This window comes from Antennarius striatus, chromosome 17, assembly GCF_040054535.1.
Source record: "Antennarius striatus isolate MH-2024 chromosome 17, ASM4005453v1, whole genome shotgun sequence".
Classification (NCBI taxonomy): Eukaryota; Metazoa; Chordata; class Actinopteri; order Lophiiformes; family Antennariidae; genus Antennarius; species Antennarius striatus.
The window spans coordinates 4,477,939-4,550,027 of record NC_090792.1 but is presented as its reverse complement, the minus strand read 5'-3'; the positions used below and the strand labels follow the sequence as shown (position 1 = coordinate 4,550,027).

Sequence of the window (72,089 nt, the reverse complement as noted above, 5' to 3'; positions counted from 1 at the left end):
GACTAAACCTGACCAGCAAACTGGACTGATCATACAACTTGGACTGTGTGTACAAGAAAGGTCAGAGTAGGATGTTCTTCCTGAGGAGGCTGACCTCCTTCAACATCGGCTCTGAGCTGCTGACACTGTTCTACCAGACCATTGTGATACGGCAGTAACACACTGTCCTACTGACATTATGTGTTGGGGTGATGGTGCCAGTGAACGGGACTCTGAGCGTCTATACAGGTCCATCCGGATGGCTGGCTCTGTGATCAGCTAGGACCTGGACTCTGTTGAAACTGTTCTAGAGAGGAGGACCATGTCCAAGCTCAGATTGATCCTGAGTAATACCACCCACCCCCTGCACACCACCTTCGCCCAGCAGAAGAGCTCCTTCAGCGACAGACTGATGTCACCAAGCTCCTCCACAGAGAGGCTGACCACTTCCTTTGTGCTCCTTGAAATCAGGGGGCACAACCACTCTTTGAGAAGGAGGGGGAGGGAAGCTGCAGTGTCATCAAGGTCAGCAAAGAGTGGCTAGACAGGGGGGTTGAAGGCAGGGACACACTGTGGGGATTCTTTGTAGGGGTCCTTGGTGTCAGTTCATAGTTCTGTTCATCCACGTTTTCTTATGCCTCAATGTTCCTGTGCTTCTTTTTTATGTTACGTGTATTTATGTAATCATGCAAAGTCTTTTTGTCTGTGCCAGCTACTGTTATGTGTATTTATGTATTTATTGTTAGCAGATGATATACCGAATTTCCTTCGGGATTAATAAAGTCTATCTAACTATCTAGACAACAAAAATCAGAAAAGGGGTTCTCAAATAAATTAACCAGTGATACTGTAACCACTCACACACACTCCACAACCACAAGAAAAGAAGGGGACTGTGAAAAAAAAAAGAACACCACTAGGGGTTAAACAGCCACCGTCAGCCCTCGACACCTGACAACAGAGGGAGACAAGAATTAATAAGACATACCGAAGCGCTTACCAAACCTAGGGTGGAGTAAGGCCAAAATTACATCTCCACAACAATCAGACAGAAAGGAAAGAGTGAAAGCTAGAACACAGAGAAAGGGAGAACCAAAGAAGGGAGCTATTCGAAGACAGCCTATAAGAGAGTCCCAACATGAGAGTCCCACTAAGAGAGTCTCGACAAGAGAGAGCCCCGGCAAGAGAGTCAGAACAGCAGCATGGCCCAGGGAGTGATGGTCAGTGGCAAACAAATTCAAAGCAATGTAAAACAAGGAAAACTGGGGTTTAATACGTTAATTGAAACTACATTTTTAGCAAAAATCTCAAATTCATAACCACTACACACCACATACACACACCCACTCAAAAAGAAAGAAGGTAGGAGGTAGGTTGGTCAGTCTGACAGTTGGGCGGTAGGTAGGTAGGTACTTTATTAATCCTGAAGGCATTTAGATACAAAATTCCTATAAACAATAAACAATACAAAATTCCTATAAAAAGATATGTTTACATTGTACATATCTCTTTATTGTGTATTTCTAGTGTTAGTGTTGGTTCTCTGAGTATTGGGTTTTGCTTTTTGCACTCTGCATTTCTGTTTTTGTGCACCATCCTGTCTTTTGCACTAATAGTTCTGCTTGATGTGCTTTCAATTGCCCCTTGGGGACAAATAAAACATTTTTTTTAATTGAATTGAATTTTCCACTCTTGTCTGCTGTTTGCACGAAAATACGTAGGTTCCAGAACAATAGCCTCTGTTGTGCATTGTGTAGATTAGGGTTATTGTTTGGGGGGTTTTCCTCTCATTTTTGATTGTATATAAACTTTTAGCTCTTAGCTTTTATGTTTTTAGTGTTGGAGACAAATGCAATTTCAGTTCTTGGTCTGTGTACGTGTAACCCTGGCTTGAGAAAACAGTGGGATTTCCATCACAGAGGGCAGGTGATGAGGGCTGTGACAAGAGTTCTGACTAATCGGGTGAGACTCCCAGCAGAATCCCTTCCAGTCTACACTGTTCGACCGGAAACTGATGATGGTCTGCTTTGAACGTTACATAGGGATTTTTTGCTTCCCTGTGGTTACCTCTCGTCAGAAACAGATCCTAAGCCCATTCAACAGAAGCAAAAGTGTAGGCCTGCCACTCGTCAAACTCCTGATGTAGACATTGAGCCTTTCTCAGATGAGGAGGATGTAGTCATTACAGCATATTGGTACAATGAACCTCATAGTCTTGAGCGACTCATGATTCCCTGGTGCATCCATGTCCATTGCACGCGATGTGCAATGCAATGGGCCCTCAAGCCCTTGCCCTGCACTTGACTGTTCTGCAGAGGGTCAAGATGGTGATTGTATCTTAGAAATCAATCGCTCAAATCACTTACTTGACGGTCCTCCTGATCCAGCAAATCTTGCAGAGTCCAACAGTCATCATTGTGATGCCTATCTTTTACCTAGTAGCAGATTTGAACCTGACAATGATAACCTTGATGATGATCCTGACTTGAGCATAAAGGGCAAGTCTTTGACTCCATGTGCACTTGACAGCGTTGGAAAGGCAAACTAAACTGATTCTGACGTAAGAATGATAAACCCCCTGATAGAGAGTCAGTGGATCTGACCGACACTAGTCGTCCAGAGCAACCAAGTTCTGCCAGACGTTCATTCAGGAACCGAGGCTCACCTCATCGACTGCAGTATTCAAAACTAAGGCACCCCCTTATAGCTGTAGGGCAGACTTTGTTCCAGGTGCTAACAACAGCTTTTATTGATGATCTAGCTGAGAGTGAGAGCCCTTCACATTCTCCCATTTGGTTTCCAGCAGCAACTGTTCCATCGCACCGGTTCCATGGGAACGGGACATGCATGATTTCAGGACGGGAGGGTGTAGCCCTGGCTTGAGATATCAGTGGGTTTTGGTTGGCAGCACAGTGGGCAGGTGATGAGGGCAGTGACACAAGTTCTGACCAATCGGGTGAGACTCCCAGCATCCCTGGCCACCAGAAGTCGGGTTTACTCCTTGCCGTCAGCCTCGGCACTGCCATTTTGTCCTGGAGCGCATGCTGCTGGGTCAAGTTGTGAGAGAGAGCCACAAGGATTCCACATTCTATTTAATCGAGAAAGCAGCGTTGCGGCCATTCAGTGGTCAGGTTTTTTGGTAGAGGTTGGAATTGGGACCGGGTTCAGAATTTGGAGAAGCACCTGTTGTTCCCTTGAAGGAGGATGCATTCATCGGAGAAAGATAAGTCAGGAGAGCTTGATGAACTAGATGGCGAGCCAACTCAAGAGATTCTAGGAGGGAGGAGGATTGTTCCTCGTATGCACGGTAGGTGCACTTGGTACACTTGGTGTACCGTACAACAACCACACCTGGATTTTGTGTGAGATTGACTGAATTTAGAAATATTTTATTTTTATGCGTACTTTGTTATAGTTGATTTATTATTTTAATTGTTTATTATATTAATTGCTCTGTCAAAATGATATTATTTTGTGTTCTAATACATTTATATATATTTTTAAACTATTTGTGTGTCTCTCTTTATGTTATTCACAACCCTGGGCTCCCAGAGTCGAATTACAGTAAGCTTGTGATTATTGGTCCATTTTGAAAAGAGTAATCGACAAGAGGGTTGCATACGCATGTAGCAGAATGGACAATAAAGCTGACTTTGAACTTTGATATGGCAGGGTGCCTACCTGAGTGAGGATTTTGTGTGCCCTGATGGTGAGCCAAGCACAGGACACACGCCAAGAGGCCTTTGCAACTAATAAAGCGCTGACCGGCGACCAAAGAGGGCTGACGGTGCAACACCAAACCACAGCCACAACAGGGGCGAGGCAAAGAAGGAACAGGTGTGACCACACACCTAGACATAAAGGTGCATATGGCACCATCCAGTATTAACATGGCTAAAAGCCGTTTGAAAGCCGGCACAGTGCCGAACAGTGACAGGGAGAACAATCACCTCCTGATAGTACTAGCTTAGAGCTCAACTTCCGTGTTTTCCTTCTCTTGGAGCGGCAGTGGCTCAGCAGTAGAGCAGACGTCTTGAAGACCAGACATGATGGTTCAATTCCCGCAAATACAATCTCCGGAGTGTGAGCTGACGTAGGGAAGTGTTAGCTCACCTATTGGGGCACGATCCCTCATGCGACCCTTCACTCTGCCTCCCCCTATATAAATACATACTAATTGCATGCATACAGGCCCTTAGTGTGTTGTGTGTTTGTTCAGGGGCCTGTATACAACATACGTATATATGTGTGCATGTCTAACAGGAGAGTTTAAAGATAATTTCCCATTTCAGGATTAATAAAGTATGATTCTTCTCTTTTTCTCTACTGAAATATGTTGCATACACATGTTCAAACTCCATCCATCTATTCATCCATCTGTTCATCCATCCATCTCCTTGTAGATAAGACAATCGCAATCATCTCTTCTACAAGCGTTTATCTGCCTTGGGGGTCACGGGTCTGCTGAAACCGCCTCTCAAGAGGCAGGGTACACCCTGGATGAGAAACAAGATCATGACGAGTCATGTTGAAACACATGCATCTATTTTATATGGAGTGATTTTAACTGAATATATTTAGTGACAATTTTAGCTTAAGAAAAGAGGTTTTAGAGGTTAAAGGCCTTCATGAGGTTTTCATTATACGAGATAACCTGTAATTTCTTATTTATTTGTTAGTTTATATTCTTCAGTTGTTTTGTATGTTATGACCCCATCTTCTTCTGTCATTCAGGAAAGCATTTTAATATTGTTTTTGACTGTGAAGATCCAGGAAATTATTGTGAACTAAGAAAATCTCCAAATTTGTGTTGGCATGGGGGTGAGTAGATAATGACTGAATGCAATCATGGGAAGAACTGCTCACTGAGGACACCTTGATTTTTCCTCTCATCTTCTCCCCACTTCTTTTACTCCAATTAGTGTTGCCTGAAGCTCTTTGTCTTCCTCCTGTTGTCTTCTGCAATTCGTCATGACATTGCTGGATTGTCTCATCTAACCAATAAACCTAACTTTTCTCTCACATTAGAGTGATCCAATAACCCAAGCCATGTCATTATAATACACCTAATCATCTGCCTCCAGTCTTTGTTGTCGTACTGTAATTGTATTGAGTCATGCTCATCGGATCTAAGGGGATGGCACTGTTGGTCAATTAGTCAGGGAAATATCTGTAAATGTGAAATAGATGTAATGTAATTTCTTTCATTTAGTATTTGCCGCATTCAATAATACAGCTTAGGAACTAGGATGGGGCATTCAAAAATATTAAGATGTACATATTAACCTCACTGTTGCAAAAAGGTTGAAAAGCAAAGGCAAGTGGTCCGTTTCCTGGATATCAAAAAGATGGACGGTGCAGCCATCAAGTTGTGATTAGTAATAGATTAGTAATAGCATGTACCTTTACTGCAAATGTTAATGTTGCTTTTTTTCTGCTTTGTAGTTGGGATTTCTGATTTGTTTCCTTGTTTTCTCTTTTGTTAATTTGATTTGCATTTTTTTGTTGTCATGTTTTACTATTTGTCTGTTGTCATTGTGATTTGCTCTTCAAGGTCCCTGTGCAGGGCGGCATGGTGACACAGTGTGACACAGTAGCACTGTTGCCTCACACAAGGTCAGAAGGTTCTGGGTTCGATTCCATTCAGTGCTGAGTTTGCATGTTCTCCCTTGACTGCATGGATTCTCTCAGGCTTCTCCCCCCACGTCCAAAAACAGACAGTTTAGGTGAATTGATTACTCCAAACTGAATAAAGGTGTGAATGGTTGTCTTTAATGTGGTCCCATAATGCACTTGTGTGTGAGCCCAATGGGGTCCTCAAAGTAAAAGTTATATCATATGTTAAATACTAGATATTAAATATAGGTAAAATAAGTGTTGAAGTTGTGTTGACAAAACCTTTTCCCTACACCCAACGAAGCAGCCTTAATGCCAAACTCAAAGTAGAACCATAAGTCATGTGGCTAGAAGGAGAAATGGTTTTGTCTGCTGAAAGTCAGATGTGGAAATAATACTTAAAACTGTCATTACAGTTTTCTTTTACAGAGATAGAATGGACAAGCATCCAGGGACAATTTGATTTTTATTCATGTGAAGTTTTGTTAGAGGAGAGCTCTTTGGTGTCAGTGGGCAGAGAAGTGGTTTACTAGTCTGACAGGATGTCAACATTCTGCGTCACCAGCCCATATCATTCATCCAGAATCCTGCATATTCGTAGTCCGTTGCTTGAGCTTTGTGGGTTTTCCCCCCAACATTTCCTTATTGATTTAGTTACTTAACCTGTAACTAAATATTAAGGCCAGGCGAGTTAACCATCATGACAGTAACTTTACGTTAGAGCTCTACCAATCAACTCCTTCACATGTTAGTCACATGCTCCTGATCTCCATGCTCCTGGAGACTTTGGTTGCTGCACCTCATTAGGGATGCTCTTTGCATAGAGTAAGGGTATGGGATCATTTGCCCATTTGAAACCACACTGAAAATACTACATGGCCAAATGTGATTATTATGGAATTACTCTAATAGGTGCATATATTAATGAAATTACATAAAGAAACGTTGAAAATCATGACTGCAGATGTCGAGCCACTTCAGCACTTCATTACTCATTTATCGGCTTAATTATTTTTCCATTAGCCACGCAAAGTGGTGGAACTGAAATCTGTTGTTTTCTCCAAAAAGAACCATAGGTTTATCACCTCCATCTGTCGGGCTCCGTGTAATCCACCTAAATACCCACCCCAATTGGATGAGATTCAAAACAAAAATTAAGACTACCATATTAAATATGGCAGATACACCCGAGTCTGACACAACATCACCTTCTTCACCTCATTGATGTTGGAGATTGATCCGATAGTGGCGGCATCTGGCCAGACATCAGCTATCCTCTAGTCCTCTGTCCAGCATAACACTGTCTGTGATAGCACCAGCTGACCTGATTAGTCCTTGGCAGGGATCTGTATTTTTCTCTTGAGCGCAATCTTGCTTAGTTTCTCAATTTCCATCATGCTTCAGTGGTTCATGCTAAAACTGGAGGTGATTGTAGCTCGCTGACAGAGTTTCCAATCAGCACATTCATAGACATTAGAAGAAGGGCGATGCTGCCAGAGGTTGTCCTCAGGCAGGTCGAGGAAAGGAATCTTTTCATTCTGGTTACTGTGTACTTGGACCTTCTGCATTATGGCAGCTCATCTCAGTTGGAGGAAATGGCCTTGGGTATTGTTGTGTGACCGTCACATAACGTCACACACAGCACAAATTAATTGGCTGACATTATTTATTTAAACGGAAATGGTTCTAATACCGGCAAATTTTTTTCACATTTAAAACCTGAATGACACTGACATCTAGTGGTTTGAAATTAATCAAAGTACTATTGAAAAAAATCTCTAAATGAAATGTATCTTGCAGAAAAACAGAGCAGTTGCGTTCGACATAACAGCACATCTACAATTTCTTTAATTGAGAGATTTCAGACTTACAATACAATAATCCCAAGAAACTGTTATTCAGTTTATATATTTTATATTTCATTTTATTTTCATAAAACTTTGGCACATTTTCAGTCTTTTACAAAGTTCAACTGTTATCCAGATTCTTAATTTTTGACAAAAGACAACTTATTAACAGTAATGCCCATTTATTGCTCAAAACATGCTTACACTTGATTTCCCATATTGTTTGTTTAATTCTTAAAAATGATTTTTCCAGTTTCCTGTTCCTGTGGCTCTCATTTTTTCCGTCATCAAGTATCCTTAAACAAATTACCGCCATTTACAATTCCATTTCCTTAGGTCAATACATCTGAACCATTTGTTCAGATGTATTGAAGAAGGTCATACATGTTTTATGACAGAAAGTGTACAGGAAATCCATGACCAATTTAACGTACAAGTAAAACAATGACCTTACGAGAAAATAAATGAGCCCCTGATTTGCAAAACCAAATTACAAGAAAATATCATCAGACATATCATCTACCTAAGCTGGTAGCCATAGTTTAACAGTCTACAACCACAGACTACCAGTATACAGCAGCAAAGTGCATTTCATTTATATAAAGCTAAATCAAGGTACTTTCCAAATATATAATGTGGTTCTTGGAGTGGGTTGATGCAGAATAAAGTCATTTTTGTTTTACCATGAATGTAGAACTCAAACTGTGGTAACACACTTAGTGTTTGTTCCACAAACACTGAAAGTGTTTTTGCCAGCCTCTTAAAAGTTTGCAGTTGTGGGAAATGAGTTTCAGCAACATTTTAGTAGCTGCAGAGAAATGGAAATAAATTTGGTAGGTTGTTGGAAGGTTTTCAGTGAATCTATGTGTGCAGGGATTTCAGACTAAAATGTTGAATTAAGTAAGAAAAAAAGTCTCTCTGCTGATCTGTGACATAAACACTTAGCCAATATTGAGATCCAAATAAAATATATCAGAAGTAAATAACACTTAACCTTTTATGTTTATGACTCTTGATGTTGGTCCTGGCTGTGTTCCCTGGAAAATGTGGTGAAATATATGAGATACCCTTGTCAAACTGTCACCAAACTCTAGATGAGATAAATTGCCCCAGCATCAGGAGGCTGTTCTTCATGTCATACATAATTCTCCTTGGACACGCCGTGCGTTAAGTTTCCTACAGCCACCATTTTTTTTGTCGAGACACTCAAGAGGCTATTTGTTATTCCCTGCCTGTGAGAGGAAATGACATTTCTCATTGGCAGTTGAAGCACATCTAGCAATGCCCTCTGCCCCCTTCATCTCCTGTGGTTTGTTCAGCTGAAATGGGACAAAGCTCACTGGGGCTTATGGAAATGCATGGGGGTAGTTCTGGCGGAGCCACATCCAGGAGTTTCTAACAGATGTGCAAGGCATTGTGGGATTGCGATCGCCTCCAGAGACTGGTGGATTACCTTATTACATACATTTACACAGGAACACGAAAAATGTATTTGAATCCAGCAGGTGAGTTAAGACTTTACATCATTCCAATCCATGAGACGGTATAAGATGAGGAAATCAAACATTTTGAGGACACCTTTTTGGAGAGGAAGGTGTGTCTATGAATGTATTACTGATGACATGCTTTCCCCTAACATGTTATCAGTAGTATTGGTTGTGTTCATGAACTAACTCAATTAAAGCACCGTCACAACCTCTCACCCCTGGAAAGCCTTTCCATATGTTAAACATGTCACCACTGCTTCATGATTCATATAAATTGATTTGGGTTCTCTCCGGGTTCTCCGGCTTCCCCCCACCCCACCTCCAAAAACACGCACTTCAGGTTAATTGGCCATTTCAAATTGCCTGTAAGAGTGAATGTGTGTGTGTGTGTGTGTGTGTGTGTGTGCGTCGCACCCGGAGTTTGCCCTATGCCAGCTGGAATAGGCTCCAGCTCCCTGTGACCCGTGAAAGCAGATGAAGCGGGTAGGAAAATGAATGAATGAATGAATGAATGCATGCATGAATGAATGAATGAATGATTTGAAAACTATTGTTTCTTTGCATCTGTTTTTTTGACAAAGGCAAATTAGATCCCATTAGTATGATTGCAAACCCCGGCAGCTAAGAAATACCACCTTCTAAGACCGCTAAATAAATACATACATAAATAAATAACAAAGCAGTCAACCCCCCCACTGAGTCCTTTGCCATTGTAACGATGTGACGCGAGTGGGTGGTTGACAGACAGATTCAAAGTGTCACGAGCCAGTGGACATTTAAAAACGACAGTAACTGTTTTTGACCGAGTTTAAAGGAGAGTCAGATTTCTTTTTATTAAATTCCCAAAAGGTTTTGACCGTTAAAAGCTGGATTACAAAAAAAAAAAAAAGACACAATCACACTCCAGCCCTCATTAGAGCAGAAACACGGTTAGCTTATAGGAATGCAGCGTTCTACCAATATTGAATGTCAGACGTATACAACAGTGATCCCAGAGTTAAATTAAAATGTCCCTTTGTCAGATATTTAATACCAGCTGAACTACCTCTAATGTTAATTCAGCAAGACACTCATCTTGTTTATGGGGTGGATTAGTGTAGTTCATCATTGACAAGATTTTTGCTTGGTTATATTAACCCCAATGCTTCCCACCTGTCCAACACAAACTGACCTATAATTAACAAGTAAAAATGGATAAAATTCTAAAGTTAAAAAAATATAAAATTCTTAAAATCTAAAATCCTAGAATTCTCCTCTAATAACTTTGGTTTTTATTCATCATGATTTCTCCTCACATTCTCCATCCTCACCTTCTGACCTGTATGTAGAGAGCTGATTCATATCTGGATTGAGAATCTGTGGAAGGAACACATTTTTGTCTTATCTCAATGGGAGGACAAATTACTGTCCTCAACGACATGTTGAGAGATACGACTCCATGGCGTCTCTCAGCGGGCCGCTGAACAATTCCAGACACAAGACTATCTGCCTGGGTTTTCTGTGCAGCTATAAGGTTTAGTGCATGAAATGCATCCCATTCCTTATTGAACACTGTCTCATGGCCCATCAGCCACTGATAATGTTGGGTCTGGATCAAACAGGCGTCACCAATCATTTGGAAAATGACATGGTGTTTTCTCACCTTGAACAGCTCTTCTCTGCACTACTTACCTTCATCCTGCGGGACGGGAGGAAGTGTCAGAAACATGGCAGCCAGACATCTCCCTCGGGAGCTTTAACCAGTAGATTGGAAAGCTCTCCCTCATCTGAGTGATGCTCCAAGGACAAATTGAGGATCCCGGAGAATCTGATACCAAACACAAAGGCTGAGTCCAGTGGTGATTCGCGTCAGGTGAACTAAGAACTTTCTGAAACTGTGTGTGAGCATGCTTAAGGAAACTTGGAGAAACATCTACAGATGAAGATGATTGTTAACATTTCTGGAGCAGCCATCTTTTGACAGCAGAGATGCTGATGAGGAGTTGGTTTGCTGGGGATCTTTCCTAGTTTTTACCTTCTCTGACTGTGTGGAAATTGAAGGATTCACATGGATGTCAAAGAAAAGCACGAGCTTGTTGGATGTAAAGACAAAAACAAGAGACTAATGTTGGCTCGCATAGGAGTTTGCGTGTGCTTTAAAGATGGTGCTGAACTAAGACGTTACAATTTTTTTTCTGCAATACAAAAATGGATGCAGTGCGTTATTTATTTATCATGGACTGGCCTATGATGTTGCACAAGGCCACACTGGCATAATAATGGTTAAAAATACAAACAAAAATGAACAGAGTTATAAATGAGTATTACATTAATGACCAAAGCAGACAAGTAGTAGTTGGAGAGCTCAGTGTTTACACTTTGACCTGAGTAGAGCTGAACTGACACATTTTTGTGCTGCTTGCTTTGTTACATTTCTCTTTGTGAGTATTGAAGATCATTTATAAGATGCAACATGACATTAAAGAGCTATAAAAACATAAAATAGCCATAAAAAACAAACAAATAAATTGGCCCACAGCTTAGTGACTTATTTCACAACCAGGAAATAAAATTATAAAAGATCCCCTCCAGATATGTATCAAGACAAATATACAAATAGTATTGGGAAAAATGTCTGATGGGTTGTTGTTTTTTCTACAAAATGAAAGTAATTTCCACATTATGATCCCTAAAACGACATCTATTCCATCATTTTAAATTCCAAAATCTACAAATGTATAAATTATTCATTTGTAAAGACTTCCACTTATCCTTTACTGCAAAGGCTGTAGAATGGTGGCTTCATTTTCTCCAGCACGCCAACTGACTTCCTAACTAGTTGTGATATTAGTGTGACTGTCGGCCCTCTTCTTTAAATCAGATTTATCTTGAGCACAGAGAAACTCACTACTTTGAGCAGATAAATATGAAAACATCCTTGTAGTATCAAATCCATACATCATTCTGCACAGTGAGGCTTGCAAATTTACTATAAGTGCATGAAGAAGTAGGAACATACGCTAAACAAAAATGTAAACGCCACACTTGTTTTGGTTCCAATTTCTCATGAGTAAAACGGATTGCTCCCTTCAAATTGTACTCAGTGAACTTCAAAGGTTGGATTTTAGGCAAAATACAGTCATTCATGGTTTAACAACAAAAACATCTGTTCCTGGTCTGTGTGCTGATGCCTTGACAGGTGTAGCATGTCGGCATGGTGATGCATACATTATGATGTCACAGTCATGTCTTTGGATGCTTATAATAAAAAATAAGCAGTTTTATCACATAGCACTTTGCCACAGGTTTATAGAGTTTATAGGTTTATATAAAGCTGGAAATTACAGATAAGGATTTGTTTGGTATAAATATTGGATTTTTACTTACATTTTTTTAATGTCTGACAGACATTAAAAAAAAAAATGGACACATAGGGGCTAAACCTACTTGTCAACATGACTCATTTTAATTGCATTGCCTTTGTTGACTGGAGCATTGTGTAGTTAGATTGAGATGAAGTACATAATAAGAGCAGCAATCTCAATGTGTTCACAGTTCAGTTCAGAACAGCCAGGGGCAATTTGGAAGAAAACAGTGTTCCAGTTTGTCACATCATCTGTAACGTTGTCCAGGAGCAGGGGAGCCAGAGCTCATGCTCCATCACCTCCATCATCTCTGTCAACTATATAGCTTTTTAGACGCCATATTCTCTGTTTTACAAGTGCTCTCCTGACATGAAACTGTTGGTATGCAGCCCGGGCTCCTTCAGAGGAGAACAAATATTACCCGGTGAATGCGTGATGGATAGTGGTCCTATAAAATGACCAATGAAATGACAAGAGAGGCACTTTGCAGGACATTCAGAGCTTCCCACCTGACTTGGCAGCCTAAATCACAAAGTGCTTTTGCATCACTGAGAGCATCCTCCTTCCTCCAATTCATACATCATAAATTCACTCCATTTTCCAAATTAAACCCTGATATTTTATATGATCACTGGCAGGCAGGTACACTCAGAAGAAATAATGAGGTGCAATTTGGGCACAAACAGGAACATAAAAAGCAAAAAAAAACAAAGCCAACAACAACAAAATGGTAATTTCTAGATACATCTATCAAAATTCACTCATATCAGCCTTCTGCTGGAAAGTCACCCTGAAACACGTAACTTTTGGTTTCTTCTGTCATACACAATGATTGAAATACACATGCTGCCTTCCAGGCATATTGGAAATGTGGACTCTGTGGGCTCCAAATGGAACAAAAATTGTGTGAATGCATGTAGGGCTGGCGGTACGGTGGCGCAGTGGGTAGGGCTGTTGCCGCACAGCAAGGTGGTTCCGGGTTCGAGTCCCGCTCTGTGCACTCTGTGCAGACTTTGCATGTTCTCTCCATGTCCGCGTGGGTTCTCTCCAGGTTCCTCCCACCTCCAGTGGCTCCGTGGTGCACTGGCGTCACGCCCGGAGTTTGCCCCGCCCCATGATCTCAGTCAGCTGGGACAGGCTCCAGCTCCCCGTGACCCGCTACAGCGGATAAAGCTGCAGAGAAAGCTGTTCAGAAGATGAATAAATGAAGGTAGGGCTGGAAACTCACATTTGTGCACCAAGATTCCTCTGATTTGAAGTCATAAAATCGAATCAGATCTAGCACCAGGAGTTAAAATGTGCAGCAAATTGGAGATTAGGGACCCTGACATATTGTAGTCTTTCAAGGTAGGGCTAATGTTTCAATGTTAGCTGGGCAAAAACCCTGCTGGAAGGATAGCTCTTCATCACACCATGGAGAACTGAGTCGCAAACCAACAAAAATTACAGAATTCAGGGGCTAAACTGTACATAAAATTTTATTTCTAAACACCATAATCCTAATTCTGAAACTCCTGAGCCTCTACAATCAGAGGAACATCATCATCAGGATGAATTGGACCAAAATAATAATCGATCTAGGGCCCTTCAGCCAGGATCACTTGAGTCTGTTGATGAGAAAAATAAAGAGGGTCCATCCAGCCGATGACAGTTCAGAGATAAAGAGGCTACACCAATCACCAAGGGAGTGGGATTGGAACAGTCACTGCGGGTCATCCAGGCCCACAGGATTATCATTGTATAATTAAAGGGAAGAGGGAGCAGGGGTCAACATCCACAAGAGAATCAAAAGCAGAGCCACAGTGTAGAAGAGGTCTGAGGCACGGAAAAAAGATGGGTTTGTACGATCAAGTCATTGTCCTCTTTTTATAGACAGTCTATTTTTGTTGTTTTATTTATCCATAAAAGTTAACACAGATTAAGATTTTATCCGGAGAGAGTTGACAATTGACCCTGCCGAGCATACAGAGAAATAAATCTCTTGCTCTTCATGGTTTGCAAAGAAAAGTTTTACTGCACCTCTTGGAAGCAGCTCAAAAAGCCTTTATTGGAACAGTTTTAAGAGTTTTTGCTGTGACCAAATTAAAAGGACATCCACCCCTGTGGAATAGAGTCACAGAGGACGACTCGCTGTCCACTGTGAATAACTCCATCCAAAATACAAACCATGAAGGTCGGGCTTTGCAGGTTGTCATTCAATGGGGAAGTGTTTCCATAGAGGAGGCATCGCCCCCCCCCAAAAAAAAAAAAACTCTGCAGAGGAAATAACAGTAAAGCATCTGTTTAGGACACAGCCGGCCTGTACACACCCACCGGCAGTCAGAACATAGAATATGGATGTTTAAAAAATAAATCAATATAAACAGGTGGCATGATAAATATAATGCAATGTGACATTTTTATTAATCATTACAATTTTTAATTAAAGCTATAGTGGCAATAAAGATTTTATCTTTATTGAAATGTTTCTTATTGTCCGTTTTGCCCTCTGCCATGTAAACAAGAAATGATAGCGACTACTAAAATGGTAATAACGTAACGCTGCAATGTTTCTCCGGAACAATGTGTCATCAAATAGAAGTAGTTATCATGACAAGCCTCCGTAAAAATACAGTCAATTAATGTTAATCAATGTGCAATTTACTCAAGTCCCATTAACATTCACAGGATGAAAACATATGCATACCATCAGAAGAGCAGGGTAATTATTCACCGGCTACACACAACCCTCTGCTGTGCAACGGGAAATGTCTAGGGCAGAGCACATGAAAGTCTTCATAAAATAAAAATGTCTCTCCTCCCATAAGATACCATAACAGTCTGCACCTAAATGTTGACCCAGAAAGTCTTGTTTATATTCTGTCACTGCACTAGAAATGTACCAACGGCAGCACAACAGCTCTACAATCAGATTCCAAGACTCAGTTCTAACATTAGCTCAGGAGGACATGAGAAAATACCACAGACAAAATGTTGTCAGCACAAGAGTCACATTCAGGTGTTTTCATGAATAACATCTCTCTAGTGTGTTCATATTTGTGCCCGTCCTGTTTCCTCTCTTAGAAGAGAATTAGGACCGCCTGAAAAACATTTTTTTGGAATGATTTTGAATGATTAAAAGTTCAGTGACAGCAGCAAGTACACGTTTGCAGCCCTGGACTGTTTTTTATTTTATTTTAAATGAAATAGAACAGGATCCAAAAGTGGGACAACCAGTGCCCCATTCTTGATTGTTCAATGTGCAATATCATTTTTTGCATACATGTGAAATTTATTTAAATATATAGTGGATGAAATATTTGTTTTACATAAACCAAGGAAGAAACTAGTATGACATTTAAAAAAAAACAAAAAACCATTTACTGTGTAAGTTTATGTTGCTGTCAGGCGTTATGATATTGTGCAGATTGTGGCCCCAGTACGTATTTCAATCACGACTGTTTCTAGTGGAATGATTAAACTGTTATTACATTTTCTAAAATGGTAATTTAAACTTTCATGAACTATTTTTGAAACTCATCAGGTGAAGTGAATTATTGCCGTCAGCTTCTGGTGTGTGAAAACATGTTCTGTTTACAAAAATAGATGTCTTAAGTTATTTTCTTCAAACTAACACTCAGTGGTTGCAGCTCCTGTTTTAATGAAGAACTTTAACTTTGTAAAGATTTATCTATAGACTAACACCAGGCGCTGACTCAAAATGTTTTATTACCCATGTGGTGATAAAAATGTGGAAATAAGAGATACATTTTTAGAAATACTGTAACCCTAACCTTTATTTCAAAGCATGAAAAAAAAAGGTATTGATTGACGTAACTTGAAAAACTTGAAGTAAGATTTACACGATGCATTTTAACAGATGTTTTTATTGGTCACTATGTTCTAGCATGATCTAGAGGAATTACTCAACACATCTTTTGTTCCTGGTACCTGAGAAGCCTCTGCTGTGTATTGTCTAAACCCACTGTGTCTGGGTAACACAATGCTGCACAGCATGCAGACACTACAGCAGAGTACACACACTTCAAACTGTACTTCAGAGCATTTGATACCTTTTTGAACCACTTTCCAGCCAACTGCTGGGGTAATTCCATTGGCTAATGATTTTGACTGTCGTCATCTTTGCCCCTGAAGCAGCGTCTAGTTTTTCTTTTGCCATTTATTAACATGTTGATGAAGTGAGTGTACAAAGGAAGTATTGACATCCAGGAAAAGTCACAACAGCCTCTGAGCACAGGTCAACAATCAATGATGGCCATTAAGACGGCAGTGGAGCAATGATTATATAGACAGACCAGAATTCCAAAGGACTGTCAGGGCACTGGCACTGCTTCTGGTGGGGGAAGTTCTGTTGTAATAATGTACATTATCCTAATGCCATAATTCAATAAATGTACCTAAAATTAAAAGTTTAGACTATTTAAGATGTGTTTTAAGTCTGTCTTGAATTTCGGCCTTTGTGATTTGAGTTTCACCCCCCCCCCCCGAAAGACTTCCCCAGTTATCAGGCAGATTAATGGTGATGCAGTTTGTCTTGAAACTCTTATTCAGCGTACAACCCGACCCCCCCCCCCCGCCCCTTTTCCAGACACACTGAGAGCCATTTGGAAAACCCATTTATTCATCTATTAAAACTTTTTATCATCTTCTCTGCTGCACCTGCGACTGTGGGTTCAAGGCAGTTGACATCAGAGCGTGCCCAGGAATTTAACTCAAGAACGGAATAAAAACAAATAAGGCTCCAACAAATCTGGACACACACACAAAAAAAAAAAGCAACGCAAGATTCAGGAGACTCTCAATAAATTTAATCCCAAGGATTTCTGCAGGGAGCTGTAGAGGGAAGAGCTCATACAAACACTTCACTGTACATAGAGATTTACATTGTGTAGGAACATGATGAATTGTCTCGCCTTTGAATCAAGGACCACTCTTTGCAGACATCAAGCCAGGGGCTGAATCCCACCTGCACTTATGCAGTGTTTGCATCTTGGAGCTCAGATGGCCCTCAGCGTTACTTTAAAATAAACCAATCACAGGGTGAAGTCTGATTTACTGACCCGCTTGTACAAGATTCACCAATATCATTTATTACCGACAAAATGTGAAATGCAGACCAGAGTACAGAAAACTGGACATAGTCGGCCTTCAGTCACTTTCAATGCGAACTCATGCGGCTGTAGAGCCGAGACACAGGACTGAGCTGCCGGCACAAAGGGGGGAAGCTGCACTGATGTAATTTTATAGATGGTTCTGCATCGCTTCCCATAATGCCGCATCTGTTCTTGCATCTGCGTGGAGGAAAAGCCGCTGTTGACATCACAGCCCTGATGGCTGTATGAGACTGTGGGGAGACAAAGGGCCAAGCTGCCCCTGGTTTTTGTGAAACCGTATTTTGTTCTGATAATAAAATCAAAAGCATGAAAATAAAATGAAAGTATATATAACTCTTTCAAGTCCATTTTAACATTGGATTGGAGTTTCCCCTCATGCGCTCTCATTCCTCTTCGCTCTCGTTTCCATGCTCCATGTCTTCCTCTCCGTTTGCTTTGGAATCTGTTCTGTCTGGATCATCATCTTCCTCATCTGTTTGTTTGTTCTTTTCTTCCATCGCATCCTCCTCTTCCCAGTTCTGAGGACCAAACACCGCATTCCGTTATTCGCATTCATTTATAAAAATCAAATACACCGATTTATATCGGGAACATCAGTCTGACAGGCCTGTTTCTTAAAAAAACTTACGTCAGAATCATCATTAGGCAGACCCTCATCACCAGACTCCTCTTCTTCATCAGATGATTCTAAGTGCACACAGAGGAAAAGACATCCATCAGCTGACAAGGCTAAATTGGTTCTGATGCCCCACATCAGTGAGAGGAAACAAAAGATAAATCTGTCACGCTTTCACCTGTTTATACATCTAATGGCAGAGATTTGCATTTCAATACCAGTGAGTCCATTTATTCATGACAACAACACTGCTTGGTGCAGGTGAGAGGGACGTCAGCTTGATTTGCTGTGGCGATCTGCCCCATTAGGTCAGCCAAGCATCATCAATTGCCACTGGTGGAACTCAGACACACTAAATGCAACATGAGTGTGTGGCACAACTAGAAATGTAACTTACAATCTGTTCGGGAAAATCTAGTTGTTTTTATTAGGTTACACTGGAGGTGGAACATGATTTAATGCTCTGGGAATACAAATGGCCCCTCAAAGAGTGGATTGCAGTTATGATGCAGGCTAATTGACTTTAAAAGGCCATTTCTCCACCAACAAAGGCAGGTTAACATGAGGGAGTCACAAGCCTTCCCTCCTGATGGAGATGCAGAAGAGGCTGGGAGTCAAATTGGGAACCTTTTATTGTAGTATTGTACCCATCAATTCAATGAGACTTTGCCTTTTTTGGAGCTGGGCCATTTGTTATTTCTGGAAAATATTTTTTTTAATATCGCCATGACAACAGAGATAAGTATGTGTGGCAACCTTGTAACATTTGGAGCACTGCTGGACAACTGGTGAACATTTAAACCGACATGAAGCTAATCCCATGTGTTGACATATTTTCTGCTGCTCTAATTATGACCTACACAGGAGTTCACACATTTAATGACTCCCAACAATTTCTTGTAACTGAAGCAACAGGCAAACGCAATTATTTAAATGCCACACAACCTGCCCCGACATAGAGCCATTCAATAGTCACACCACTCTGAGCAGCCTCCTCTTCATCAGCTCCATTTAGACACTTTCTTCAAATGATCTTTCACATACAGGGCCGCTGATGGCTCCTGCAACTCCAAGTGGAGCTTAATTATTTCCTGGAAGCTTATTTTCTACATGGTTCAATAAAGCATTTATACAGTACGGTAATGAGAAACCAGCGGACACAGCAGAGCCGTGTTGTTCTGCTCAAAAGGGAGGATCTGAATGCTGCCGGTTCGGTTGCCAGGCAACAGAAGTCATGTTTGCGTGAAGTGCATTGTCAAGAGTGGCTACATGATGGGCAAGGCTGCCTTAATAAATGTAACGCGATTCTCTGCGATCTTAACATGTGTCCAGGCTGACTTAAGGTGGACAGACAAGATAATGAATGAGTTGTAACAATGATAAATGATCTGATGCAGAGATCGCTGCACCAACAGGGTGCCCAGTCCCAACCCACCAGGTATGAGGAGCCACAATAGTCAGTCGCCCATCTGATATGGTCAAGTGATGAATAAGGAACTGAAATGAGATCATCTGTTCATGTCTGTCAGCTGATGCTGCTCACCAGACTGAATCGTGACTGAAACTCGGGCTGAATTTGGATGTGATTCTACATCAGATGTGAGCTGCAGAAGCTCTGCTCCCAACGCAAAGAAGGTTAAGAGAGCTCAGGAAGCTGTGAATCGGAAGATTAACAAGACTGAGCACACAGGAGACGACCAGAAGACTCACCCTCTTCATACACCAGCTTAGCTGTGTGGTCAACATCTGCAACTGCGTTGCTGCTGTCGGCTGTCGCCACCTAGTGGTGAAAGGATGCATTAGTGATCCTATACGTACACACATTCCTGCTTTTCTTCTACGGTTCTTATCAGTCCCTTCTAACTTCTTTCATCTTCACATAAAAGCACATCAAATACACAACCCTGATAATTTTTAAAAGATCATCACAAAAAAAAAGAATACCGAGTGCTGAATTTGCACTACTCAAATGGTTGTAAATCTGCCTAGATGGTTGTTAATCAGCCCACTGGTTCTTTTCTGCCCTGTTGTTGCACATCTCATCCGATTACTGGCTTTAGTTTTTGTGACACTTTAATTTGATCGTGTGTCTAAGAGTCTGAGTTCAGAAAAAAAATACTGCTCCTTTGGAAGAAAGGTGAATAAAGAGAAATCCCATCCCTGGCAGCCTCAACAGAAAACTGAAACATTTTCTTTATATTTTCTAAAGCTTATCATGTCTCTCTATGTGCTAGTCGGATGTCGCCATTACACCCTAAGGGTTACAGGGCAACAGGCAGAAACTGGTATCAATTCTCTAAAAAAAAAATTTAAGTTAAACATTTTACTTAAATTTTCAGGTCGATGTTTACATCCTCACTTTTCCCTTTGTGGATTTCTCTGGTTTGTCTTGGTTTACTGCCACTGTTACTTTTTTTTTTTTTAAGGATATCCAGGATTCGGCGGAGACACCAACCTGTGTCATTAGGAGATACAGCTTCCCGTGCAGCTTCGTTAGTTTGTGGAACAACTTCACTCTGCTCTCAATCATGTGATAAAGCACTCCCAGTTGGGTGATCAGGTCTGGCAGCTGTACACAAACACACACACACACACACACACACACGCACGCACGCACGCACACACAGTTGGATTAAATACAAATAATCTAGCAGCAAACACACAAAGGCTTCACCCCCATGAGAAGAAAATGTTTGTACAATGTAAATATTAAGGAATCCTGCACTCCATGTGTTGAGGTCGTCTCCTGTTAACAACACGTTCTGTCTCTATGAACTAGCAAGTCAGGAGACATGACATTTGAAAATAACACTGTCAACCATTGTGATAGGAGAGGTCAGTGGATGACTGAAAATCAGTCTCTGTGCTTTTTGACCATCGGTGTGTTCAGTAAACGTTTGTCCAGCTGAACCGAATCATGCCGGGCATCTCCACCGTTCTCCTAGCACCGCTGCTATTTGAACACCACCTACACCAAATGAATATAAAACCAATTTGGACGGCATCAAAACAAGCTAAATGACTTCTCCCGGATTTAATGGTTATAGGAGGTGTCCCCAGTGGACTTTAGCAACGTTCATCATCAGCTTTATGGGCGTTATTTATTATCTGCTCCAGTATTTTGTACACAGCTCTAGTGGCAGCAGTAATGACTCAAAATGATGTAAAACTGCTCATTTATCGAAATAAATAAAGAAACATTTTCTTGTGGGAGCAATCGTAGAATCCACGTAAAACTCACTGCATAAAATAAAAATTGAGCATTGACAAAGAGAAGTGACGCGTGTAGAGGGATGCTTCCCGTGTTCGTTTGGTGAATCGGACTCAGTCTGAAGAAAATGAGTGCAGAAGACACTGCATCCATAAAGTGGAGTTTGGTGGTGTGGCACCAGCAGCAGGCAGACGGGAATGTCAGTGTCAGGTGAACTCACCGAAGCCAGGTACGATGTGTGGTGCATGAGAACAGCCTTCAGCCACCGCACCATTAAAACCGCGCTGTGGGACGGAACAAAGGGACAAGCTGACAAAAAGGATCCACAGTGGTGTGACTTGAAAAGTCCACATGGATTTAATAACAGAAAGTCAAGCAAAGAGCACAAACGTCAGAGACGCTTGCATCGCTAATGCGAAACATTAAAGCAATCAAAAGCCCAGAGACAGTCTGAGCTTCAACTTACTTGAAGGGGTGCCCCTGGAGCCTCTTTGTGAGCTACAAACAAACAAAAGGTGGATTAAAAACTGCAGCAATCAATAAAGCTTGATGTGATAGAAGACGTGCACAGGTTGACACACAGAAATTCATTGCTGCAATGTTGACGCGATCAATTCTCGTTGTGGCAGCTTCTTAAATTTGTTGAATAAAAGAAGCAATTTCTAGGTGTCACTTTGGAATCAAGGAAGACATTCAGTTTTATTTCTTATTATACTGATTAGATGCTAAACTGAGTATTCGATTAAGGGAATAAATGGCAGTTGCAGCATTAACAGCACAAAATCAGCCTCACCTCTTCCAGCAACGGTAAGACAGCAGGAAGTGGTAACCGAGCGACTGTCTTCTTTATCACTGTCTCTTTGCGAGTCTGTAGGACTTTCTGTGGGAGGGGAAACGTTATGGAGTGGTGAAAAAACTTCAGAGGTTGAGTTTGCTTTTACTCTTAAATTGCAAAAATTTGAACAAGTTTGAGCTCCAGTAAGTCTAAGAGTTCAATCTTTGGAAAATGTTTTTGCACTCAAATCAACTGAAGCATCGATTGTTGGATCAAACGGAACACTTACATTCAGGATGTTGGAGTCACGGCTCTCCAGACCCTGCACCAACAGCACTGCAAAGTTATCTGTCTGTAAAGAGTCTGTCCCTTTAGGCACGCCCTTCCCACTGGAGACTGACGACAGGTCGATTTCTCCTAGTCGCTCTGCAATAGACATCTGCAGAACAAGAGGCCTTCAGCTTAGCTCACACCACACGTACCCAATCCAACACGCTCATGGAGGTGCATGAGGTCTGTGCCAAAAGGTCAACAGAGCGACAAGCAGAGGAGTAGTGTGGTTCAGTTTGGTACACCATCTACCATGAACCCACCTCTTTGACGTCAGAGTCTTTTTTTCTCTTCTCTGACCCCTGGGAGGGTCCCTTGAGGGGGGCTTGGTGGCCAGGGAGCCCTGGCACCAACACTCTGCTCTTGGTGTTGATCACTGGGGTTTTCACCTGAAATGAGATGCAGGTTTTCAAATCCAGTCCCAGCTCAAGTTTTTATTTACCAAGAGTCTGGGGTTTGCATACCACCCCAATAATACAACAGGTGCTTATAAACACAAGCCTTAATAGTTACCCTGGAAACTGTGGTCTCCATGGAGAGGGACAAGCTGGTGTGAACGTCCCGGGTCAAGCAAACATGTCTCTCTGTGGTGCTGACCTCCTAATGGGGGGAGGAATGTGGCAGAAACAGCAAGACACTGATCAGAACAAGTCACCCTGGCTAAACAACCTGGTGAGTGTGAAGAGAAACCAGGGAGCAGCAGATGTATATGCACCATCGCCTGAGAGCCGATCACCAGCAGAGGAAGGTCTACGGATCAAATGGCTAGTTGGGTTCAGGTTTGGTGATAGACCTACAGAATAAAATCTGACTGATGAGCCCTAAAAATATGCTTCTCTTCAGTTCTGACGGAGACGTTTCTGAACTACGATGGCATGAAAAGAGTTTATAGAGCGCTCTAGAAGCAGTTTTACAGCCAGATGGCAGAAACCACCGTGTATCATAACTACACATGATTATGAACTTCAGAACTCAAAACTCCACTTTGGTTCTGAGATGAAAAGGATGACACACAAGCGTTAGAACCGGACTACAACTATTACACAATATATTATAACCCTAACCCTGTTGCTGTACAAGTCAAACACCAGGAGAGCACAGGATAACATGCCGAGGACTGATACATGATCAGTCCTCAGCATTCAACATAGAATATATTCAAAGATGTACTAAACACCATGTCCCAACAAATCTCCACATGGCTCCACCCCTGAAGGACTCACCACTCTCTCTATGACTGGCTGCAGGTGGTTTCCGTAGGCCAGCAGCACGGACCGCGTTCCAGCTCCGAGGGCGGCAGCTAACAACGGGATCGGAGCCGGACAGTCCTTGTTGTCCGACATCTGCACCGTACATGAGGGTGACAGGGGTTTCCTACAGGGTCTGTGGGGATACATGATCAGCATTCAACACACAATATATTCAAAAGAAATTACTATTCACCAACATGACCCAAACATCAAACACTATAAATGGAGAGCTGTTGCACAATGAATAATCCTGAATTGCCTTCATCTGTCGGTAATGAAATGTTCCCTAATGACCGTTAGGAGCAAACACCAAATGTACGAGAATGACCAACACGGAAAATGACTTTCATCTCCACTGGTGTTCTGGATCTAAACATGTATACATTCCATCAGAGCATCGCAACATGAGCCGTCACAGAAAAAGAACTTCCCTCTCACCCCTAACAGTGACACCTACGTGTGTCTCTAACATATTGTCTAACACAGAATCAAGTTTATAAGCCGTACCCATTTAAAAAGTGCTCAAAGAGATGCAGCTGCCCATCATTACAGACGACTGCCAGCCTCACCGCCTGTGGAAAACAGAAGACACATTTACATATTAATGATAGTCGCAGGTGAAGCAAACAAGCAAGACGTGCAGACCTCAAACATAATTACTCCACACGGAGTGCTACGGATCACGGTTGCGTGACTAGCAATTGAAAATGTCTTTCAAAGATTTTTATTTTGGTCAATGAAATATTGACATGAAAAGTATTTCAAGAAATTCTCCACCAGGTGACTCAGAGCATAACTAACAGGCTCAGGAGAAATCAAGCACACGCCACAGAACGTCTCTCGACTCTGACCTCTTCCTTCCTGTTGGACATGATGAGGTTGATGTACCGCGGCTCGTCCGTCAGCGTGAAAGACACAACGGAATTCTTGTCCTTCCCATCCTCTCGTACTTGCCTGCCGTGATATAACTCCACGTCAATCCGTGAAAACAAGCGTGACATGAGCACAGCACCACGTCGCTGTCAAGCGAACCTTGCCGTTATGAGTGCACTCACCAAACGCTGAGCAGCCGATCATGTGACGCACCGGACAGGAAATAAAGACCGTTGCCATCAGGAGGTCGCGTGGTGGCAAAGCGCAGGATCGTCACAGCGGTGGAATGTCCTGTGAACTTCTGCAGTGGAGGAAAACACAGAAAACAGGTCAGGCCTGTGCTGGATTTACAACAACAACCCCATCAACAGCTTCAAGTCTTTAATTTGAAAACTGAATGGTCCGATAAATCAACAGATGTGCTTTCAATCAGTCGCTTAAACGAGACACTCACTCTGTAGATCTCCTTGGAGTCCAAGTCCCACATCTTGATCGTCTGACCAGCTGAAAGCAGCAGTTTGCCATCAGGGCTAACACACAGACTTGTTACTGCTGCACGGTCCACCTTCCACTTACTGAAAGTAAAAACCAAGAGAGACAACAGTTGGTGAATTTCTTTAAGCCAAAGGCTAAAAGATAACTGCTTTTTAATGGCGACATTCGATTTGTCCAAACGCTGCAGCGGAACTCTTTGCTCTTGAATGTCCAATTCAAGAAGCACTTCACTATTTTCCATCACAGCCTTTGATACACAATTATAATGTGGTAACATCTGACTGATACACAGTCAGCATCCAAGTCCTCTTTCCGGGCTGTTAACGGCGTCAGCGGCTTCCAGTAGAGGGGGTTCCACCCCCGTCTGGGCCGATAGCGGCTTCACTGGCCAGAGAACATCAGAGCGGCCAGCAGGCGGGACACACACCAGCCTGCATCCATCACCCCTCACTGATTCTATCACCATTAGTTCTGCGTTGAGTCATTTTGAAACTGAAAGAAATATAGCCAGCATCAAAGTTTCCTGAATTTCTGGTAGTGAGTAAAACGATTTAACTTTAACCTGCATCTGTTTCATATTGAACAGACGCATGCTCGTCGCTGACAGGCCACCTGATACCACAAAGGCCTTGTTCAGACTAGTCGCCTATCTGATTTCTAGCCCATCCAGACTGATATTGCACATCTCATTATTAGTTTGATCAGTCCCATACCACACAATGTCCGAATTTTGCGGGACGGACTGAAACCACATCCGGGAGGTAATTACATATGGACAGATGCGTCTGCAGTCTGAACAGTCTGAACCGTGATGTCTGAACGCAGCCAAAGACCCTCAGTCTGAGGAAGGATGCGCTTATATCCATGTCCAGTGTACCCATTAGGCTTCTACATGTACATACTTACTCAACACACAATACCAGTATAACAGTCTGAGACTGGACCTGTGAAAATGTTGCAGTTAAAAGTACTGCAATATCACCATTACACCTGATACCATTTTTACAGAGACTAGATTTTTTTATTTTTTTTATTTAATATACTGGTTTGATCCCCGGATAGAAATTAGTGACACACTCTAGTTAGTTGCATCATGTGCATGTGTGTGTTTGTGTGTTCAGGCCCTCAACACACAAACACACACAAGAGGCCTGTACTCATGCAGGAGGAGGTAGAGTGGCTGGCAGCTCCTGCTTGGTGCGCCCTCATGAGCAACTTGTAAGGGTGACGGCGCCTTGCTCAAGGGCACCTCGCTCAAGGGCGCCTCGGCAGTGTTTCAAAGGTGAGCTGACACCTCCCACTGTCAGCTCAAACTCCGGGTGTATTTTGGGCGGGAGCGGGAATCGAACCGCCGATCTTAGAACATTGGACGACCCGCTCTACTGCCGGCTCAATTAAGTCAATAGAGCTTGCTAATGCTAACATCTGGCTAACAGCTACATCCATGTCAGGATTTTGTGGTAGTTGTAACACGCCCAGAGTGCTAGAAATATAGGATTTCAGACATTGCACTACCAAAGCACATAATCTGCACAGCATGTGCTAGCTTGGCTAGCAGTGTTAGCCAACGTGTCAGTGCAACAATGGCTTGATGTGGACTAAACACAATGTCCTATTGGGGTTTGTACAATGGCCAAGCATTCGTGGATAGACGGATTGCTTCAGACATGACTCATTTTGAACGTTGTGTTAACGCTGTTGTCTGGGACAACCTCAAAAATGTGTTTGGTGGTAGTCATAACAGGAAGTACTCAAATATATGTATTTATACTTAGTGTGACAAAGAGGTACCAGTTCCCCCTAATGGAGACATTACTTAGTTCATGATTGGACCCTGTGATTACCGCATCGATCACTGGATGTGTTCATGATGGAATACAGTGATACTATATGCGTAACGATTGGACGTTCAATCATGAGGCTTCCTCTTGTTTACTTCAGCGCTTACAAGGAGCTAAATCTTTAGAGAGAAATGAAAACAGATGGATCACCAGGAGAGAACTTCATAGTTATTCATGGCGCAAATAACCAAGACATCTTTTGTTTGGTTAATCAGAACAGATGTCTGCGTGAAACAATAAGCGGACCTCATCAATAACTTCCAACCTCTCTTTTCTGCAGGACTGACTTCAAACGCCTCCCACATCCAGTCTGTTCTCCGTCTGAAAGGATGTTCCTGTAGCATCCCTGACAGAACTGTAACTCCTACAGCACAAATGGGCTAAATGCTTTTACAACTTTGTTATACTTTGAACATCTTCTCGCACCCTCCCACACAAACACACAGTGCGATGTCACAGAACTTCACTTTTTCGATAAAAAAGTGGGTTGAGTTTGGATATAAAAAAAACAAACAGGAGGGTTCGTACTCCAGGACAGTCACCTAGTTTGCAAAAGAGTAAAGGCCATCAATTAGTTTACCTGTCTATTAGTAACTGCAGGGATCAGAGGAACCCCAACAAAAGACACTGTTGAGTTTTGGTCACCCGTTTGGTTGAGAGCAGCATTTTCAGGGACTGAATTGACAACCTTTTAAGTCACTGGCTGCCACTGGTGGAACTTATCAGTGGCTATCAAGCTTCTAAGCATGGAATTAAGCATACAGAGGATAGAGAATCAGAAGAAGACAGAAGTTGCAGTACCATGCAACTAAGTTTGCTCTGAACGAAGCATCTTGCAATCGCTCAGAGCAGAAACAAAATGTCTTAAGTGTTAGAGAAAGTCAACTGAAGGAGATAAATTGGTAGAGCGCTGGCAGCCGATGAGCTAAAAATGAGCTCCAGGGTGGAAAAATTTTCAAATTGCCATGGCATCATTATGTAAAAAGGGCAAAATTTAAATCCAGTGAAACTGTTGATACAGCCCCACATGCCAACACAGCTCCTGCCAGCCTTGTTCACAAACACAGACGAACCAAGGCCAGAACAACCAAGTCACCAGCAGACTGTGTGATTGTGTCTGTTGAGTTCATTAAAGCTCCACCAAAGTAGATTTCCTAAAACCTTACCTTGATGTTACTTTGTAATGCTGATTTCGACCTGCTAGACAAAGAAATGCTTTGGCATGCAAGCTATAACATTTCAGTCGCATCTGCAGATCCATGTCTCCTAGGATTTGCTCATGTGAAAGCATATAGTTTTAAAAATGTAAGAAAAAAACATCTAACGGAAGCAGGGTCGCGTCAACAGGACATAAATGATTTTAAATCAATCGGTTCACCTTCTATTGAAACAGCAGAGAAACACAAAGACAAATGTGATGCGAAAAAAGTGGATTCTTTCCATCTCCTCAGATATGTAACCTTAGGAGCCGGTGAGAGGATAAAACGGTTTACATTTACACTGAGAAAGAGTTCCGTCAATGCTGATATAAGTTGAAGCAACATCGGTGTCAGTTCAATGACAAGAAGATTAATACAAAATTACTATTCTTCCTGGTTATTTAACATGCTATACATCTACCATGGTCATCATTTCATTTAATGCAATGCCTGAAAGGAAGTTAAGAAAAATGTGCTGCTATGATAATCATATCAAAGGAAAACACATAAAATGATGATGTTCAAAGGGATGGTATGATTCACTTATTACTGAAGGAAAACTGTAATGATCCTTTTCCCATTCATTTCAGTTCAGTCAGGAGATGTAAAAAAAATTAAATCATTAATTTTCAAAAGACCCACATCTGCATTTAAATAAAACCTGTATATAAATCAAGTTAAAACACACCAGACTACTTACTATATTAACACAAGACTACTTTTGAAACTATGTCAACTGGGGATTTTCAAATATTTGGATGGTTGTTAATAAAACTGTGGTGAGACCAGCGATGTAATTTGGTCTAGAGACAGTGTCACTGAGGAAAAGACAGGAGACAGAGCTGGAGGTAGCAGAGATGAAGATGCTGAGGTTCTGACCAGGAAGGATAGGATCAGGAATGAGTATATCAGAGGGACAGCACATGTTTTTGGAGTTTTTGGAGACAAAGTCAGAGAGGCCAGACTGAGATGGTTTGGACATCACCATGTGTGTGTGTGTGTGTGTGTGTGTGCGTGCGTGTGTTGGGGAAGAGGGAGTTTATTTCTTGTGTAACCTGCTTTTGTATTGTTTTCATGTAAAGCACTTTGGGCTACTCACTTTGTATGAAAGCGCTTTATAAACAAGTTTGATTGATGCCCAGAGGAGAGATAGTGAATATATTGGTAGAAGGATGCTGGGTTTTGAACTGCCAGGCAGGAGGCCTAGAGGAAGACCAAAGAGGTTTATGGATGTAGTGAAAGAGGAGATGAAGGTAGTTGGTGTGAGAGAAAAGGATGCAGAAGACAGGGTAAGATGGAGACAACTGATTCTCTGTGGCGACCCCTGAAGGGCAAAGCCGAAAGGAGAAGAAGATTGTTGGTAATAATTTAAATATTAATATAGATATCCCTCAATTTACGAAAACATTCGACTTACTAGTAATTGGAGATACGGATAAATGCGCCACAATATCCCACTATTGTCCTGCAGTTCCACTTTCCACCACAACCCCTACTGAGCAGCACCACTGCGTTCATGCATTTCCAACACTCGTCTCACCCCTTGTTGTTTGTTGTTGTCTGAGCATCTCAGTGTCAGGCTTCACGCCTTAGATACTTTACTGTTTATCTTGGATGATATAGCAAAGCAGAACGATGATAGTGGTAGTGGTGACCAGCTCTCTGATGACAACTGCGACTCTCACCAACAACCCCCCGCCCTTTTTCCTTCGCTCTAGAGGTAAGCTAAATGCCACAGTAATGTACATTGGATCGCCAACAGCTGACCCTGGCTGTAGTTGGATGGGCTGAAAAAACTGGACAGTCCGTTGACGTGTTCTCTTCTTCTCCTCAAGTATTACTTTAGGATGAAAAGTTTACCGTAACCTGATCTGAATTCAAAGCAAGTCACAGGAATTACCAGTGACATTTGATAATAATAATTATAATAAGAATTAATCCTTTATTGATCCTTGTAGGGATATAATCTTTTTCCATTTTAATATCACATGCGTATATGATATACTCTATTGGCCCGAATATAAGACGACCCTGATTAAAAGACGACCCCCTCTTTTTCAAGACTCAAGTTTGAAAAAAGACTTTCAACACCAAATTTAATCAATATGCAGAAAATAATTGCACTACATCTGAAACAAAAGATTATAATAATATATTCAAGAGAAAAGCATGTTATTTTGCCTCATTCAAATCATGCAAAAACTATGACATGCCGGTTAACCTGGCCGATCTTCGACCCACTTTTCTCCAGATTGTCGCTACGTTTCTCCATTTTCTGTTATATCTTCTCTTTTCTTTCTTACTGCTATTTTTTTTTCTTCGCGCTACCGCTATTCTTATTTTCTTCTTCTTCGAGACGGGGGTTCGCTTTGCCTGGGGAGTTAAGTTCAGCATTCGCTTTAAAGATATCTGGTGCCATCTAGCGTTGTGAATGGGTATAATGTCTAGACCCCGAATGTAAGACGACCCCCACTTTTTCAGTATTATTTCAATGCAAAAAACACCGTCTTATATTCGGGCCAATACGCTATTTTACAGGCCAGAAGACACGCAGGCGCGTGCGCACACACACACACAGGCCTGTAGCATGCAGATGATGCGAGGTCGAGGGACGGGCAGCTCTCACATGGGACGCACAGAATGAGCAACTTGTACTGAAAGCTCACACTCCAAACTTTCTGGTCGACAGGGGTCTTGAACAAACTCCGGTCTCAAGCCCAACACCTGGTGAACTGAGCTGCTGCTGAACCATAAGACATATATTTGAACTATTTATAAATATATTAATACGATCATATGTTTTTATTCTTCTTCATTAGACAGTAACATTTTGTACTTCTACTTTGTCTATTGATTTTACAAGTCTAATACCTGTGGTGGACCGACGTAAATTTTAAATGAAATGACGTAAACTTGATTATTTTTCCATGTATTTGTTTTAAAACCGGCCAGAACAACCTGTATCTGTATTTTATTTTATCTGTATTTTTTCTGGTAAGTCTTAGTGAATAGTACTACTATTTTGAGTAGTAATGGCATTTAAAAGACCTCAAATGCCGAGTAGAGATTCAAAATTTATAAATGACGTCTGACAAACACTTGACCTCAGAGCCAACTGTGTTTGTATGTTGACAACTACCTGTATACACATCCTGTTCAAATATAAGTCTTTCCCTGCAGCTGATAGTTCTACAGTGTTTCTGCCAGAGGGTGGCAGTAATACACCTAATGGCTATTTGAAACCACTGATGGTTTCAAATAGCTGCACTTTGACCTCAAAGAAGACAGGAACATACTTGCCATAAAAATGTCTGATGTGGACTTCCTTTGAATAATGAGAATGGGATGCAGTTCAATCTGACAGGCAAACTGTGTTATCACAGGTGGAACACAACTAAACAACATCATCTGAGAACAGAGCATCAGAAGTTTACTGCCCTGCATCTCACGACAACGGAGAGATGCTGAAGGATGAAGAATTGTCCTCTCAGAGAGCCTGCTGTGTGATTTCATGATGGAGAACGAATCTAAGTTCCTTTAGGTCCACCACATGTGTATAAAATTTGTCATTTTTCTTTGCAAAACACAGAAGCTGCAGTTGAAATACTGCCACGACCGTTAAATTGATACTTGGGATTTTTCAATGTTTTCTGACAGCATGGACCAGACGCTACTTGATCCCCAGAGAAAGAATTACAGAAAAACTGGGTGAATGACCTCCCTCTACCGGTCCACATCCGGGTCAGTGCGGCCATATGACCCTAAATAACCCCATATCTACAGCATGGTTTCCATTTTGATGCACATTCCAACAGTCTCTGCACTACAGACTGCACCTCTAGCCATGAGAACCACGAGACACACATTCACTTGTTTCTTTCTTTTTTTTTTTTTTACTTTGTACCTCCATGAAATACTCACCTTCGTTTCTTGCCAGTCTGCAGGTCCCACTCGACAATGTTTGTATCATCAGAACCGCTGTACAATAAACTTTCTTTAGGATGCCATTCAATACAATTCACTCCTCCAACATGGCCTCCATCCTGTAAGAGAATTGGCGATTAACTATGATAAACAGACACTCAATACAGTAATACCTCGCGTATTTACGCTTCAAAATGCCTAGGTTCACTACATCCTGGATTTTTAGTAGGTAGACACGCGATACCGTACGCACATGCTATTGTCTGACAGCATCCGGAAGTGCGCTGTGTTCCGAGACTCACGGAATACAGCACACTTCCGTGTACCAAAGAAAAGCTCAAAAGCGCTTTAAACAACGTGCAAGAGTGTGGGAAAAGGTAATACAGATAGAAGGTGGTTTAATATCAGTATGGGGAGGGTTCCTAAACGTTTAAATTACCATATACAATAGTCTGTCGCTACATTGCGGAATTTTGTTTTTTGCAGGTAGTCCTGGAACGCATTAACCGCGAGTAATGAGGGATTACTGTACTCGTCATAAATGCAATGCTTTAACCCACATTTTCCTATTGTGACCAAGTTACAGGTTCTCCACATACCAAAGTACGACATCAGAAACTGCATGAAATATGAAACATCAAATTAAATTCTTCACATTTTGTTCTACATTCACAACATCATACTGAAGTGACTCAACCCTTATTTGGTTTAAGAGCTTTGTGAACAAATTAGATTCCATCTCAATAAGATTGAAGTTACTTTCAAGCATGATATTTGATAGGATCTTTAGGTAAATATTGGTATCATGACATCAGCGTGAACACTCAGGGCACAATTTAAGCAATGTTTTGCATGTGTGCTTGTGCAGCACTCAGGAATGACCAAGTGACGAAACAACAACTAAGATCATCAGCTATCCACAAAGCAGATTGTGAACATGACAGAGAACATCGGATTCACAAGGCAGTGGTTTCAGGATACATAGAAGTTCACATTTGGAAAAGATGCAGAAGCACTGAATATAAATGCAAACTATAGAGAAAATCTTGTCTGAGCTGAGAGAAAAAACTGGACCAAAACAGTGTAGTGTGAGCTGTGGCAGAATATAGTTATTCTAAAAAACAAGCTAAACACGCCAGCATGTGTTTAATGAGACTCACCAGGGTACAGTGCAGCGCCCCTTTTACTGTACTGTAAATGAGCACACTGCCTGCTGCTGTGCCCATCGCCAACAGGTCTGCCTTCTCCTCCACCTGACTGGCCTCAGATTTCCTTTTCTTCCTCTGAGGCCCCTCCTAAAACAGGAGACATTAAACAATTAGAAGTAGCAACGGTGGGCAGATTAATAGTTCATGAGGGCTGTCATCCAGCTATTAAAATATCACATCAAAAATAATTTAAATGTTTTTTTTAAAATCAATTGTGGTAATGTATTAAACTTTCTGTTCAGTAGTTGACAACCCAAAGATAATAACGTCATGACCAGGCTACAAAATACGCGGGCCAGGCAGTATCTATTATTTCAGTTCACTGTAAACACATGGGTCATAATCTACATAATCTGAGATGTTTAACCACCAAGTAAAACTTTTTGGTAGCATGGTGACGCTTCGGTAAGCTAATGCTAAAGTATATGACGACTTTATTACGGAATTATACGTGTCGACGTGGCATACTAATTATAGAATAATTGCAATAGTGATGTTTTTTTTTTTTTTCTTACAGCGATTTTAAACCGAAATACCAAACTGAGACAGCGCCCATGCTTTCTGGACTACCATGTGGGACTAACATGTGCGTCCTCAGAAGTGGGTAGCTAGCCGAAGCTAAGTGCTACCACTTTTTTTAAAACAAGTACTCCCGATACAAGGAAGCGTCCGTGCTGACAGCTAACCGATTGTCCCGTGGGTTCAGATATACTTCCTTCTCAACCGAAAACACTTTTGTTGTTTGAATTTATATTCTTTAGTCAGAAACAATCACAAACCTATTGCTAAGGCCTCGCTAGCTACTGAAGCTACTAGCATGGAACTCCAAGCAGCCGTAACGTACCTTGACTGTCCGGCATGGTCCCCATGCTATGCAGGTACAAGTGGCGCTCAGATGGGCTGAAGGCACGTATTCCTGGTGAAGTGTTTTACTGTCTGTGTTCCAGATGCGGAGTCTGCCATCCTGGGCACACACCGCTAAGTACTGTCGTGATTTTGGGGAAAACACGCACGGTAGAGTAGAGCTACCACCGTCGGCCGCCATTTCTGAACCACTATTGGAATCTGCCTGCAGGTTTTGCACAAACCACGTGTGACCATGTGTGCGCATGCGCGTTTGCAAGACAGTCGCACCAACTCCTAGCGTGTCATTCTCAGAAAAGACACGCCCCACCAGAGGGGGAAAAAATCGCGCCACATGTGCAAGCTGGTTAAAATGATAAACTGTACATTTACTGTACCTAGGTATGCATGTTTTTTTAACTGACTGTAAATAAAATATAATAAAACAATAATAACAGCTGTAATAATAATAACAATAATAATAACAATAATAACAACAATAATAATAATAATCTTGTCCTTTCGGCTTTTTCCTTTAGGGGTCGCCACAGCACATCAGTTGCTTCCATCTAACCCTGGTTTCTGCATCCTCTTCTCTCACACCAACTACCTTCATGTCCTCCTTCACTACATCCATAAACCTCCTTTTTGGTCTTCCTCTAAGCCTCCTGCCTGGCCGTTCAAAACTCAGCATCCTTCTACCAATATATTCACTATGTCTCCTCTGGACATGTCCAAACAGTCTGGCCTCTCTGACCTTCTCTCCTAAACCTCTAACATGCGTTGTCCCTCCTGGTCCTATCCATTCTGGTCACTCCCATAGAGAACGGAGGTGCTACCCCCACCTCCGTATCCTGTCTTTTTTCTCAGAGACACTGTCTCTAGACCAAACAACATTGCTGGTCTCACCACAGTTTCTTTTCCACACACTTTTCCTTTCATTTTAGCTGAAACTCTTCTATCATACAGCACACCTGTACCTCCTAATTCCACCACCAAGTCTCCTTATCTACTTTCCTTCCAGATGACACACCGATGACACACCTGTTTCCTTGATAACATTAGCTGTAGTTGTCAAGTCGTCTGGAAGCACCTCCTGACCACCCAGAGCCTGTCTTAACCCCTTCCTAAAAGTCATGCAACACTCTTCCTTTTTCAGCTTCCACCTTTTCGTCCCCTGCTCTGCTTTTGTCCTCTTCATCTTCCTCACCACCAGAATCATCCTACACACCACCATCCTATGCTGTTTAGCTACACTCTTGCCTACCACTACTTTGCAGTCACTGATCTCCTTCAGGTTACACCGTCTACATAAGATGTAGTCTACCTGTGTGCTCCTACATAGGTCACCCTATGTTTCTGCCTCTTCTGGAAGAAAGTACTCACTACAGCTATTTCCATCCTTTTTGCAAAGTCAACCACCATATGTCCTTCTGTGTTCCTCTCCTGTATACCAAACCTCCCCATCACCTCCTCATCACCTCTGTTTCCTGCACCAACATGTCCATTGAAGTCTGCACCAATGACAACTCTCTCACTTCTAGGTAGGAGTGACCAAGATGGATAGGATCAGGCCTAGAGGAAGGCCAAAGAGGAGGTTTATGGATGTAGTGAAAGAGGACATAAAGGTAGTTGGTGTGAGAGAAGAGGATGCAGAAGACAGGGTTAGATGGAGGTAACTGATTCGCTGTGGCGACCCCTGGAGGGAAAAGTCGAAAGGAAAGGAAGAAGTATAAATCTGAAGACATTAAAATTTAAAACAATAAAATATATGTGACACAGAGCCTAATGTCATGTAGAAGTGTTATATTGTGTGGGATGAGTGCTGCAAATCTTTCTTTGTTTTGATGTGGTGGGCTTTAATTTTATTATTTCACCTTTGCAGATTTACTTTCTCTAGTCCACTAGAGACTAGAGAAAGTAATGACTGTTCTGTAATTCTATGTATTAGATTGAGAATCAAGCCCAAATGTTTTGATAGGCAGTCAGCTTTACAGTAAACTCCAAGATGACAAAAACAGATAAACAAACAGAAAGATAGAGTCAGTGACGAATATTCTCTACTTTTGTGAAAAGCGACAACATACATTATACGTTATATGAACAATAAAAAGTTAACTAGAAATCAGAGAAGCTTAATTAATTAATTAATTCATCCTTTGTAACTGCCTGTTTAGGGTTGAAGGGGGGCTGCAGAGACGCCAATTACAACTTCAGTTCACAGAACCACATAGAAAGATACATGACCAGTCATGCCTAAATTAAGTTCGGTGTCCCCATTTTACCACATAATTGGAGGAGGGAGGAAGCTGGACAACCCAAACAGACACACAGACAGAACATACAAACTCCACACAGAAAAATCCTAGGACCCCTGGTGGACTTGAACCCATAGCCCTCTTGCAGTGAGGCAGCAGGGCTACCCACTATACCACAGTCTAAGCAGACATTATTTATTATTACACGTATTTATTGTCTTGATCAGATGTCGTCAAAACTGTCACATCAGCATGAATGAGATACTCATTTAGTTTATGATCACATATGAAAATGATCCAAATCAGAATTGACATGATCAGATTCCATGTGCTATACAGAAAATGCAGCCAGAGCTACTCTATTTTGAACAAACAATTGTTGGAAAAAAATGTAAATATAAGAATATGCAGTATTGTGGAATCATTTCAGAATTGTGGATTTTAAAATTAATCTCAACCAGGGAATTTATAATATAATAATATCAAATTTAGAGATACTATGCAATAGCTTGATTTTATTGCGAAACAACTTAATTATTTGTGTATATTTTCAAATATTAGAATGCTATTTACAGCTCATGAATGAATAAGCAAATAAAAATCATACATGAATATAAAACTAGCCTGAGACATTTACAAACCAGTATATAAAGTAAAAATTAAATAAAAAATAAATAAATGACCAATTGCTGATTTGACATCTGACTGTTTTAGTTATTCTAATTTATTTACAATTTTTATAACTTGTTCATAGCTCTGTGTTCATTGAACATAATGTAGGAAAATTCCGTTCATAATTTTCTTTCATATTACTTTTGTGCAGTCATATTTTACATAATAAAGACAAAAGGAAAAAGAAAAAAAAAGTCATTATATTGCCATCTGCTGGCCAACTTGAATTAATACATGTGTCGCCTGATTATGACGTCTCTAAAATGTTTCCTGTCCATGGCGACCTCCTGTGAAGCACGCTGAACAGCCGGAGACGCAGCGTCTTGAACGGATTTAACTGAAGCTGCGCGTTTTCATCCTTTATCCCACTGCATTTAACAACTTGATCTTCAGCCTTCACTTCCTCCTATCGATCTTTTTTTTTTTTTAAATTTTTTAATAACAACAACTCTGTAGAAATCTCGGGATTTATAGCATTAACTTTCAGTTTATGTGGGTTGTTATGTGAAGTAATGACGTTGAAAATGCCTTTTCCTGGACTTCTGTTTATGCACAGACTCATTAGGAGTAGCGCCATCACTCAAAGACGTCCCACTAACATGGACAAACTTGTAAAACTCAACAAGTGCAGGTGGGATATAAGAACTTTGTCAGGTAGTTCTGTGAAACGTGACGAGAATGAAGGAAGCGAAACACCCCTTTGCACCAAGATGACCTTCAGTGAAGCACGGCAGTCCAGAAGGAGGCGACCCCTTTCCCCCCTGAAGAGGATCAGCGGCCTATTGCCTCCGGAGGCACTGACCCCTGAGGTGATGCAGCTGAGAGAGCAGAACCAGGATGAAGACCCAAACAACCAGCCACCAGTCACTCACAGTGCACCAGAGGATTGTGGGCTTACAGCAGTCCCTGAGGAGGACAATTCAGAGAAGCAGCTTCCATCAGATGGAAGTGAGGAGACACACGCCTTTGAGAAAACTGTGGTATCACCCACTCTTCCTGGGGAGCGCCTGCTTGTGTTTGGGGAGTTGGTTGTCGCTGAGTATTATAAGAAAGGTGAGGTGGAGTTCAGGAAGATGTTCCAGCTCTGTACAGGAGAACGCCTGAACAGCACCTGGGGGGCTATCAGGCATGACAACATGGCTGGACATCCCGCAGGTCGGTTCCTGAAGACGAGCAAGGGTGTTCCCATCCTAATACGTCGGGCCAGCCTGGAGGACTATGTGCTGTATATGACGAGGAACGCAGCCATCACACTCCCTAAGGTACAGTATAGGCTGGTACAAGTGCCTTTCAGAAAATTAGAACCTCAAAGAAAAGGTCATTACTTTTTGTCAGGTACTTCAGAAAGTAAAAACTGTGTATGTTTCAGACTCATTACATGTGAACCAAAATGTTTCAAGCATTCTTTAAAAATGCAGATTATGGCTCAGAAAAATACAGTATATCAAGATATGAGAATATTCAATATAGTTTCAGTACACAATACTATAATCATGAAAAAAGACTGCTGACTTGACAGTTGTCCAGAATTCACTCACTGACTCCCGTCACAAGGAGGGAAAGACACAGAAGATCATTGCTAAAGGGCTGGATGTCCACAGAGTTGTGCATCAAAATATATTCATGGAAAGATGACTGGAAGGACAAAGTGTGGAATGACAAGGTCCACAAGCAGAAGGGAAAATCTCAGCCTTGAGTTGAATGTCAAAGAAAGCCGTTTCAAGAATCTATGGGAGTTCCACCAGGAGTGGACGGGGGATGCAGTCAGATCATCAAGAGCCTCCACACACAGATGTGTCCTGGAAATGGACTACCAGTGTCTCATTCCACTCCTGATCCAGAGTCATTGTCAGAAGCATCTCAGCTGGGCTAAGGAGAAGAACTGGACAATTGCTCCGCTGTCCAAAGCCCTCTTTTCACATGACAGCACCTTTTGAATTTCATTTGGAAATCAAGGTTCCAGAGTCTGGAGGAAGATGGAAACACAGAATCCAGATGTCATCTGCTGGTGTTGGTCCACTGGATTTGATCAAGTCAAAGTCAACACAGCTTCTACCAGGAGACGTCAGAGCTCTTCATGCTTCTGTCTGCTGACCAGCTTTATAGATTCTCATTTCCTTTTTCAGCAGGACTTGGCATCAGAATTTAGTAGGAACTAGTTTCCTGACCATGATGTTACTGGACCTGATTGGCCGAGCATCTCCCCTGACCAGAACTCTGTAGGGAATCTGTGATGTACTGTCAAGGGGACGATGAGAACCACCAGACCACGCCAAACTGATGAGATTGAAGCTGCTATCAGAGCAACCGGAGCTTCCAGAACACCTCATCAGTACCATAGGATGATCACCTCCATGCTGAATTGATACAGTATTGAGTACATGAATGTACACACTTTTCAGAAGTTTGACTTTTCTATATTGCAAATAATCTTTTTGATTGATGTTATAAAGATTATTTTGTTTTGTGACCTGTCAGCTATAATTACCAAAATGAAAAGAAGCCTTGACATATTTCTATTTATGTAATAAATATGGACTATATGAAAGTCTATATTTACGCTGTTTGAATTAAAATACAAGAAAAAAATGAACGTTTCTGTGATAAAAAAAATATTTTCTCGATGCATCTGTTTTTAACTCTCCTGTATTGATCGGTGTCTCTTCTGCTGGTTTGTTCTTTTCTCTGTGACACCCCCCCCCCCCAGGATGCATGTGCTCTGCTAATGATGAGCGATATCACAGAGGGAGACTGCGTGTTGGAGACAGGCTCAGGGTCTGGCGGCATGTCTCTGTTCCTGTCCAGGGCAGGTCTGAACGCATCTTACTGTCAAAATCAATATGTCTTCATTCATATGTGCAGTACTGATACATGTTATTGAACAAAAATCAGACTAGTTAATATGAAGTTAGTAACTCTTATATAATAAGTTCAGCACCTTTACAGTGTGGTACCAGATGATGATTAAATAATTTCAGTAGGAGACTGAACAATTTTTTTATACTGTGTCTACAACTTTTAGCACTTTGTGTGTTTGTGAAGGACAGTGTCAGAGTGGGGTTTCCTGCTGACTGAATGTCTCAATAAGTGATCAGAAAAGGTTGCATCTACTTGAGTATGAGTCTTGCAGCATATTTCTACCTATCACAATGAAATTATTCTAGGGTTTTAACTTTTGTTTCCCTAGTTGGCTCAAAGGGCAGCGTCGTCAGTGTGGAGATCAGGAAAGACCACCACCACAGGGCTGTGTCCAACTACCAGCGCTGGAGGTCGTCATGGAAACTGCGGCGAGGGGAGGAGTGGCCCGACAACGTCCGGTTCCACAACGCTGACCTCTGCACAGCTCCCTGCATCCTTGCTGGTCAGGGATTCCATGCGGTCAGTGTTTGTTAAAAAGTCGTTCAACAAGAGCAATTTGTGAACAGATCAAATTGAAAAAAAAAAAGGAGAACATATAGTAATAACAGTAAAATATCTCCCAAACATGAAAATGCAGGCTTTATCTACCCTGGTCATGATGATTTATAAACAGGTGAAGCTCTTGTTGCTCCACCAAACATATGGAGTATCAATCCATCCAACTGAAGATGGATGGATTGCCAGCAGAATTTTTTTAATTTTATATACGTGTGAACAGCACTGGGGGCAGTTATCCAAACATTTTGAATACCCATAACCTCCTGTCTAACTTCTCAGGACATTTCATAGCTCATAACAGTGAGTGTGTGAAGTGTAAACTTTATCCAGACATGGTTTAGTATTAATAAATTTTACCTGACTCTTATGTGTATGGAGATGAGAAGGTAGTGGCTAAATCCTGTCCTGAGGTGAACTGATCCTTTAAAGCTAAATCTGGATTAGGCTCATTTAGCAGTTTGATGTCTTCTAACTCTGAATTACACTTTGTGCTGGAAGCTCTTTCATTGGTTGGATGTTGTCTGTTGCAGGTGATTCTTGACATGCTCAACCCTCACCTGGCTTTACCTGTTGTGCTTCCACTCCTGCACCAAGGAGCAGTGTGTACCGTCTACATCGTCAAGTGTGTATCTCCACTGTTCCACTTTTTCATGAGGCTGAAGACACTGAGATCTGAAGAACTGCAGTGTTCAGATTGTGTTCATTCAAAGTTCCATTCAGGAATAGTTTGACTCTTGGGATTTTTTTTATTTTTGTCTTAATTCAACATGAACTACACCCAAGAGCTGTTAGCATAGCCTGACTAGCAGGAATATGTTGTTTATTTTTCCTGGCAATGTCCTAGTGACCCAAAAAACTCCCTGCCAGGAAATAGATGAGGATATACAGTGTACAGACTATAAAACCATTATGCTCATCTTTTTTGCTATTTATTAATTTATATAAATACACAAAAAAAGTGTCTTAATTTCCCAGTTTTGTTGCCCATCCTACATTTTTAAGACTTCAGTGAAACTAATGAGGTTGCAACTTTGGATTTACTGTATTCATTTTGTTATTTTCAGTTGAATCTTGTTAAAATTCTAAGACTATTAGTTTTTCAGAGATCATCACGACTTTGGGTTTGTACTGTTCGTGAATCTTTAACCTCCATATAATTCCAGACTAGCCGACTCCACCTGTATTGGTGTTTTAGTATTTGATGGACAGGGTTGTGTGTGTGTGAGTGTGTGTATATGTCATACATCTTCAAGTCACTTATTTTGGTAAACTTCAGTCAAGCTCCACCTCACTAAAGTAGTTGTCAGAGTTCAGACTTGTTCCAAATAAAATAAGTTCTACTAGTGAGATGTACTGTAGGAATAAATCACTTTTACTTCTGTACTTACACTGTATATTGAATGACTTGGTAACATTTTTTTAGAAGTACAGTAGTACCTATTGTTGCTTCTTAGATGTAGTTCAGCATGCAGTATTTCCTCTGACATGTTAGCTGGCGGCTGTAGCAGATGCGTAACTTTCTCCGACTGTCCCTCTGAAACACAGTGTTTCACAAGTCATTGAACTCCTGGAAGCTGTTCGATGTTTGGAGCTCCCTTTCCTGTGCGAAAGGGTGATCGAGGTTCCACTCCGGGAGTGGTTGGTGACTGCGGCCTTCCATAAAGACATTATCAGGAAAGAGCCGACCTTGAATGAAGTCCTGGCAGAGGATAGGGCATTAGGCGACTCTGATAAAGGTGAGTTAAAGTAACATGAGACTGCCAACGCTGTTTTTTTTATTGTGCTATTTATGGTTTTGGAGAATTCCTCATTGACTGAAATTTTAATGTTTTATTCCAGAGGAAATGAGCTCAGAGAAAAAAATGGTCTATGGGAGTATTCCCTACATTGCCAGACCTAGTTATGAACAAAGAGCCCACTCAGGTTAGATATTACATTTCTATACTGTATCTTCATATTTGGTGTTACAAATAATCATTGTCATCTTCTCCATCTTCTCTTTTCAGCATTCCTGGTGAAGCTGAGGAAGTGTATCCGGTAGATGTTCTGATATTAAATATCCAGTGGATTCTTCACAGGACAGCTGATAAATAAAGGAGGTCAAAGTGTAAATTTTATTGTGTTTTATGATTTGGCATTTATTTTGCCAATAACACACACATGGTGTGCTGCACATACAGTATATCTGTGTATTTACTATATTAGAATGGCTGCATATGAATAAGATTAACGGCTAAGATGAGGAAAGAAGCTCTTCACAATTTTGTAATCACATAAAAATGGGTTGTAGTGAGGTAACCTTTATTTAGAACTCAAACAGGCACGCTGTCAACAAAATAAAAACAGCCTCATGGATCCATTCCTTAGTGAAAGTCAATGTTATGGATGTGAATGTCAGTGGTTAAATGTTTATTTTATTACTGCCTTTCCTGTTTACTGTAAATAGTCAACATAAGTGCTATGATCAAAGAATAACTTAAATGACACTCAGTATAAATTAAACCTTCACAGTACACTCCTGTGGGTAACGTCATGCTTTTGGCATCTTCTAGTAACTGCATGAGACGAGGTAAACACTAAGTTGTGGTTTAGTGTAGGAGACAGTAAAACGGGTCATTTACTCCAAGACCTGTTGCTCTGCTCCACACAGATCCAGTCCATGGACGCGTCGTAATCCGAACAAGCCCCATCACCTGACAGACGGAAGACAGTAATACATAACTTAGTACAAGGGAGCTTTCTGTTTCTGTCCAGTCCTATAAGATGAGTTTCAAACAGGAGGAAGCTGATCTTTTTAGTTACAGCATTTGTCCAGGATATTGTTTTACTGAGGTGATGAGACATCCTAAACCCCAGTTGTCCATTCAGTGTCAACACTCATCTGGGACCTGATCTGTGACGTGTGTCTACGACTGGTCATAAAATGTGACCTGGTCACAGACTTAATGACACTATGAACTAACATCAGTATGAACCAACATATTTGAAGTGACGATTGTAAATCTGGATAAGTGCATCGATACTTTCAGAGAACACATTTGCCCCTGGAACAGCTTACCTCCAGTTCATGCTGGAGAAAACCATGATGACATGTCTCAAAATTATTTTCTCATCTGCACCATTTGAGCCTCTGATTTAGTTTTATTTTTAATATTCTACAGAATTACTGAAACAGCTTGATTCTGTCAGTCTGCCTTTTCTTTGTATCTTCTTTCAAAAAAGTTTACATGAGATACGAGTTGGTGTGTCGGCCTCAATATGATCCTGCAGTATGTGATGCAACCAGGTTCTAAAAGTCTGGATTCAATCTCATGAATGTTATGGGTGGGAAGGTTTCATGATCAAGATAAATAATGTCATGGCCATTAATCAATGCACAAAAACAGCTGTAGACAACACGATTAAAGTTATCTTGTCTTTAAGAATGACATTAAAATATGTATAATAATACTCCATCCCACAATACAGGACATTATTACTACTGTGTCAGAGGCATTAGCGTTGCACAGATGTAAAGCAAATGAACGCACTGGGGTGATGAACTGATTTAATTTACTGCAGTAATGTTCACAGTGAGCAGAATGGGAATAGATTTCCCCCTGGATTGTCTAGACGAGCAGATCAGACTTAAACAGACACATAACTGCAGCCATCTGAGGTTGGCTTTAAATCCTGGACTTCTGCAGGATTAGTGGGTGTGTGCACCAATTAAAAGTAAATTTAAGAACTCTGCAAATTACAATGCAGAGGTCACATCAAGTGCGAGATCAGGCTGAGCATGTCATGATTTTACCCAGCTATGGTTGGAGGAGAGCCACACCTGTACCAGTGATACCTACTGGAAACCTTCTCAGAACCGTGGCAGGAGGTACTCCGAGTCTGGATTGTTGTCTCCACCGTCTCCCTGCGAGAGGCTGCAGCTCTTGGGGGGGTGACTTCCAAACTCAGGGTGAGTGTGTATGGAGAGGCAGCACTTTGGCTCTGTGTAAAAGTGCGTCTGGACCAGGAACTAGCATCCTCATTTATCCTTGAGTTATCATGGTTACAGATGGCACAGGACATCGGGGAAGCCATGGGCCCACGTGGAAAACAAGCCTGGTCTGGGACGCTGCACTGCCTCCGGGCACCGCTGTGGCGCTCTGACCTCTTTCGTTTCCACAAGAAGTGAGAAGGTACTATGGCCATCACCTGGGGGAGAGACAGGAAAACACAGAGCAAGAAAAAACAGAAAGACAGCTGTGACATGAAACACAACAGAGATGGAGTATCTGGCATGAAAATGAACCAATGAAATTGCTGCAAAACCAAGAGAAACTGTTTTTACCCCCGCCCAGGCAATCGTCCTAGTATGTACCTCTTCACAACACCGCCTACTGACAGCAGCTCTGAACTGGATGCGAGCCCACAGCTTGTCTCGCTGCTTGAGGAAACTAGGAAACTCCTTCCTCCAGTTCTTCCCCAGTGCCCACGGGAAAATCTCATACTTATTCTCCTCTTCATCCTCTTCCATGGTGTTTGCAAGATATCTACAGATGAAAATCCATTTGTCAAGGCAAGATACAAAGAGATGCAAAGATACAAAGCATTTTTTCTAATGAGACTTACAGTGCAATGAAAAAATTCTTTCTTGTGTACTCAGCAGTAGTAAATTGGGCCCTTTTGAAGTATACAAAGGTCATGGCTAGGAGGTACTGATGAATATGAGAATAAAGTTAATTGTGAGTCATAGAACTTCAGATATTTTATAACCATAACTTTAGCCAACAGCCTACTTTGTCAGACATTTTACAGCAAGAGTCCATCCACAAAAAGTCCTGGATCAGGTCATCGTCTGTAACCAAACACAACACTTACTATCAAACACCAAATATTCTTTAAGATTTCAAGTATTAAGAAGACTTGTCAATAATTTTATGTACCAAAAAGTCTGAAGAATGATATTATCTCCTGCCGCTGGATGACAATTGTAGGCCATATGACGGCATTTCTATTATACCGATGGCCCCCAGGCCCCACCATTTTTGGTGGGGCCTGGGGGCCATCGGTCCCGTTCAGCCTCGGTCCTCTTCTGACTTGGGGGGAACGTAAACCGTTGTTGCGTTTGACCTTGACAGTGTCTGATGGAAGGGTCTTGTGCCATTTGTGTGAGCGCTTCATCATGGTTCAGCCTGGCTCATCTGTGTTCAAGAGGTCCAGGGTATATTCTGAGAGTAAGGACAGAAGATTTGACATTGCAAAATAAATGAGCTGTAGCCTCACAACCTTGTTCCTTCATAATGATGGTTTGCGTTTTTGTCAAGAAAACAACGACAATAGTGCCCAAATTTCCCGTGGGCTCCAAACGCAGCATCGGAGGTCCGCTTAAAGAGCGAAGCTAGCTTTACCAGGCTATTGTATTACGTCAGCTGACATCCTCCAGTTCATAGGTAACGATAAACTTAACGTTGTAGCTTGGGCGCATTGCTTAAAGTCAGCTGATACTTAGTGAAAGTATACTTTTTCTAGGCGTAAAAGTACACTTTAACTTCAGCAGCTCCTCAGCAGTTGGTCACACAGGAGACGTCTCAATAACGGGCTCCACTCCGGCCACTACGTTACCTGCGTGAGGGTCAGAGTTGAACAGTGTCGAAAACAGTCGCTGAAGTCAGCAAAGCTCCAATGAAAGAAGCAAACAGTGAGAATACTGACGTAGTACGTTTAAAGTGACGTGCCGCAGCGCACGAGACAACACATTGGCGCGCGCGCCTCGGGGTTCTCGCGCCGGTCCGGCAGCAGGAGATCCGCACGCGCCGCTCTGCTCGTCTGCGGTGCCTTTTAATGTGTCCATTATCCAGCAATTTAAATTTAGTTCGACTGTTCTAGTTCAGAGAAAGTGTTGCTGCTCTTTCTTCCCCACATCTGCTCATATACTGTATTTTGCAGTGCTTCACTCATATTATCCGAGGTGCTAATGACTCATCACAGAGGGAGAGACAAAGTGAGAGAAAGATGAACTGAGGACAGATGTAGTGTCATATAATTCTTAGTAGACATTAGTGCCTTGCATAAAGAAACATGTTCATGAGATATTTTCCACATATGCAGAACTTAAATGAATTCCCAAATTCTTGAAGTACAGTATGCGATCCCATAGTCTGTCAAATTTAATGTGTTACAAGTAAATTAAAAAAACAACAACAACAAGAACAACATTGTCGCTAGAACATCACACATTGTCATGTCTCCGGACTACTAAGGATCCCACTTTATTTTTGCTGGGTGTTGTTTATTCTAACATGTCATGTCTTTTCAGATCCTGCCTTTCTCCGATTCACTAGTAATCAGCTCATTCCCTTCACCTGACTTCTCTCCACACACCTGCTGCCGCTCCCCAATCTGTCTCCAGCCTTCATATACCCAGTTTAGTCCTCAGCTCTCTGCCAGATTGTTAATAATAGTAATAATAATAAAGCCAGTAAAATTAGAAGAAATATATACAGTATATTAGTTATGGAGATATTAAAATTTAATTAAAGTTAATGAGGTTATGTGAGTGTAAAGCTAGAGTGTCCCGTGTCTCAAAGATGCCTCTCTTTTTAGATGTCTAAATTACATGGTACCTTATGCTGCATATTTCTGATATTTTTTTATTTTTATAAACTTGTAAGAGTATAGGTGGCATTAATCTGGGGTGTACCCTGTCTTTCACAGCCTTTACACAATAGATGTTGCATATTTCCATCCATTCATAGCTGCTTATCCTTGCAGGGTTGTCATGGAGCTATGAGTCTAACCCAAGGCAAACAGATTTCTCTGATATCACTCTAGACAACTAAACACAGTCATATTTTAAATTCAACGCTTCCCCAATCCTGAAGGACAGATTAGGATGTCTGCCAATATCAGGGAACACACACGCACACACGCGCGCACACACACACACACACACACACACACACACACACACACACACACACACACACACACACACACACACACACACACACACACACAGATGCACACACGCAGAGTGAGAGAGGATTTGATTTATATAAACTAGCACATTTTCTGCATATAGTGCAATGGAGTTTTTTTTTTTAGTTTTGAGGTTTTTTTTCTCTTTCAATGTCAGTAGTTGCACAGCTGGTAGGAGATATTGTTTTGCAGTCTATAAAAAGCTACCTCGGCCATCCTGCATTACTCAAATGAGCTTATGTTCTTAAACCAGGTGAGTTTTACATGGTTTAACATGACATATGTGCGTGCTGAGGAGTTCACAGAAAGCCTCTTTAATCCTTTCAGCTACTTGTCCTGTCGCAAGGCACAGGGAAATATATTTCAGCGTACAATCCGTTTTTTTTCTAAGGGAAATGGACATTGATCTCTGGATTTATTTCACCTATCTATGGCATGGAGGACAAATCTGAAAATGGATTATTCTGAATCTTTTTTTTTTGGCGATATGTTCCTGGAAATGGATCTAATCAATACCATAGCTATCTGAAAATGAAAAGAAACAACAGATGGATAAAGACCTGGGGTATTCTTTGAATTATTCTTTGAAATGTTGTGTTGATCACTTGTATTATTGTTGTGTTATTACTTGTATTATATAACACCAGAAATGGGCTGTTCACCATCCAAAGCGAACAATTTTGGGACATTGGGACCCATGAGGAAGGGAAGAATGCTGCCCTCTACACCTCTGGAAAGTCTGAGAGATTCAAAGATTGAAAATGGTGAGAATCACAATTCAACTCGACCAACAGATGGAAATGCAAAGGAGAGAACACTTGGACAAACCCAAGCAATTCAGAAAGAAGCTCATATGACACCACAAAAAAAGAAATCTGTGACTGACGCACCCTCTGTAAATATGGATAAAATAGGAAGTCAAGGAATGGGCGATGTCACATTTTCACAGAGAAAAGAGAAACACATTGTCAAGCAGGGAACAACGGAAAAAAAGTCTGGCAGGAAGCCAAAGAAAAATACCAAAGGTCTCAAGGTACTAAAAAAGAAGGACAAGGATAAAGAAAAAACACCAACAGAAGGGAAAGTTGACTTTCCAGAACCTTTGGTAAAAGCGCACCAAGCTGCTTATGCTTTTTTGAATCCAAGCATAAACAAATATGATACTCTGCTTGGACATTTGGAACAGGCAACCCAAACGCAGGTTTCTGTCCAGCCGATGGTTTGTTTTATGGCTCTACGCTATGATGAAATCATTCAGGAACTGGAAGAGATGGTAGAAGAAGGAGAAAAAGTTTTGAAAGACAATGGAGAGCATCTTGCTTGGCCAAGACAAATGACAAACCTCTCATCTTCCACTCGGAAATGTGACTCTGCTAATTTTGAGTGTCCACCGGATTTGTTGCAACAGCTGTTACAGTACACCACACAGAGAATGCGAAATGTGAGCAAGACTGTTGGTGGTATAGGGGACTCTGCATTGGAGGAGGCAGTGGAGTACTTTGCCTCTGTTTCAGAACTTATAGAGCAAAAACTAAAAGTCAAACGTGCATTGGAGATGAGGCTGATGCAACTCTTATCTCGCATTGAAATTGCTTCTTTGAGGAAGCTTGGGCCAGAGGACTCCGCTCTCTTTAGTGAGGACAGTGGTATTGGGGCTGAGAATGAATCCCTAGCTGGATCTGAAAGATGTCACAGAAGAGAGAGTTGTGAGTCTGTTGGGACAAACAGAATTACTCCGGTCAGTCCCATGGAATACAACTGTATGAATGTTGGTCATGGAGTATCAAAGCAAAGGCTAGCAAGGAAAATAAGTCCAAGTGTTTCGCTCTCCTCACTCAACTCAACATGTTCTACAAACACCATGTTGGCTTATGACCAAAGAGATTCAGTGCTGGGATCAGTCTCCTTAGATGATGGGGAAGATGAAGATAATGATTATGAGGAGGAGATTGATAGAGGCGCAGGAGTAAGGCAACAGGGTTTTATAAAGCAATCAAATTCTTTGCCTATAAATTCTGTACAGTTCCCTCGCCGCCTTCCCCCAAACCACATAGAGAATCCCCAAAATGTAGAAATGACTCTCAAAATGAAAAATGCTATAAGTGGTAGAATACAGTTTGTCCCATCACAGACCTCTAATGCCAAAACAAAAGGAGTTGGCAGTCCAAAAAACAGACACCAGTGGAATGATGATGAGGAACAATGCTCAAAACGTCCCCAAACAGCAGCATGTATTCGAAATCCAGGAGTAAAGAAGATCCAAGGGGCTATGAAACAACGTTCCCGGTCAGCTGAATCCCTGCGGAGCAGAGGTGAAGATCCTACTTTACTTGAACTAAACAGAACCCAGAAGGAATTAAACCAAAGGGTACACAGAATGAATAAAAATAAGGCAAATGGAAACATTAGGACGACTCTTTCAAAACAAAATCAAGAATCCTCACAACCACAATCTCCAGCAATTGTTCGCAAACAAAAGAATAGCATCCATCCCCAACCAATGAAGGGGAGAATATGCATCGCAAACCAGAGCACTAAAAAACAGGCAGCAACCACTACCAATGTTGAAGAAGGAAAATCGAATGACAAGAACACATCCCAAGGTCCTATTAAACCCCAACCACTCATCCCAACTCCTCCTTCTTCACCACGACCATCCTCTGGCTTTTACAGAGGCCGGAACTCTGTTAAGAAACTGATTGATACTTTCAGTCAAGGTATAGTGGAACAAGATAATCCTGAAGCTCTGGGGCCTCTCAAAGGCGTTCGGAAGTGTGGTGTTCCTGTGTTACCTGGTTTAGGAAACGTAGAAGCTGTGCTGAGCAGTGGTTTAACCAGTTGTAGACCAGAATCTGATTATTTTGATCTGGATAGCCTCCCTCCACCTCCACTTGAAGTGTTAATGGACAATTCCTTTGATAATACAAACAGTGTTTCAACTGGTGTCACAGATGAAGGAGCCACAAAAGTCAGGAAATCACCTTTATTAAAAAGGGCTGTGGTATCACAACGACTGAGGGCCTCAGTTCACTCAGTAACAGTGTTGCCAAGCAAAAAAGGCCTACCACAATCGTCCAAGGTTTTGCCCCTTGCTAGAGCTGATCAGAAGGACATATCAAAGGTTACCCCATCAGATGTCCAACTTCCGGTAAACCCAGCAGAAGAAAAAGAGCCCTTGAAACAGCAAGCCAGAAAGTTCATACACTTACAGCAGCCTGCAGACTCAGAGAGATCATCACAAAGTGACGTAGAACCAAATGTATCTACCGTTCATGGAGACTTGGCAGACGTACAAGACTGCATGAACCTTTCTTTGCCTGGAACTATTAAAGCTAATGTGAATGTGCCTCCTTCTTCAGTACTTAGTAACCAGCCACCTGCTACCCCTCCTATGGCAAGGGGGCGAATGTTACCATCTACACCTCCTATTCCAAACAATCTTCAGAGAAGACTTCCCACAAGTCCCCACAATTTCAAAAGGCAACCTTCTCCAACATCTTCAACTTGCACCAGGAACCTTCCTACACCACCATCTGTTCAAAAGAGACTCCCCAGTCCACCTGCTGCAAAAGAGAACATTATGAATTCAAACTCATCCTCGACCTATCCCTTCAAAACACCAACTCCACCAGCCTCGCCAAAACTACAAAGGGTTTCAAGGGAGAATAGCAGCGAAGACTCAATAAGTTCTCGAGTGTTCAAAAATGCGCGTTCTGTCTTTTGCCCTGCATCACCATCCCTGTTTGAAGCCCAGCCTTGTCCAGTTCCCCGACCCCCTGAAGCATGGACCTCAACTGGTGTTTCTATTCTCTCACGCGTTTGGAGGAACCGTGGCAGAGTTCCTGTATCTTTTCAGGGACCTCGACCATTCATCCGACGTAGCCAGTCAGATCGAAGACCTAGTCTAAGTCTGCTTCCAAGATCACCAGGCATCTCAGTGGCTGAGACTTGTGGGAGTGAACCGGCAATAAATTCCCAAGGGTAAGTGTGACACAACATAAATCATTTAGTTTAGCTTTACGTTAATCGTTGGGAAAAGTCTGTCTTGTAGGTAGTTTAAGCAAATACAAATTAAAAAAAAAAAATTCTGACAGTATGCGGTTATTGTATTACGTATCTGTTATTTCTTGCAATTTCATTCTGGTTGAGATTGGTGACAGGAAGTTTATGAGTTTGTTTAGTTTATTATGTTATATTAAAATTAGTCAAGATATAGGTGAGTTTGTAAGAAGCAAGTACTACGCAAACATTTGTCATTGTTTTGACTTTCAAAATTCCTTTAAATCAAAAGGGGCCCCAGAGTTTACTGTTGATCCATTAAACTCTCCCTAAAAGGCCTGATTAAAATAGTGTTCTGTTTTTGGTCAACAGAACAGGTCAAAAATCAACACAAATATACTTAATACTTACTGAATGTTGCTATTAACGTTTTTTGGAGCTTTGCTGGTATCAGAATAGCAAAGATAAAATATCATAAAACAAACATGGTTACCCGGTATTGTATGCACACATTTTCCAGCATGTTAAACTGGTGATGTCTATGAAGCTATGTTTCAGAGCAGTTTTCAGTTTCTGCTTTTCCTATTTCTGAGTTAGTAGCCTCATTGTTAATTAAGGACTATTACCGTAGTTCTTCTGAAATGTTATTTGTTCGCCATTTATAATCTACCAACAATCTTTTATACAAAACAAACTTATAGTGGCTTAAATGTATTGAAATGTACGTCAAGAAAATAACTGAGTTAAGAATACATCAGCTAGAGTGTATCGCACAAACTTTTTTTGCATTTAATTATCTCTATCAGTCTTGCTGTGCAAGTATTGAATTGTTCATTATGTTTAAATCTTTAGTTTAACAAGGGCCATTTATTAGAGTGGTCTGTAGTGGCCTTTGGGACTTTTTTCAGTGTAAGTGAAATGCATCGTATCACACCATCCCTATTTAAGTTTAAAAAAAACCCTTTTGCTAACATTCTATACTCTTTTCATTTGCATAGGCTGGATGATGAATCTACAGGAGAGGAGGAGTTATGGACTAGCCAATCAGACCTCAGAGCTACTCTACGCTCTGCATCACACCCGGACCTGTGTGTTGTTGGTCAGGCCTTGCACAGAGACTTAATGGGCCAATGAAAGGGCAGTGAGATTATGGATTAGAAGGCCTTGGCAAGGATTTAACATGATGCTGTTTATTCCACTAGGAAGAGAGGCTGAGCTAATTTTATCCACATTGGCAGAGTAATACACCTTCAAATGGAGAGAAGAAGGTACAGTGCGCCCTCGCGCATCAACGCTCGCAACTCCACTTTGGATTTTTGCAGATTTTTATGGATTTTTGGTCGGCAGTCACTTGATACCGTACGCGCATTCTATTGGCAGACGGCATCTGGAAGTGTGCTCCATTCCGTTAGTCTCGGACTTTCGTCAGACATATAAGTGCTTTAAAGAGTCGATAAGAGTGTGGGAAAAGGTAATACAGATAGAAGGTGTTTAATGTCAGTATGGGGAGGGTCATAAATGTTTTAATTACCGTTAATAACAAGATAAATGGATCGCAATCTCGATCGCGGAGTCCTTAATTGCGTGTGGTTCCTGGAACGCATCAACTGCAAAGAACGAGGGTGCACTGTACGTGAAATTTAAGAAGCCTCTTACATGAGAAGCAAAACTTTTCAAAGTTTTTCCTGAAGGTCCTGTTAATTCAACACAGAGATCGATGGAAAATTTCCTTTTAATTACTGCTTTTGCGCACAGACTTGGTACACACTCAGCATAAAATGCTTCTGAATTTACTTTTGCCTTCTATGTACCTCAAAGACAAATTATACATGAAGACATAATTCCATGTTTTACAGTTTAGAGTTTACAGTTTAGTTTACACCACAATATGCAAAAATAGTACTTTCTTCTCTTCAAACATTCCATTTTCGAAATTCAACTATTCCACACTGTCCTGGTAGCTCAGTAGTCAAAGGTTTTATTATTTACTTAAAAATAAAAACAGTCATGTTGTCATCTGATAAGAGTTAAATAAGGCAAATCTCAGCTGAAATTTTCAATCATATTTTTTTAAGTGCTTTTATTTTTACAACTTATTTGTGATTACAAATTATGCAATTTTGTATTTGTTCATAAATATTAATATTTTAATCTAGTTTTTTGTGAATGAAATCACTTAAAAATTCATGGTCACTAATTGTACATTTTACATCTTATATGTATTAGACTCTTCTTTAAAGACCTGACACAGCTGTTTTCTAAAACTGTGAATATTCAGGTCAGAGTCTACTGATCTTCATCTGTGAAATTACTGATTCCCCCCTCTATTGTCCACAGAACACTGGACGTTTTGAAAAAAGCCATTTGGACATTTGAGTCATTTGCTTGGAAACATGTTCTCAAGAGAGGCCAGGGAAATGTTGCCCCTGCAAGCATAAGGAGCCACATAATGTCTTTATTGGAGCTGGTTTACTCATGTTGTAAGGAAAACAAATCTCTCATTTCAACATCAAGCTTTACTTCTGATTTATCAGTCACAATTGGAAATTTTGACCACCTACCTTTACCAAAGCCTGGCAGTCATAACTGCTTAACAATGGTTAATCAGGATTTCCAACGAGAACCATGAAGTAATTCATACAAACCTGGAAATATTACTGAAAATGTACATGGTGACTCAAGTGTCATTATCTCAGCTGGTAGTTGTGTGGCTCTATTCTAATTTGTTAATTCATACCAGCTAAATAAAGATTACCACATACAAATATTTAAATCTGTGATTTTAACTTTCAGAATTTTTGAATTATTTCAGGAGAACTTGCCTAAACGTACTTACACTGTAGTCCTTATGAAAGCTGGCCCTGCCTCTTCATCAGTATTCACAGATATGTTAACCCCACAAACGTAATAACTCCAGCAAACATAATAGCAGTAACTTACTGAAGAAGCCGCTTGGATGAGAGACGAAACATCTTCAAGAACTTTCTTAACGTCCAGTGGATTGACTTAAACAGCTTTGGATAGCAGTCAGCTACCACAAACGTAACCCTAACGCTAACCCTAACAATAACCTAGGGGTTAGGATTAGGGTTAGAATGAACATTTGATCATTCTAAAGAGGCAAGTATTCAAAGAATGCCAATTAACAGGAAGCAAAAGAAAATGATTAAATATGTATGCATGCATGACTTAAATGTATGTATTTACTACATTTGTGGGAAGGTATTGCATATTTGTGGGGCTAACAGGCTATTTATTTGATTCATATTTACTTCATTTCTGAATACCATTTTATTCGTACTGGGTGACAATTTGCAAAACCTATATTTGTGTATATTCATCAGTTGTGCAAGATCTAATTATAGTGATGTTCATATTTGTACTGTATTTTTACTCATTTTATATTAAGCTTTTGACAGAGCCAAAGGAACATGCCATTGCATGATCAGCTGTGTTGTGTGATGACAATAAAGACTATGCTTATTCTGCTTCTTGTCTGAGAATTTGGGGTAAGACGTTTTAGCTTTGACAAATCCATTAAGAGTTAGACAATACACTCCCACAACGGACACTTAAATCACTGCAAGGGCTACTTTACTATAATAGGTGAAACAGTTGTGTGATCTGTTACAGTCCAGCAGTAATTGTGTTACAGGCTTTAATGTCACTGACAATATCCTTTCTTCAAATTTGTTAGAAAATGTCGTGTAGAAATGAGGTTGGAATTCTTAAGTTACAGCTGGAGGCAAAACTCTGCACCTTTGTATGTTAGGTTTAATAGCTAAATAAATTATGAGTCAGCCAGATGCATTAACAATTCATCCATTTTCTTGTAGAGGAGAACATTACAGTCATCTCGTCTACAAGTCGCACTCCAGAACCACATGAAGGACAAGCAACCACTCATACACACACTCACAATCATTGTCAATTTAGATTCACCTAAACTGCATGTTTTTGGAGGCGGGAGGAGGCGGAGAACCTGGAGAGAACCCCCGCAGACCATTTAGACTCCACACAAAAAGGACTCAATCCTGGAACCTTCTTGCTGTGACGCATCAGTGTTACTAATTGCACCACCATGAGTACCCCCCCCCCCCAATGAAGTATATTAGTTCTGAAAATAGACTCTCTGTCACAGTTGAATGGTTGCCATGAGTGTGCTTCTCAGCCCAAAGTGAATCCCAAAGTGAATGCAACTCTGGGTTTGACCTCCACCTGCAATGGTCCAGGAATATGACGGGGAGCACTGGTATTACTGGTTGGGACACAGAGACAGATGATGCATGTTGCAGGATGGCCTTGATTTCACTGAGAGTGGAGCTTCTCAGATATCCTGTGGATATATAGTATGTGTCTGAGAAATCACACATGCTGCCTTCCATACTGATGGCTGGGAGTGCATCTAAGTGCATTCAGTACTACCCACTGAAAATATCATATTGTATTGGACACCTCTACTGTCAATGTTAACGTTGTTATTTTGTTTATTTATTTATTTATTTATTTATTTATTTATGTTAAAAAAAAAAGAAGATTTTGCTGCAAGGCTAAAATGAGCATTGATCTCATACAGAGTTGACCCACCTTTTGTCATGTGGAACTATGAGAATACATGAACACAAAAAAAAAAAAATTGTGTAAAACTTAACATTAATAGTCCATAGATTCAGATTACACATGTCATGTCAAAATAACTCAAAATATTTATTTATATGGGTGACTGCATTTTCCAAAATTTTTAAGGCTTATTCAGTTATGATTTTTGTCTTTTTCAAACAATGTTTTTCATAACTGAAATTTTAACCGTCAGGATATCTGAGCAAACCTCTTACATTTTGTGTTTGTGAAACAAAATATGTTCTTTCTATGTTATCTTTTGGAGACTCATCTCATTGTTTTGCAACGAGTTTGCACCCTGCAGGTCTAGAGACATGGCTGTTCGTGTTTCAGCTGTGAAAGTTTGGGAACTAAAATCACCCACTGCTGAATAGTGAGATGAATACAAATCCACAGCCTGAGTTCTTGACCTTCATGAAGACACACTTCATCACATTGTTCACTTTTGGTCTCTATGTCATCAGCAGTTTCTCCAAGGCTGTGGACAAGTGCTCCTGATTTCTCTTCACAAAATAACTCTCCCACTGCAGCAAGGACACGAGGAGTCTTCCCTCTGTCGCAAACACTCTTTTCATACTCTCAGACATTCTTTGTGTTGAAGTAATGACAGCTTATTTTCAGCAAAAACGATGGTTAAATTCATTTACAGATACGTGTCATTGGCTCATATCTGTTCTTTCATCAGTGTCATTCTCTAGAATCAGTAATGTAGTCTAATTAAAATTATTTTAATGTTATTCCCCTGACCTCATTTGCCACACCAGAATTAAATCTGCAATTACTGCATTAAACATAAAGCAAGACATTTTATGTGTATTTAAATATTCATGAACTTCTTGATTTTACTGTTTTTGATGTTAAGTTACCTTGAACACCCTCAAAACTCAACATTTTATTCTTGTCCTTAGAAAATGTAACAGTGCAATATTTATCATTACTTTATTCCCCCACATAGGTTTAAACTTTAGGAATCTACACAAAATACAATCATTTAATCAGTTATTGGGCTGCTTAACAGCATCAACAGAACATCTCCTACAGTGTCTTTCTAGCTAATGACAATTATAGCTAAAGGAGGCTGATTTCAAATATTCTCTAGTAAAAGCAAATTCTGATAATTTGTAAATGTTAAATGAGTGGATGTACTGTCTTATATTTTTCAGGGTACAAAATGTGTACTTTTTTCAAGACACATAAATTCAATGTCTTTCCTTGTTAGACAATGAGATGCTAATGATGTTAAATATATTTACCATACAAAACAACAAAAGATGAAACAAGAGATTGAAATATTCAGGTTAATCATTATGTTATTGTATCACATAGGGTAAAAATGTATGTATCAATGGTTACACGGAATAGTAAAAGTAGTGTCATAATGATATCCCGGTGATATATCCGTATGTGATTGTAAAGTGTATCCATATCAGCCATTGTTCATCCTTCTCTATAACAGTTCTTCCTCACAAGCAGAGATTGGAAACACATCTGGCATATTCTCCCTCCTCTGCGTCAGAACAATTCTGTGCACCAGTTCTTCAGCCATTAACATACTTAGCATTTGTGCTTTCTGTGCATCCTTTATGAGGTTCATCCTCTTGTCCATTGCTCTCACACACCATTTCTTCAGGATAGGCACTATGCAACATGTCAATTAAGAGAACAGTATTAGTATTATCAGTATAGCTATGGCTGATTGAAACGGCTCCCCATTTTCCAAAAATTTCCTCTAGCCTATCCCACTTAATGTTTACCCCCTTACCAGCATTTTCATTCATTTCAAACTTCAAAGCTTCAAGTTTGCTCATAGGAACAGAAAATATTCCATCTGGTGACGTGTTATAAATGTACGTCTCTCTTACTTCTCCTGTCACCTTGCTCCTGACTTTACAGGTTGTGTGCCATCATGAACCTGAGCTGAGAATGCTGGCATGGGTTTCAACACTGTGTGAATTGGGAATTTTGTGATTGCATCATACTTATCTTGATCATGGCAGTGCGGTGCTCACTGGAGGGACTGTGACTCCAGCGGATGTCTCCTGCTTTGTTGATTTAGACTAGAGTCTGACTCGGGCTCACATTTTCCTGTGTCCCCATGGGGCCTGTTGATTGTCACATCAGGTTGCACATTGCTCCCACCTTTTGACACAAAGTGTCAACACAACAATGAAATGCGTAACATGTCAACATTTTCAAAAGTCATTAATGTCTCTGGAGTTTCCTGAAGTCCATTGTCATCTGTACTTCCTTGCCATTGGTTTGTTGCTGTCATTTGAGGTGTGGGAATAATCCAGATGTTGAAAAACCCCAATCTGTTCCAGACCAGCTGTCATGTTGACAATGAGCTGCAGTTCACTTCTGGACAATGATGATAGTAGTGACCAACCCCTGATCATCATTGCAGCCAAACTTTTTCTCTGAACATCGTTCACAACTCCTCCTGGGATCGAATGTCTTTTTTTTTTAGCTGCGGATCTGGTATGGTGGTATGGACATGTCCAGCTGGGATGACACCAGTATTTCCCTTGAAGGTCCTTGATCACTACCCATTCACCAGGCTGAATGTTGTGGGGTTGTTATGTTTCAGGTTCAGGGAGGACAGCTATCACCTAGGCAAGATACTCTGAAGACATTGTAAAATACATTTGACATAGGGAACACACATTGGAAGGATGTCTTCTGAGACCCTCGACATAGAGAACAAAAGCAAGATTTGTTAGATGATCGATTAGTGTAAGAGACAATGGATTACACAAAGGGAGCACATCCATGCTAGCGTTAGGGGGAGCAGTGTTGTTCTTTGCTTGAAATAATCAGAGTTGACGGCATGTGGAACATGAACAACAAAAAACACAGAGTAAATCATGTCAAGAATTATAAAAATAAAAAGTATACTGCTTCAAGTCAGTCAAAGCAGTGTCTGCGTCAGAAGTCCATGTCATAGTCAGTCATGGTCAAATGTCTTCCCCATGTGTGACGTTGTATGGGTTTGAGAGATCTCTGCAAAATCATGAATCCATGGATGGTAGCATACAAACTTAAGCTCATCATGTTTGTTTATTTGTTCACCGAAGATGGTTTGGATGTGGTCCGGACCAAACATATACACCTTACATATCAAACAGTTGTGCTATCAGCTATCACACTATGTTGCCAAATGCAACATGTTGTAATAAACAGAGTAGGACTTGAGAAAAAAACGCTGTGGCATTTGTCCATATACTGTATATAAAATACAATGTTTACCATTAAAAATCTCTTCTTTTCCTTCCGGCTTTTCCCTTCAGGGGTCGCCACAGCGAATCAATTGCCTCCATCTAGCCCTGTCCTTTGCATCCTCTTCTCTCACACCAACGACCTTCATGTTCTCCCTCATTACATCCATAAACCTCCTCTTTGGTCTTCCTCTAGGCCTCCTGCCTGGCAGTTCAAAACACAGCATCCTTCTACCAATATGTTCACTATCACTCCTCTGGACATGTCCAAACCATCTCAGTCTGGCCTCTCTGACTTTATCTCCAAAACCTCTAACATGTGCTGTCCCTCTGATGTACTTATTCCTGATCCTATCTACCCTGGTCACTCCCAGAGAGAACCTCAGCATCTTCCTCTCTGCTATCTCCAGCTCTGTCTCCTGTCTTTTCCTCAGTGACACTGTCTCTAGACCAAACAACATCACTGGTCTCACCACAGTTTTGTACACATTTCCTTTCATTTTAGCTGAAACTCTTCTATCACACATCACACCTGACACTTTCCTCCACCCGTTCCATCCTGCGTGTACACGCTTCTTCTCCTCTTTTCCAGACCATCCATTGCTCTAGACTGTTGACCCTAAGTACTTAAAATCCTCCACCTTCTTGATCTCTTCTCCCTGTAACCTCACTCTTCCACTTGGGTCCCTGTCATTCACACACATGTACTCTGTCTTACTGCGGCTAACCTTCATTCCTCTCCTTTCCAGGACAAACATCCACCTCTCTAGCTTCTCCTCCACCTGTTCCCTGCTCTCACTGCAGATCACAATGTCATCTGCAAACATCATAGTCCATGGAGATTCCTTTCTAATCATTTACCATTAAAAATACAAGCAGAATTGTGAGTCAAAATGCATTTACCAAATTAAGTAATTAATAAATCAGTTAATCAATTAATCAACCAGTAAACCAGCAGGAGTCAATTGGAATCTTTTTAACCCTTTAGTTCAGCTGGGGCTGGAGGATTTACAGCTTCTTTACAGCTCTGAGCTCTGACACTGGTTTACAGCCCCCAATAGGTTCTCAAAAGGCAAGATGGGGGTGTTCTGTGGTGATTTAGGTCATTCAACAAAAGAACCTTGTTTCATGAGTGATTGAATGAAAAGATAAAACATCCTGATTTGCTTCTGATCTAAGTAAACATTAGCATGGGCTAGATCCTTTGCCTCTAAGGTCAACCTATAATCTAATGACCAATCAGGAACTGTTGACAACATTACTTCTTCAGCCATTAGAATCATGATAGTGTTGTTGTGTGTATCTGTATCAATCCAAGTGTTCATAGGTGTGTTTTCTTCAGTGCTCTGACCTTTCTCCACTGTCTCCTCATGACTGCTTTTACAGCCTTGCTGGAGGGTAAACACATGACCCATGTCTCAGTCTTTTGTGGGCCAGGGAGTTCCTTGGCAACCTCCTTCACTTCACCACCACAGCATGTACGCAAACACTTCTGGATCTTAATGTGCATGTGCTTCGTCTCATGTCTGTCGCAGCTGATGGTTTGAAAACACCATCATGGTTTATATCAATTACTTATACAGTTCATACATTCATATGTCCATTATATTTCAGTGGGATATGTGTGCTAATTCTTTATTTTTCTTGTTTTGTCTTTTATTTACCTATTTTTGTTCTTTACCCCCATTACTAAGGAACACACTCCATACAGGAGTTCTGTGCACTTGCAGTATGTAAAGGATGGGCTGTAACAACTTGCACCCTGATGTATTTTTAGAAACCTCTGTGTCCTCTGATGTCTCCCCGTTTCCTGGTTTTAACTTCCAGTTTCTTATTGACTTTCCTAACATGCAGACCTCTCCACACAAACCAACTCTACAACTTTTTCCTTTTCAAATTACACGTTCACACATGAGCTCAGCATACACTCAGTTACACAATAGCACTTATGATGTCCAGGCAAACAGTTTTCCACACTCATAAAAGAAAAAACAAACAAACTTTGTTTTATCCCAGTCTTTGTATATCCAGAATATCCAATTTAGATTTGTGTGTATGAGGTGATTGTTATTCTTGGCTGCAGCCTTTTTCTGTTTTATTTCAAAAATTATAGTTCTCAAATGTCCTTCATATTAATTCCTTGTATTTACTTATATTGTGCTTATCAGTCATCTTTATATTACCACCGCTATATCTGCCGCAAGCGGGTCACGAGGAGCCGGAGCCTATCTCGGCGGCATAGGGCGTGAGGCGAGGGACACTCCGGGCACGACGCCAGTGCACTGCGGAGCCACACACAAAGACATACAAACATGCACACACACACTCAATCCTATGGGCAATTTGGAAAGGCCAATCAACCTGAAGCACATGCTTTTGGAAGTGGGAGGAAGCCGGAGAACCCGGAGAGAATCCATGCAGACGCGGGGAGAGCATGCGAACTCCGCACAGAGCAGGACTCGAACCCGGATCCGCCGTGTTGTGAGGCGGCAGCGCTAACCACTGCGCCACCGTGCTACCCTATTGTGCTTATACTTTTACTAAATTTCCTTATACAGCATTTACCGGCCATTTATTATAATTATTTAATATCAGCTTATGGTCTCTTCAAACTGTCTCCTGGCCCATAGAGACACGATAGGCGTATTCTCTTAACAATGTTATGGCCAACAGCTGGATGGCTATCGTTGTGAGTGCATATGCTCCCACAATGGACTCACAAGATGACATCAAGGAAGCCTTCTATGCCAGTCTAGATAACATCCTGTCAGGCATCCCCAAAGAAGACAAAATCATCCTTCTGGGGGACTTCAATGCCATAGTTGGTAGGGATCACAGAACGTGGACTGGCGCCATTGGGAAAGATGGTGTAGGGAACATCAACTCCAACGGGGCTCTCCTCCTGACCAAATGCATAGAACACGATCTAACTATCACCAACACCCTCTTCAGACAGAAAAACAAATTCAAAACCTCCAGGCATTGGCCTCTGATTGATTACTACATCGTCCGATACAGGGACAGGCGTGATGTACATCTGACAAGGGCAATGGCCTGTACTGATGGATGCTGGACAGACCACCGTCTCATCCGATCAACTATGGCCATTAGACTGATGCCCAAAAGAAGGGGGAAGAAAAAACAACAGCACCCCAGCCTCAACATCAGGAACTTGGAAAAGCCTGAGACACAGGAGCTCCTCCAAGCTGCAATAGATGACAACTTGCCAATTGAGTATCCTGACGATATCGAAGCACACTGGAATTCACTGAAGACCACCATTCTGGACACTGGCCGAGAAGTCCTTGGTTTAAAAACCAAAAGAAATCAGGACTGGTTTGACGATAATGATGAGGAGATTGAACAACTAATCTCCCAAAAGCGGCAGGCTTTCTGGGCCTGGCAGAGGGACACTTCATGCCAAACCAAGAGGGAGGCGCATTCTAGAGCCAAATCCAACTCCGGGTCAGGGAGCTTAAAAACTAATGGTGGACAGAGAAAGCCAGTGATATTCAAGAGCTTGCAGATGCTGGGGATACAAGGAGCTTCTTCAATGCGACTAAAGCTGTATAATGACCCAGTCAGCGCATATCAAGCCCCCTCTGGTCCAAGGACAGGCAAAACATCATGAAGACAGATGATGAGATCAAGAACCGCTGGAAAGAACATTTTGAGGAGCTCTTAAACCAGAGAACAACGGTTGATAAGGACATCCTTGACAGAATCCCACAGTGTCCCACGAAGGAGAGCATGGGTGATGTGCCAGGATTGTTGGAGATTCAAGGTGCCATCGCGCAGCTGCGGAACAACAAAGCTGCCGGCCCTGATACGATGAGGCAATACCTGCAGACCTCAGAGACGCACCAATTGTCATCCTGTTTAAAAAGGGTGACAAGGCAGACTGTGGGAACTACAGGGGCATCTCACTACTCTCCACAACTGGTAAGATCATTGCTCGCATTCTGTTCAAGAGACTCCATTCAACATCCAAAGAAATCCTCCCTGAATCCCAGTGTGGCTTTCGTCCTGCCCGTGGTACAGCTGACATGATCTTCACTGCCTGACAGATACAAGAAAAATGCAAGGAACAAGGCATTCATTGACCTAATGAAGGCTTTTGACTTGGTGAACCGTGAATCCCTCTGGAAAATCCTTTCAAAATGTGGATGTCCAGAAAAGTACATCAGGATCCTGCGCTCTTACATGACACATGTCAGCAACAGTCCTCTGCATTGGCAGTGAGACTGAGCCTTTCAAGGTAGAGACTGGCGTCAAACAAGGATGCATTATTGCCCACACTCTGTTTGCAGTCTTTATTGCAGCTATTATCCACCTAATTGGTCACAGCCTACCCCCCAGTGTTCAGATCAATTACAGAACTGATGGCAAACCTTAACCATTTTAAGGCAAAGTCTAAGATCTCCCGCACGTCCATCGTGGAACTGCAATACGCAGATGACAATGCCATTGTCGCCCACACAGTGGAAGATCTTCAGAGCATACTTGATGCTTTTGCTGGAGCATACAAACTCCTGGGATTGGCCATGAATGTGAAAAAGACCAAGTATCTCCATCAACCTCCACCAGACTCCTCCATAATCCAACCAGCAATAATGATCGACAATGCAGTCCTTCAAAACTTGGACCAGTTCCCCTACTTGGGTTGCCATCTCTCCTCAAGGGCAGACATTGACTGCGATGTACATCATCGCATCTGCTGTGCAGGTGGGGCTTTTGCAAAGCTTTGCAGAAGAGACTTTGAAAACTCTGACCTGATGGCTAAGACAGCTCCTTGTCTACAAGGCACTTGTCCTGCCCACATTCTTATATGGTGCAGAGACATGGACCACCTACAGCAGACCCATAAGAGTCCTTGAGTCCTACCACCAGAGGTGCCTCCGCAAAATCTTGCACATCGATTAGAAGGAGAGGCACACAAATGTGAGTGTGCTTGAGGAGGCAGACATAGACAGCATTGGCACAACCATCTGTAAGCACCAACTCAGATGGATCGGCCACGTTGTGCGAATGCCAGACACTTGCCTTCCCAAGCAGGTCCTCTACTCAGAGCTGGCGACTGGTCGGAGAGCCCCTAGAGGTCAGAAAAAGCGTTTCAAGGACAACATTAGGATCAGCCTCAAGCAGTTCAACATACACAGCATAGGCTGGGAAGACCAGGCTAGAAAAAGAAGCACATGGAGGAAATGTATACACGAGGGAGCATTTTCCACAAACGTAATCTCCGCCTGGTCAAGAGGCAGCAACAAAAGGAGAGAGCAGCAACCATCATCGGAGCGGCCATTCCGCATTCCACTCCCAGCACCTCATACCCATGCTCACATTGCCCAAAAGTTGGACTTCACAGTCATCTGAGGACCCACAACAAGGACCAACCAGGAGGACCATCGTACTCGACCCCGAGTGATCGCCGATGATGATGATGACCTGATCACAGAGCAGCATCGTCTCACCTTACTATCCTGAGACATACCACTATCAGCATACAGTCTGTGTTGCAGACAAGACAGAATGATAAATGCTGCTTCTGAGTCAGGACATTTAAGTGCAGGAAATATAATATAGAAATATGATGCAGGAGCCACAGTTGCTCAGTCCACTAAATCGGAAGTCGCCGGTTCAAGACCAATGTGAGCCAAAACATCTGGAGTGTGAACTGGCATTAGGAGGTGTCAGTTCACCTCCTGAGCACTGCAAAGGTGTCCTTGAGCACTCCATCCCCCCCTACAAGCTGCTCATTTTGGACACACCATGATGGAGCTGCCCGTCACTCTGCCTCCCATTGTGTATACTTTGCATGCCTACAAAGTATACACAATGTGTGTTTGTTTGTTTCAGGGGCCTGTATGCACATATATATTAATGTATCAAGATATACTAAAAAATACATATATAATTATGTATTGACGTTAATCCAATACATAATTATATATACAGTATATAATTTCCCTACACTGAAGTGTATTTAATTTAATTTAATTTCATTTCATGTAAGGCTAACAGGTGATGACATCTGATAGGTTAAGCTACCAGGGCTGAATCCAATCCTGATGAACATGATTATGAACATTTATGAATTCTACTAAAAGACGGAATTAATACAAAATTCCTCATGTTGATTAAAGAATGCTGATGTCGAAACGAGTTTATCATTAATAATGGCACGGGGGATATTGTCTTTGTCCTTTTGCTTTACTCCCTCAGAGAAATCCTCTATGTATTGCTTTTTGATAGAACACTACACACACACACGCACACGCACACGCACACACACACACACACACACACACACACACACACACACACACACACACACACACAGACATACTGTATATGTACACAGTATACTGTATATAAAACGGTTGCGACAGTACATGGTGGACGAATGGACAGACAGATGAACAGACAAACACACAAGCACTGACAACAATTACATCACCGCTTCATGGGGTATAACAATGTTCATATAAAGCAACTTCTATTTGTCACTCCTCACAGCCCTTTGAGACATTGTTTGTGAATCTGGGCTATATAAAAATAAATAAACTTGAAACTTGAAACATACTTCCTGCTTCAGCAGCTAGCTCTGTGACTATTATTGCCATAAGCAAATGAAGGTTTCCATGGTGGGAGTCTTAGTTAACATGCAATTTGGATCCAAATGGACTGCTGATAGGGGAGATCCTGTATCACTCAGCTCATCTTGGTTCACCAGCAGCTGATAATCAAACTAAAATATCATGGCGGTCTTGGAGCTATTCTGATGTTGTTTTGGAATGACATGGCGTAAAACAAATAAATGCAGTTTTCTGTGGAATGTGTAGAAATACCACACAGCTGAAAACCTTTGATAACTTCTCATCACTAAACTTGATATAATCGACCAAATTTAAGTTGATCAAACAAAATCACTTGCAAGTGTTAGTAACTGTACCGGTCCAGTGATGTAGTGGACAAATATTATTATGATGTCTTTTAAAATTTGCTTTAATTATCAATCTTTGTTTTCTTTTTCTACACCCTGGAAACTACAGGGAACAAAAACAGAAAGTGAAATATACATCTGTGTTTCCTTTTCCTCATCTGTGTTTCCTGCTTGTCGCACCTCCTCCAGTGCGACAGGCAGGAAACCTGTATCATCTAAATATCAAACGTGAGCACCTAGTTGTAAAGAAGTGCATTGTCCATGTAAAAATCTAAACACTAATTACAAACAAATAAAACTGAAAGATAATTCCCATGTGTGCCACTTGGACCACATGCAGACTAGATTTACTTTGAGACCATCTGTTTCTCTATCTGCATCCATGTTGCCTGTAACCCGTAATGGTTCTCAAGTTTTATGATGGCTCTCTACACAGTCTGGTAAATACAACTTTAAAACACAACATTTAAGTGAACAGTTAGTTTTATTTTAGAAATATTGTGTCAGCGTTGATATTTGACAAATTATTACATATGTAATCAGATTTTTATTGAAATATTTTTGAAAAAAATAAAAAATGTTTCACTTAAACTTGGTTTATGAACAGTCATAATGATGACTAAAATATAGCACCTGAAAATCAGAAAAAAGCAGAAAAAATTTGTGGTGGACTCCCTTTTGTGTTTAGATCATGGTTTCACAAGGGTTTTTTTTTGTATATCTTGATATGAAAAAGTTGCACACCTCTAAGTAAAAAAGCAGAATCAGAGCTATGTATTTGAAATACACCTGGTGGTCCTGTGGGGCCAGTTTGCCACAACAAAGCCTGTGACTCACATGAGATTGTGAGGACTACAACCTTTGATGATGGTATAAATTTTGATGAGCATCTGAGCTCCTCGAGTCTCCCACCACCAATTTCCTGTTTGATGGAAAATATAAGATGGTTACTAAGCTTTAATAACAAGGAAACTCACAGTATTTAAAATGAAGCATTATCAAATCCAAAATTTAGGTCTTTGAGGATGCTGGCTTGATATACAGTATGCAACACAAATGTGAAGTGTAATACTTGCCTCCTTCCACTAAGTGTTACCATGACTTCTGTGTGTTCAGAGCGGGACACAACAATATGTCACCAACTTGTTTTAGTTGTCCTCAGTGAATTTAAGTGCAGTATATCAGCTAGTAATCATGGATCATTATATAAATTGCGATGACTCCTGTTGACACTAAATGTCCATAACCACATTTTATCAAGTGGATATTTTTAGGTTGGTTTGGTAAAATTTCAGGCATATAGTGCAGTTTTGACAACTTCCTGTTTCATGGTGACAAAAATTTTATGCATCGAAACGCTCACATTGTATGAGGAAAGTGCTGGATCACTATTTCTCCTCATTGGGTAATGTAATACTGACACATTTCAAAGTTAAATATCTGGAAGTAGTTTGTCAAAATTCCAAGTGTGGCACCACATAAATTAAGTTAAAATAACTAAGAATCTTTGTGCAAAGTTTGATGAGCTTTTGAGTAAGTCCAACCTGAATAAGGTGATACTTTGTGGAAAGTAATTTCTTGGTGTTCGGCCCGAATGATAATAGAAATAATAACAATGACTAGATTATGATAATTTCTTGCATAGCAGCTGCTCATACAAGAAATGTAGCTCAAAATGCTTTACATTAAAATTAGGAGCAAAAAAATAACAGAGCAGATAAAAGAAAAATAAAAAGTTAACAACATAAAAAATAAAAAAATAAAAGCTGAGATGCATGAAAACAGGGAAGGCAAAAGGAAAATTTATTATTGGTGAATTATGGGTGAAATTATAGCGATTTTAGGGCTATGTGTATTTAAGATTGTGCGGAGCCTTAATTTTAATAACACGATTAGTTTCACTGTGTTCAACAACTGTTTTACAGTGTTTCAAGCAATGGAGTGAGCATTGATGGTTTGTTAGATTTCTCAATTCTTAATGTGGTGGATGACTTAGCCCTGGATAGAGTTCAGTGTCTGGTCTAGCAGTCACTCTCTAATGAGAAGATGTTTCATTGGGGAGAGGGTTTGGGATCCTCTGCAGCTCATTCAGTTTAATTCAGAGACCCAAGCTGAGTGTTAGCCATGTTCTTGATGGGTTTTGCTGCATTTAATACAATCCTTGGTACAAAAGTCTGTGCAGTCTCAGATCCTCATATGTAACAAACATCTTCTTTTCAAGTTGTGCATGTTATTCAGATCAGTCAAGCGCTCACAACCAATGAAATTAACAGATTTTATTATAATGTCCTTGAACTACTCAAAGGCTTCCCTTATCTGATACAGCACAGGTTTCATGCTGTTTAGAGGTCATGCTGTAATTAAAATAGTTAAACTCTGGTGGTGGTCATCTGTGTTTTTCTTAATTGCCGTCCCAATGCATTATTACTATCCAGAATCCAGTTTCTGCAGCTCCTGGCAGAAATAAGCCAAGGTTATTAACAATAAAAAAGGAAGCTACACAGACATCTAGCAGAGACGCATCTGCACTCTTATGAGAACAGAAATTATCGATTAGTTCTTACTTTAACTCTCTGTAATACCTCTACTATTGTCAAATGTGTACCAAATGAGTCTGTAAATATAATATGCAAATTTTTTTTAATTTTTTTTTTAAACCCTGCTCTTTAAGTTCCATTTCAGCATAGCCCTCTCATTTAAACAACTAGCCCACCGATTGAAGCAGGTTCATTATTTTTTTTTAAATATTATATGTAATAAATTAGGATTACTTATTGATTTTTACATTCATATATGGGAATATTCTTCCCCTTCAAGAACTTTAAGCTATAGATAGATAGATAGATAGATAGATAGATAGATAGATAGATAGATAGATAGATAGATAGATAGATAGATAGATAGATAGATAGATAGATAGATAGATAGATAGATAGATAGATAGATAGATCGATATGTTAAAAGTATAGACAAGTCAGTAGCATTAGTCATCTGGGAATGACAATAGCCATTAATATTCTAGCTTGTATCAATTCTAGATGGAGCAAAGTGGCAGACTAACACCACCTTGAAAGCTACCACCCAGCATGACTTTAACATATTGGTATGCTTGTATGCTGTTAGAATTATTGAACCAATAATTCTAACTTTTGCTAAATGTTTCCACAAATAGATATTGTGGAACAAATGTGCTAAAAGCTACAAATATAAAGGACTAGCAACTGTATCTTCAGTTATGGAGTTAGGCTGATGTCTGCTAGTAAGAAAATATATAACTTTCATCACATCAGGAAAAGACAGACAATACTTTATTCACTGGGTGAAATTTCTATTCAATTTAATGTCTCAAAATGGTTTATATACGCAGGCTTGCTCTTACATCCCTGAAAGGCAGAGTAACAAATTAAATTTTAAACTGAGATAAAATGAAAGAAATCAATAACAATTCTTTTCATTTATTCAACAAGATAAAAAAAATAGAAATCTTCTCTACAGGAGCTGACAACCAGAGAACACACACACACACACACACACACACACACACACACACACACACACACACACACACACACACACACACACACACACGGACACACACACACACACACACACACACACACACACACCCCAAAAATGGTAGAGCTGTTAAACCCTTTAATTTAACAATTTATGGAAGTACCAGAAGATTTCTAATTTGTTGCCCTCTCTTAACTGATCATTCTATAGGTGAATTTTATGCTCGTCCAAGTCGTGGAAGTAAGCTGTCCATCCGTCAGTCATGTGACTTTGTTTAAGGGAAAAATAAACGGGATTTACCTCTGCTACTCCTCTTATTTCACAATAATAAGGGTAATCTGTAACTTAACTTTCTGGTCCAACAGGGTTGAGGATAAGAATAAACCCACCAGCAGCCACGGCTGCCTCTTATCGGGCCCTGTGTGTGCCCAGAGCTGCCCCGAACATGGCAACACCCACATAAAACCATCTGACAACAATTTGTTTCAAGCAACTGATTGAGACAGAGAGCTGGACAAACTGTGGCTTGGGATGGGGGGTGAGGCGGTGGGGGGGGGGTACAAGCTCAGAGAGTGTATTCGCAAGCCTGCAGCACCAAAAAGAGGAAAAAAGTATTTTTGTCTTCTACTTTGTGGCTCTTTAGAATATTTTTGGTATTTTTGGTTTTACATTTGCACAAATTAATGTATGCAGAAGCAAGAAAGGAAGAAATGACCATATATTTGAAGAACTAAATGTTAAAGACGAAACTACAGATATAAAACCATTTTTTCATTTTTAGGCAGAAAAGTTAACAAAACAAAAGATTTAGCCATTGCAGGGTGGTAGTGGCTCAGCGACAGAGTGGACGTCTTCCAACCACACATTGCCCAGACTGGCCACTGCCGAGGCGCCCTTGAGCAAGTTGCTCAGTTGGGGCGCTACCAGAAGTGGCTGCCCTTCACTCTGCCTCCCCATGTACTGTTGTGTTGTGTTTTCTAACTGCATGCTTGCGGGCCCGTTGTGTGTTTCAGGGGCCTGCTCAAATATATCCTGTATCTAAAGCAAAAAAGTCATGTATAGAGTTAAAAGAGTAATTTCCCCGTTAAGGGGATTAATAAAGTTGATCTTCTTCAGATAATCTAAAAGTTGAATCACAGAAAAACCCTGTAGTATTACAGCTCCCTTCTTAAATATAAAATTTTCCTTTCTATTTTGAAAAATGTGGGCTTGTTTTTTGTTTTTTTTTTAACAGAAGACAATTGAATATTGCTGGTAAAAAATAAACATATGGGTTGGCAGGTGACCAATGAATTAAAAACCTTTTGATCCTACTGGCAAATCTAGTTCTTGATCTGGTCATGTGTGAAAAATAATGATGAAAAATTATTTGTTGTGATGAATCCAATTTCTAAAAATAATTTTAATTCCAGTAATAGAATATAAATAATCCAATAAAAAATGTAAATAGTCCACTAGGGACGTTATAATAAATCTAATAGGCTGTATCTGTATTTCAACAAGTTATGTCAATTGATCCAATAGGTTGTTTGAGATGTTCTTGGTTCAAAAACGAACAAAAGCCGTACTACCCCAAATCAAAAGGTGTTTATTCCACAAACACAGGTCCTAAACACCCAGAGTATACCCTGGATTAGACATGGTCTGGTCCTTCCAAATATTTTCTGTCCTTCCTTGTATCATTGGCATCCCCTGTGGTATTAGATCAATGGTAGCCTGTGCATAGTGATATATTGCACATGGGTTTTCAGCCCTGCACTTGCCGTCCTCTGATCTACTATGGTCAGCTAGTGGTCTACTATGGCTGACCAGTGAAGGGCCTTTATTGCATGGAGTTTTCTACAACAGAAACAAACAATGGACAGAATTTTGTTTTATTTTTATGGGCAGAATTTGTAGGTGCAGAAAGGATCCGGAGGGAGTCCGGTTTGGGGACCAAAACATTTTATCTCTGCTTTTTGCAGACAATGCTGTCCTGTTGGCCCTATCAAACCTGGACCTTCAGCATGCACTGAGACGGTTTGCAGCTGAGTGTGATGCGAGTAAGATTAGGATCTTCTTCTTCTTTTCATTTCGGGTTTTCTCTGTCTCCTGTCTTTTCCTCACTGACACTGTCTCTAGACCAAACAACATCGCTGGTCTCACCACAGTTTTGTACACCTTTGCTTTCATTTTAGCTGAAACTCTTCTATCACACATCACACCTGACACTTTCCACCACCCGTTCCATCCTGCCTGTACACGCTTCTTCACCTCTTTTCCACACTCTCCATTGCTCTGGACTGTTGACCCCAAGTACTTAAAATCCTCCACCTTCTTGATCTGTTTTCCCTGTAACCTCACTCTTCCACTTGGGTCCCTCTCATTCACACACATGTAAGCTGTCTTACTGCGGCTAACGTTCATTCCTCTCCTTTCCAGGACAAACCTCCACCTCTCTAGCTTCTCCTCCACCTGTTCCCTGCTCTCACTGCAGATCACAATGTCATCTGCAAACATCGTAGTCCATGGAGATTCCTGTCTAACCTCGTCTGTCAGCCTGT

At 41.0% G+C, this 72,089-nt stretch overlaps 4 protein-coding genes across 4 annotated transcripts; 2 read left to right on the top strand and 2 right to left on the bottom strand.

Annotated features, from left to right (window-relative positions):
* Positions 1-17,059: 17,059 nt before the first annotated feature.
* On the bottom strand, positions 17,060-34,172 carry wdr43 (WD repeat domain 43). Its single transcript, XM_068339465.1, has 18 exons — positions 33,954-34,172; positions 33,062-33,196; positions 31,899-32,020; positions 24,897-25,017; positions 24,625-24,743; positions 24,421-24,523; positions 24,077-24,141; positions 23,543-23,702; positions 22,833-22,919; positions 22,583-22,708; positions 22,279-22,428; positions 22,008-22,094; positions 21,681-21,712; positions 21,435-21,498; positions 20,459-20,572; positions 19,714-19,783; positions 18,016-18,074; positions 17,060-17,905 (listed from the first exon to the last, which is right to left on the bottom strand). Exons 1-18 carry the CDS (start codon positions 34,152-34,154, stop codon positions 17,771-17,773), a joined length of 1,950 nt encoding a protein of 649 aa, XP_068195566.1. The 5' UTR covers positions 34,155-34,172; the 3' UTR covers positions 17,060-17,770.
* A 3,018-nt stretch (positions 34,173-37,190) lies between these two features.
* Positions 37,191-42,461, top strand: trmt61b (tRNA methyltransferase 61B). Its single transcript, XM_068338943.1, has 7 exons — positions 37,191-38,144; positions 39,590-39,692; positions 40,070-40,260; positions 40,830-40,921; positions 41,845-42,035; positions 42,139-42,222; positions 42,306-42,461. Exons 1-7 carry the CDS (start codon positions 37,395-37,397, stop codon positions 42,338-42,340), a joined length of 1,446 nt encoding a protein of 481 aa, XP_068195044.1. The 5' UTR covers positions 37,191-37,394; the 3' UTR covers positions 42,341-42,461.
* A 393-nt stretch (positions 42,462-42,854) lies between these two features.
* spdya (speedy/RINGO cell cycle regulator family member A) lies at positions 42,855-45,964 on the bottom strand. The gene is made up of 7 exons (XM_068338944.1): positions 45,898-45,964; positions 45,219-45,503; positions 45,072-45,130; positions 44,905-44,990; positions 44,654-44,825; positions 44,139-44,487; positions 42,855-42,992 (listed from the first exon to the last, which is right to left on the bottom strand). The coding sequence occupies exons 2-7, from the start codon at positions 45,457-45,459 to the stop codon at positions 42,913-42,915; spliced, it is 987 nt and encodes a 328-aa protein (XP_068195045.1). The 5' UTR covers positions 45,460-45,503; positions 45,898-45,964; the 3' UTR covers positions 42,855-42,912.
* A 1,738-nt stretch (positions 45,965-47,702) lies between these two features.
* Positions 47,703-54,719, top strand: pcare1 (photoreceptor cilium actin regulator 1). Its single transcript, XM_068339201.1, has 2 exons — positions 47,703-51,234; positions 52,251-54,719. Exons 1-2 carry the CDS (start codon positions 47,903-47,905, stop codon positions 52,384-52,386), a joined length of 3,468 nt encoding a protein of 1,155 aa, XP_068195302.1. The 5' UTR covers positions 47,703-47,902; the 3' UTR covers positions 52,387-54,719.
* The last annotated feature ends 17,370 nt before the right edge of the window (positions 54,720-72,089 follow it).

Bases quoted from the DNA above. Each gene is read 5' to 3' on its own strand.
- wdr43 (XM_068339465.1), bottom strand. From the start codon at position 34,154: ATGGCGGCCGACGGTGGTAGCTCTACTCTACCGTGCGTGTTTTCCCCA. The intron at 24,142-24,420 runs GTCAGAGTCGAG...TGTTTTCCACAG, and splicing joins TGTCCAACAGGAAGGAAGAG to GCGGTGAGGCTGGCAGTCGT. The intron at 22,429-22,582 runs GTGGGTTCATGG...CTTGTTCTGCAG, and splicing joins AAGACTCTGACGTCAAAGAG to ATGTCTATTGCAGAGCGACT.
- trmt61b (XM_068338943.1), top strand. From the start codon at position 37,395: ATGACGTTGAAAATGCCTTTTCCTGGACTTCTGTTTATGCACAGACTC. The intron at 42,036-42,138 runs GTGAGTTAAAGT...GTTTTATTCCAG, and splicing joins ATTAGGCGACTCTGATAAAG to AGGAAATGAGCTCAGAGAAA. The intron at 42,223-42,305 runs GTTAGATATTAC...TTCTCTTTTCAG, and splicing joins TGAACAAAGAGCCCACTCAG to CATTCCTGGTGAAGCTGAGG.
- spdya (XM_068338944.1), bottom strand. From the start codon at position 45,459: ATGATGAAGCGCTCACACAAATGGCACAAGACCCTTCCATCAGACACT. The intron at 44,991-45,071 runs GTAGGCTGTTGG...CATATTCATCAG, and splicing joins GCTGTAAAATGTCTGACAAA to TACCTCCTAGCCATGACCTT. The intron at 42,993-44,138 runs GTAGGTATCACT...TCCGTCTGTCAG, and splicing joins CGGTTCTGAGAAGGTTTCCA to GTGATGGGGCTTGTTCGGAT.
- pcare1 (XM_068339201.1), top strand. From the start codon at position 47,903: ATGGGCTGTTCACCATCCAAAGCGAACAATTTTGGGACATTGGGACCC. The intron at 51,235-52,250 runs GTAAGTGTGACA...TCATTTGCATAG, and splicing joins CCGGCAATAAATTCCCAAGG to GCTGGATGATGAATCTACAG.